This window comes from Corvus kubaryi, unplaced genomic scaffold (genome assembly GCF_017639235.1).
Source record: "Corvus kubaryi isolate FWS band 111438036 unplaced genomic scaffold, C.kubaryi_AGA036_p1.0 134, whole genome shotgun sequence".
In the NCBI taxonomy this organism is placed as follows: domain Eukaryota; kingdom Metazoa; phylum Chordata; class Aves; order Passeriformes; family Corvidae; genus Corvus; species Corvus kubaryi.
Genome location: NW_024580668.1, coordinates 5,336,049 through 5,407,706, shown reverse-complemented (window position 1 = coordinate 5,407,706; position 71,658 = coordinate 5,336,049). Strand labels below are relative to the sequence as shown.

The window sequence follows — 71,658 nt, the reverse complement described above, 5'->3', positions numbered from 1 at the left end:
AGAGCAGTAAGAGGCACCCTAATCCAAGAAAACCCTCCTTCTAGCTGCCCCCACAGCTGCTGGGAGCAAATGGTTTCATCCTGCAGCGGGTGGATTGCTAATTGCTTCCCTGCACTCCTCCCTCCCCCGGGATTGCCCAGTGCCTCCAATTCTCACCAGAAGCAACAAATGATTGGCAGAGAGCTCAAGGCTTCAGCAGCTCCTGCTGGGGATGTCACTACAAATCTGGGAGAGGCAGGAACACAGGGAGACAAACCTGGGAGAAGATAGAAACTGCAAAGGGCAGCCCATTCCCCTAACACGGCCTGGGCCAGCCTGCATCTTTACACAGATATCCCTGAGCTGAAGGAAGAGCCTTTCACTGTGCTCAGAAATCAATTTTTGCTTTGTGTCAGTGTTGTTTAATCAATATAATGAAAGCTGAAGTAGCTACGGGTGCCTTTGATATAATAGTAGGTAGCAATCACTCACCTAAGGTAAATAATTGTAATTTGCAGTAAGTCCCTCTGCATTCGAACGTAATCTTGACATTTGCTCTCATATTTAAAGCTTGTTCTATAAGACAGGTCGTAGAATCATTAAGGTTGGAAAATACCTCTAAGATCATCGAGTCCAACCATCTGCAATAGGAGAATTGATTTCAGAGGCTCTTGAAACAGGCTTTGGCAAGCTCACGTGGTTCCACATGAGAGATTAATAACACTAAGAGAGGTTTTATCACAGTCGGATTATCAGCAAGACATGACAGAAAGTATTTGGGTCACTGGAAATGAAGAGGCTGTGAAGCCAAAGATATAAATGAAAACAAATAAATATTAGGGGCTGCCTTTTCTAATTAGGATTCAGAGAATTTAACAAATGAAATTCCTTGCATGAAATTCTTGGCCAAAACAAGATCCTCTAGGTATTGAGTGCCAGGGTTTCATGTATACATTTATGAGAAAGGGTAAGTGCAGGTCAGTGATGCAGAAACCAAAGTGAGAGTCCTGTGGCAGTAAAGGGCTTAGTCCTTCCTGTACCAAACCATGCCCTTTCGTTCCTCATGAAAGAGCAGCAGCTGAGGGATGTTTGAAGGTCCAATGTGTAGAGGAACTGGAATAACCAGCCCCAGAGGCTGTCAGAGCATGATGGAAGAGCAGTGTCAGAGGTTTTCACAAGATCCCTCCAACTCTTAGGAGTCTCTGATTATCAAGTCAGCCAAGACCACGGATATTGCGGCACAGCTGGCAACTTTCTCTTGCATGGCCAAGATGAAAACTCCATCTGTGCCCATCAGGTCATGCAAATACTTGGTCAGTTCTCTCAGGGTTGAGCAGAAACCAGATTTCAACTGAACAGACATAATCTCTGACAGGACATTTCTGTAGATAAAACACAGGCTAATTTCATGCTGGGGTGATCTGTTCCCATCTACCTGAACTGGTTTTGGAACAGGTTTTATCTCTTCTTTCAGCAGATAATTACCCTCACATACTAGAGTTATGTCATTCTGTGTTGTTTCCTGCTTCTTATTTCCTTTAAAAGAAAAAAAGAAGTGAACTTAGTTTGTCCTTTTCCTTTAAGCATATGGCTTCTGACACATATAAATCAATATACTTAATAGAAAATATGCTTCCGTAAGGGATTTATAGAAGTAGAAAGACCCATCATGAAACATGCCCAGAGCATCTATAATAGAATTATATCATGTGAGTCTATTTGGAAACAATTTGTCATCTTGGGACAAAGCTATAGCCAGGAAGGAATATTACACGAGAGCTTTCTCTTTGCACAACATATTGCTGCTAGCCTGACTGAAAACCACAAACTAAGAAACCTTTTAGTTTATTTAAGTGCCAGATGCCTGATTTAAGGCAAGCTGGGCCTGATCCCAAAGCCTATCAGAGATGATAGAAAGTCATCCTTTGAATTCAGCTGGCTCTGGCCCAGAATTACAAGCTGGTCTCTTCCAGGCACATTTGTACCACAGTCAGTGCCGCTGACCAGGGGTATTTATGTATTCCAAATGCTTTCCTTGCTGTCTGGGTGTGGAGTTTAGGCTGTGCTTACTAACAGTTGCTGGAAATCATAAATAAAGGCTCCTTGAGTGTTTGGTCTCAGTTTTCAGTACAAACTCGTGACAGTGGTACTATTTTGAGGCTGCCACTTCTGAATTCATATGCTTGGAGTGGTGTGGGAAAAGGGGCTCATTATGAAATTTTATGTTACAAAATCACATTTTCACTATCATTTGGTCCCAGCCTGCAATGGGAACTTCGGAAAGTTGTGAGGAAACAGAGAGGGAAAACCCCAAAACAACGAGGTGGTGTGTAGGCAGCAGGACTCCTCAGAGACTCATAGAATGGTTTGGATTGGAAAGGACCTTAAAGTTCATCTGCCGTGGGCAGGGACACCTTCCACTATCCCAGGTTGCTCCAAGCCCCATCCAACCTGGCCTTGAACATTACCAGGGATAGGGCACAAAGTACATAATGGAGCTGAGTGATAAATAAGCAATGAAAAAGCAGACTTACAGACAAAACTGGGTAAACAGAAAAGGGGATCATTTCCCCAGACTGGCTTTTCAGTAACAGATCCTTTCCTCATGTTTTTTTAATCCTCGCTGTTCTAAACCCCAATGTTAGGACACGCTCTCCTTCCAGCCACGTCAACATTTATTTATGTGACTATAATGTGGCAGGTTTTTAACTGGCTGGATGTTTTTGTCCACCTTCATTTAAGCTGCCCTCTGGCATCCCAGGATCTACTGATGCTGCCCTGAAAACTGGTGCTTCGATGTTTTGGAGACAGCTGGAATAGAAGGGGAAGGCTTTTGTGTGTGACTGTGTGTGTGTGTGTCTGGAGTCTGATGAAGAGAATGAACAGAGCTGATAATGGATGCTCACAATTAAATCCAGGCCACATAATAAAATCAGGTGAAGAATAGACCTTTGGCCCGACGCTTTAATTCTAGTTGGCCAAGAAAAGAGAGCATTAATGCAATTTCATGTACTGTTACCTTGACTCACTTCTCTTCCTCACCAACAAATACACTCAGTGTTTGTGCACATCGCAGTTTAGATTCTGGCAGAAGTAACTACAAATACTTGTTCCCCTGTGTATAAATTCCAACTCTGGAAGCCTGGCTTTACATCTGAGCTCTCTGAGAGCTGCTTTGGCTGTTGTATCTACTTCTCAAGGAAATCCTAGCAAAACTCAGAGAAGGAAGGAATAGGCAAAGTCCCATCAAATTATTTTTTCAGTGAGTGAGAGCTTGGAGGGGACCAGACCTCTGCTTCACTATGGAGGAAGCACAAATCTGCATAAATTTCCTTGCCATCAGTTTATGAGAGAATATGTTACTATTTCCAGTGTCACCATCATCTAGCAGTGATGGTTGCAGGTTGGGCTGCTTTGAGGGCTAAAGGAAAAGCCACTGGGATATGCTTTGCTAACCAGTATTTGCCCGTGATGGTAAAAATTAGTGTGTGATTGTCCTTGATTGCATAGCAGACATCATCTCGTCAGCTACCTTCCTGCTCCTCCCAAGCCCTCTGTAAGTGATGCTCTTTGGATTATGGCTCCTCTGGTCTTTCTGCTGCCAAGAGTTTCTGCATCACTTTGTGAATGTGGTATGTTTATGTTAGTGCTTATATTTGTGTCTGCTTCTGCCAAGGTATCTTCCTGTTTAGGAACACCACGTACAGCTAAAAAACAAATATTGAGAATATTATCATTCCAGCACAGGAATAGGAATTTCTACTACTCCAAACCAGGATCCAAACAGTTGGATTAGCACAGCTCTGCTGCATATGGTATTGAGTTGCAAATGAATCAGAACATATTCTCTATCCAAAGGTGGACAGATGTACGACTTTGATAGAAGGCCGTGGACATTGGCTCCTCCGGATTTTAAAATGCTGCCAAGGAGGTAAGAATGGCACAGATCTGAGCTGGACTGCAGCCCTGCTTCACTCAGTGCAGTCAGGGGGAACTTCAGCTATTTGGGGTTTACAGGGTGGAGGAGAAAGTGTCTGTGACTGCCACTGGAAATGCATATTGTAGGACAGAAGGGCTTTTTATTTCCTGCACAAATTGCCTCAGTTCCACTTTCCTAAGTAACAACCAGCTACAGAATTAGCTACACTGCTAAATGAAAACATGAGCTGAAAGAGAGCAGTGTACAGTAATTGAACAGGAAGAAAGGAAAATATATGTGAAGCAGACCTGAAAAGGAGACAGAGAGCTAATTAAATGTAGTACAATTAATTTCACACAATGTCCTTCACATGCAGCATCATAAAATGTTTTGCTGGATCAGTGCACTGAGAATCAGCTGCGAGTCTGAAATCTTCCCAAAATCAGAAACTTTTTACATCTCTTTTGCTCTGCCTTATTGTTGTCAGGCTGGTGCAGACAGCTGCTATGAGGGAAAGGCATCATAGCTCATCAGTCCTTCCTGAGATCGAGGTGAAATTCCACCATGTCAAGCAAAGAGTGGGAAAGTGGGAAGAGCAGAGACCAAAACTCTGGGTTGGGCAACAAATCAGAAAGAACAATCTGCCATGTGCCTTTGCAAGAATCCATGGAGATTTTTTTAAGTAATCCTTCCCATGATCTCACAAAATTCATGCCTGTGCCTCTACATGTGGGGTGTGATCCAGTGCGTGTGCATGGAAGTGCTGCATGTTCTTTATGGAGCTTTTTGGTGCTGAAGGTTGTAGCAGTGATATCCATGCTCCCTTTTCCAGATGTAATCCTTCCACGGGCACATTTTGGCTGTGCTCAGCCAAGGGCTACACCTGGGGGATGGCTGGAGGCCCCTTAATTAATTCTTGCTTTCAAGTGACAGCAACACACTCCCTGTATAATTTTCCAAGAGTGTTACTTAGCATGTGCAGGAAATTGAAGGGTAGGGAAAATAGCTTAAATTTAATTATTGTTAGAGAAAAAATATTACAAGTGGAGCAACCTGAGAGTCACTGGAGAATGGTGGGGCTGAAAGGAAGAAATGAAGTATGTGAGCATTCCTTTAGGATACTGATATTTCTGTACTGGTGGTTTTACGTGAAAAGCAGAATTGGGAGCAATTTTGCTTCCTGCTCTGGCTCTAATCTTCACCAAACTTGCTGATTTTCTGCTATGAAAATGTGCAGCCAATTTTTTCTGTGCTTGCAGCATGAGTCACAGCCACTGCTGGGAGCCACTGTGCAGCCAAGAGCCCGACCAACACATGGAACAACACACCTCGAACACATGTGGGTCCAGTTCCTGTGCTCTCAAGACTGCCATGGTCCAACATCTCCTGTCCTTTCAACACATGGTGGAGATGCCCCTGTCAGAGAGACAGATGTAGGCAGAAGCCTTCCCTTTGGCTTTGGAGAACTTTTCAGCCATCAATTCCTTTGAGTCTCACAAATGAAAGCAAGATTTTTCTTGCCCATGGAAGAGGATTCCCTTGTTGGAATTACCCAGTACTTAACTGCCTGTCTCTAGGAATAAATTAGAATAACAAGGTAGGGCAAACCATTTTATTCATTTCCCTGTCTTAGCAGGATGTCCCTCAGAAGGGAGGTGCACTCCAGTGTGTTTCTGCTCCCATCCTAATTTCTTTGCTGCCCATGAGGGGACTAAGTGAATCATGAGATGCTTTGGACGTCATCTCCAACCTCCTGGGTCATCCTCTTTGCATGGGATGGAATGAGGGCAAGCAGAGCTCTCCTGCCCACCTCACAGCCTGTGGCTGAGGCAGGTGTCCCTTTACTCATCAGCAAGCTGGAGGTTGCTGCATTATACAGTTTTCACGATGGAAAAAAAGCACCATTATTATAAGGCACTGTTATCTCCTGTCACAGTCAATAAAATCAGTCTGGCTCTCAGGAAGTCCTGTGAGGAAGGGGTTGGGATGAAAATTCATGAGTGCAGGGTAAGAGACATTGGAAAATCAGACCTTCTGTCAGTCATTACCCTGCAGATACTTTTTTTAGGGCAGGAATGGGTAAGCTGGCGTTATGGGGCCTTGCTGTGTGATTTGCCAAGCAGTCCCAAATGCCCTCGTGTAATGACTAGTGATGAAGGCAAATTGTGTTAATGATCCTGGCACTGCAGTGAGCTGGGTTATGCAACTGTGCAGCTCTGGCTGATGGTGGATGTTGACTTTGCTGACCAGGCCACAGTGGCTCCTTGAAGAGAAGTGGCTCTCATGAAAGGGGAAACGTTTTAAGAGGCTCCAAAGCATGAGATCTGTAATGGATTCACGTGAGTGGGCAGCATCCTGAGAGGTGAACAAGCACTACAGAAAAAAGAGCCTGTGACAAGAGCATTGGAGGGAGAGAAAGGGGCTCCTCTGCTTGGGCTGAGACTGCACCACTGAGGTGAGATCTCTGCTGTCAGCCAGGGAAAGCCAGTGGCTTCTTGCCGTGGCTACTCTTAGTAGGGTCTCCACAGCTAATTTAATACTTTAAATTTAATACTCTAATTTAAGAAAGAGCGACTCCCAGGGTCGTTGCTGCTGTCACAAAATGCTGTTGTCCTACCTGTCCTAAAGTTAGGAGAAATTAAAACGGTGACTTGATTTCTCCTGGCAGTAAAGCCCATCATGTTAATTATTGGAAAACCAAACCCTTTGCACTGCTGTGGCCTCTTGACCATGTTTGCTGAGGTTACCCAGATGTTCATTATGAAGTTTTACCCTGTCTTTGAGGAGACTCCCTGCGAGAGGGGTGGATGGTTGCTGGGTTTCAGCGTGCAGCCTGGTTTGGAAATGCAGCGCAACCAGGGAGCCCATAGTGATGTTCCCCAAAGCTGCAGAGCTGAGGAGCTGATATTCTTGGTGTCTGATCTGTTCTTGGAACATTAAACCCAGACTGCTTCTGTCTGGGCCTTCAGGGTTCAGATCTCCTGGGGCTTTTCTGAAGTGACAAAAAGCAAGTTGATTTTCTGGAAAGGCTTTTCTCGGGAAGGCTTTACCCTACAAAATGTTGGCAGCTCTCCACCCTTACTCTCTTCAGGGTACAAGGGGAAACTTTCTTAGTATCTGGCAGAGCAAAGCTCATGAGGGAATTTTAAAACATTGAAGTGCCTGCAATTCAGAGATGCTGCAGCAGTCATCTAATGCACATTTATTTTGCATGGGAATTTTGCAAATGTAGCTAAATAATAACATTGTTTTGCTTTTTCTGTTATGAGGTGTTTAACATCTCTGATGCAGATCCCCAGGAATATATGTGTTTAAATTCAAACTTGACCCTAGGAGGGGAAGAACCAATTTTCTGCTCTTGTGTCAAGCCCGAGTGATGATGAATTGGCAGGACCTGCCTCTCACATATTTTCATTTAGATCCTTTTTAGTATGTGATAGCAAATGGAATGTTGAAGATAGGCTAATCCTTGTCCTTGCTTTGCCAAGCATCAAACTGAAATAGCTGATGTCTTCCTGAGACACTTTGTCAGCATCTCATGGGAAAACGGGAGCAAAAGGCTGCAGTCAACATTTCTGCAGCGTTGTTCCAAACAGGGTGGCTGATGTGTGAGCTCACAAAATGTGCAAACAAGGGACTGTGACCACATTACCCCTTACCTGTCAAAGACCTCGGCCCAGCCCCTGTTTCAGCAGGAGGGCACTGACACCAGGGGGACAAGGCTTGCCCTGTGTCAGCACCCAGCAGTTACTACAGAGGAGTTTGCAAAACTGAGGAACTTCTCCAAAGAAGCCAGGCACTTGTGAGTAGGATTTTTTTTTTAATTGGTTTCCACCTGTCAGACTTGTCAGTGGTGAAACTGGATGTTTTCACAGAGAAAAAATCCTTCCCCCTCATCCACCCCCGCATGTCCTGCCTCCCCATGGCCCATCTCCAGCTCCAAAGTGACAGCTGAGCAGGTTTATTTCTGTCAGCAGGACTGGAGGAGGCTGTGAGAAGAGGCATCCCACAGCTCTGGTTCCTAGCTGGTATTTTGTGTCTGATCTTTGTTAGGGAATCATTTCCTTTGGGTGCTGCTGAGACTCTGCTGGGATCCATTCCCCAGCCTTTAGGCTGACGTTGTGCCTGAGATGTGCAGGGGCTTTAGCAAGAGCCTGGCAGCTCTGCACAGGGTTGGGATGATCTGTCCCTCTTCAGAACATCCCAGGTGCCATGGCATTGGTCTCTGGTACCAGGTCCCACAGGTGGCTGTGCTTGGGCTGAAGCTTGGGCACAGAGGGACCACCTGGCAGGGGCTGTGAGGGAGTGCTTGGAAACTTAAACTGGGACTGCTCAAAGAGGAGGGTCCCTGGCACAAGCCCTGCCTCTTCTCATGGGAAGGAGCAACTGGAAAGCATGGGTGAGGATTTTGCCACTGAGTGACAGGGAGAATTAGGGGAGAAAGGAAACAGTTCTCTTCTGCTGACAGTAGGAGACAGAGGCAGAGCAGTGAACAACTCAGCCACAGCCATGTTGTGTACCTGTATCCCAAAGCCCACTCTGCAGCTGACTTCCCTGCTCATATCCCTTCCCCTACTGGAGGTAAAATATAGAAAAGACTTGGGTGGTGAAACCAAAGTGAAAGAAGGCCGTGGCTTTGAGTTATGGGGGGAAAAAAAGGAAAGAAAACTCCCCTTGTACACTGTTATCACCCAAGAGATTTCTGTTTCCACCAAAATCACAGAATTCCCTGAGCCTTTGAAACAGAATGGATCAGTTCATCAGACAACTGAGATGACAACATTATTGGTGTCCTCAGGTCAAGCCTGTCATGTTGAATTAACAGCTCATAAGGCACAAGAAGTGCTGTTTCCCCCCTGTGAATCAGAACTGAGACATCACCTGCACAAGTAATTTTATTAGTTTTGAATCAACAATGAAAACAAAGGATAAACAATTATCTACTTAAGTTCTTCATCCTTTTTGGTAACATCATTGCACAGAGTAACTGAATTACCGTTGTCTTCCCATTTGTCATGGGGTTTATGAGACACCCTTTCTTCCTCTCCCCTGCCCGTGCCATCGTGTGCATGAACACTCTGAGCAAATCGCCCAAAGGGCCTCTGGCTCTGCATCTAAGGCTGGGAGCCTTGGTCAAAGATGTCCTGGTGTCCATCTGCTTTGTGGGGATGTCAACTGCAAGCTCCTGGTGTGGTTTAAAAGGAAAAGTGATCCCCTGCCGAGGGGATGGGAGCAGAGAGGAGAAAATGTGGGAGGAAGGAAATGTTCATGCCCCAGGGCACCTCTTGACATGTTACAGGGCTGATACAGAACTGGAATTGGCCTTTTCTAAGTGATGCTTAAAGAGGAGCTGGTCTCTGCATACTGAAGAGCTTTCCTTCAGGTGAGATCCACATGTGCCTGCACAATCCCTGTGATGGGGCTACACTATCTGTGATATCCCACAGCTGGGGTGCAATCCCAGTTTTGCCTGCCTCAGGTTTGATTTCTCTGTACCTACGGAAATGTCGTGCATCAGAACCCAGCATTGCTCCCACCACAGCTCATGATTTATTTGAAATGAAATTCACTTTTCTGCATCATGGTTTTTCTGGGTACATCTGGTTATGATAAGGTCTCAGTGTTTGACTTTTGAAACATTAGACTCTCCAGCAGCACAGAACAGGGAAAATAAGGACTCTTACCTATGAATATTTATGGATAGACTTGAATTGTACTTTAGATTGCAATTCATTATTGCTGGGAGAGCAGTAGATAGAAGGCAATATTCAATTTATTAAAATGTTTTCTCTTTTGTGCTTTGATCAGTGAAGAAATTTATTTGAAATTTGTGTAGTTTAAGTCTCAGTATTAAAATCTTATTAAAGTTACAGTCTTACTAAAGAAAACAAAACAAGGAAAAAAGCTGTCCACAACACCAATAAGCCAGAAATATTTCTGCTCACAAACAGTAAAAATGTAGAGTTGACCCAAGCTATTTTAAGGAGCAGATACTTTGATATGAACAGAAACACAAATTATCCTCAATTTAAACATTCATGAGGTGGAACCACAGCTGCTCAAGTGAAACTTCTGCTTGTTAATCCTAAATAAGAGGAGCTGGTTGGAAAGATGTGAATATTTTCACTGGACATGAAATCAATCAAACCAAACACTTTCATTTTAAGGTTCTGTGACTGACCATTTTTCCCAAATTTAGTATTGGGAGAGGAGGGATGACTTTGAAAATACCTCTGATTGAAAATATGAATTGGGAAGGTGGGTACTGGTAAAGATGCAGATTAACATGCTCTGGAGCTGTATTTGGGAGCAGGAAATCCTGAAAACCTTCCCAGATTTGGGTATTTATCTCTCTCCTGGCTATCCCACTTCTCCCTTTCTCCTGCAAGCCAGGTGAGTGGCCCATTCCTTGCCTCTGCACCATCAGCTCCAATCCTCTTTCTCCCTCTGACTTCCCAAGTGTTTTAGCAGCTCTCCCATAGCTGGGTAGCTACAGGGAAGACTCTAAAGACAGGAGATTTTCTTAGGTGCTCTGAGGAGCTACTACCAAACTGAATTGAAATAAATTTCATCTGAGCAGAAGGGAAAATGTCCTCAGTTGCACTTCAGAATAATTGCTCTACAAGAGAGTTGAGAACAGCTAAAAAATACAGAACTCTGGCCAAAAAGAGACAGTGATTGTGGGAACAGGCATTTTCTGGGAGATGTGAGCAAAATTAACTCTTTGTTTCTCTGCTTTACTCTGATGCTTGGTGAGGGGATGATTTACTGAGCAGGTTGACAGGGTTGTACCTGGGCCCTTGCTTCATCCCACTGCAGCAGGCAGTCATCTGACCAGCCCTGTTTCCCCTCATTTCGATCACAATCCTATTCTGTATTTCTCTGTGCACAGTTAAAAACCTTCCTGAGAAACTCGATTTGTGCACCACAAGAAATTGGCTCAATTTCAAATAAATATGCCTTACCCTCAGTTTTAAAAATTTTCACCCCAACAAAACATCTTTCCCATCACATCATCTGACTCATTATTTCATTTTGGTCCTCCTGCTCCTAATTCTCCAGTACTCTGGTGCCAACCTCTAAGGAAGTCTATTGGGTTCATCAGAGTCTTGCTGTGACTCATGGCCCCTTCTTACAGAAAACAGGCTTTTCCTCTTGATGAAGACAACCAATCTTCAAACCCTATGGTGCCTTCTGGGGAGATGGATATGAAACACAGACAGATCCCGAGCCCTGGAGCCAATCTCCCAGGAAAATGAATAGCACAGGAGGACGAATTGTTGTAAACAAGTGGAAGTGAGACTTAGGTTGAAAAGAAAAGCTTTTGACTGATCTGTGAAAATGCAAAAATCAGACAGGAGCAGAATGCGTTCTTTTTTTTTTCCCTTTTCCATTTTCCAGGGATTTTTGTTGCATGCTGATGTTCTAACACAACTGTGTTCTCCCTGAAAAGGTCTGTGAATCCTTTTGATGGCATGGTGTATATGGAAACACAGAGGGCAAATAGAATTATCATTGTGCACTGATGGCACCCACACTTTCTGAAGACTTTTGAAGTCCTTCGTACCTTTTATCCTACACCATAGGCTGATATGGCACAATCTCCCTCAAAGCTGAGCATTGAAAATTCAGAGTTTTTGGGCTGGGGGGAAACCAAAGTGAGACCTGCTCTCTGCAGAAACCTTTTCTGCCTCTATCTCCCTGTACAGAGGTTCATTAATTTTGTGTTTTCCTTCCAGACTGAGGAGTGGAGCAGAAATAGCCCTCCCCAGTTTTTATTTTAATGCTCATCTATGGGTAGCTTTAGCTTTCCTGTTCACCACAAATATAAAGCTGCCACTCAAACACTGACTCTTTGCTAAGCTTATTGATGAAATGTTCTCCCAGTAGAATCTTCCCCAGGGATCAGATGATAACAATGTGGCTGATCTCCCAGAGACCATATCACCCTAGGGCAAGGGGAGAGGAATTTTTACCATTCAGCCATTCTAAGATGAAGACATTGCTCTTCAAGGCTCTTCATGACAGTGCTCTTCACAGTCAGGTTGGATGGGGCTTGGAGCAACCTGATTTAGTGGAAGGTGTCCCTACCTGTGGCAGGGGATTGGAATGAGATGATTTTTAAGGTCCCTTCCAACACAAACCATTCTGTGATTCAGTCATGAGGAGCTGATTGTACTGGTGTATCCATGGGGTGAGACTGGCAACATGGCAGAATGCATTTTTCCCTGTCTCCAAAATTCCATGAAAACTTATTAAGATACAAAGTGAAATCTGCAAGTTGAATGCCAGGGAGCTCCAAATGATGAACAACATATTACGAGCACTGAGCCATGTTGTGATAAAAGCTCTCCCCCCTTGCCATTGTAATATATACAATAAGCAAGGATTATTGTCCTGTATTCAATAAAAATCAGCACCAGAGCCTTTGTTCCTTCCAGACACAATCTGTGAACTCTGATTTCTCTTTTAATCTGATCAGCACCTCTGGCATTTAAGACTGGAGCTGTGAACAGAACGAAGAGCCTCATTTTCCCCTGCTAAATGATACTTTTTTAAAAAGCCTCAGAAAAGAGAAACAAACAGAGCTAGATTGGGTCACTTACAAACACAAACTGGGTTTCTTTACAGATGCAAACAGGTTTATACCAGTTGTGCAGGTGGGCATTCATAAAGGCTCAGAAGTGCTCCACAAATTTGTATTTTCTTTCATCTCAAAAGCCTACAGGCTTGTGTTTACGAGTTTTCCTAGATCAGCCTAGATCAGAGGGTTCTCACTCCTTTGGGCAAGAGGATTAACCAGTCTGGCTGCCTTTTTGTGGTGCCACTGGTCACCAGCTTTAACAACCCTGTACCATTTGCTTGCTCTGGTCTGGCTCAAGCCCAGAGGAAGGAGAGGGATTAAGTCTCAAGGTCTGGGTCAGAAAACACCAACCACGACATAAGGTGTTTTCCTGGACTGGTTACGAAAAATGTTATTTCCTGTTTGTGTTGATGGTAAAGAGAAATTAATCTTATTCCAATTGCCAGTCTGAAGGAAGACAAAAAAGATGATTTATTACAGTAATGTGAAACTTTGTAAGAATCCATGCTCTGTGTGGGAGCTGCACTAATAACGCTGTTGGCAGTCGTAGCTGCTTTCCAGCTGGACAGGAGAACCAAAACGTCCAAAATGTCAGGTGTCACAGATTTCATTACAGCTCCCTGTGGCACTGCTAGGGTCACTCCCATTTAATGGAGCTTGTCGCTGTTTGGGTATTTTTTAAATTCAGCACACAATGCTTCACCTTCTCCTGCAATGTGCACGGAGCAGACACCGAGGATAACAGCACCGTCAAGAACACTCTGAGAGCTGCCAAGTGCTGTGACAAGGTTGTCGCTGTAGCTGACAACCAGCGAGAAGCTGCTTTTTAATGGTTGAGTGTTGGCATGTTTTACTAATATGTGTCTTGGAATGGAGGCTTAATATAGCTCCTGAGCTACCTGCTTATGCTGAGTGAAGGGAAAGATGAAGCAGAACTGACTGCTGGAAACACTGGGGTTTGAGACTCTGGTCTACAAGATTTCATTGCAGCCCTTGGGTGAATCTCAGAAGTTCATGCGCCTGAAATCCGTCCCTAAAATAAATGTACCATTGCAGTGAGGAAGGTATGGAGTGTGCTGGATTGTTGGAAGTGTGCTGATGCTGTTAAATCTTGGTAACAATGGCTACTGCATCTCCATTACTTCGGGAAATTTTGGGATGCTGGCGAGATCTATATTTACCCTCCTTCAGCTTAAAGCCATTCCCCCTTGTCCTCTCACTCCAGATTCTTGTAAAAACTCCCTCTCCAGCTCTCTTGAAGCCTCTTCAGGTACTGAAAGGGGTTCTAAGGTCTCCCTGGAACTTTCTTTTCTCCAGGCTGAACAGCCATGGGCAAAACATCATCCCAGGTGTGGCTGCAGCACCCACACATGCACTTACACACTCACTCCAAATTGTTGGTCCTTCTCCTTCTCTTTCTTGAAAGCCCTGGCTGGCTTGGCTGCTTTGTATCACCAGTGATATGGTGTTTAACTAACTTTGCTGGTTCTCTAGACTAGATGTTAGGAAGAAATTCTTCCCTGTGAGGGTGGTGGGGCCCTGGCACAGGGTGCCCAGAGAAGCTGTGGCTGCCCCATCCCTGGAAGTGTTCAAAGCTGGGTTGGACGGGGCTTGGAGCAACCTGGGAAAGTGGAAGGTGTCCCTGCCCATGGCAGGGGGTGGCACTGGATGATCTTTAAGGTCCCTTCCAAGCCAAACCATTCTGTGATTCCATGACTCTTTGATCCTTTCCCACTGACATTTTGCTGAGTGAGCCTGGGACTGGGCTGGCAGCCCATGGATGCTGGGCTGGCTGCTGTGAGCTCCCCTGGCATCTTTTTGTTCCCAGTAAACAACCCCAGCAGCTTGGTTTGGCTGCCCTGCAGCAGTCGGGCCATGCCTGTGCCTGTGCTTCTTGGGGGGTTTTTCACTTGAGTGCCCAAAATCACTTCAGGTTCTACTTTGTGCTTCCCAGCCCACAGGAGACCTGGAATAATAACTGTGATGTGCTGCCTTATTGCTTAAATACCCTCATGAATATACTCCAACCTTATCTACAGTTCAAACAAATTCAATAAGGCAGAGCAGGATTTAAAGATATTTTAAATAAATTAACTTCTGCATGGATGTTTATTAAGTTTTATGAAGCCATTTACTAAAATGTAACATTTTTTTTCGAAAGGTGCCTGAAATTTTCCCCTTGTGAACTATGGAAATTGCTTTTATAATTGAAATGAGAAATAAGAGCCAAGCTGAAAGCATCCCTCATGGCCCGAGGCAAAGTCCTTGTGCTTTTCTAAAGGAAAAATAGAATCATTTGACTCTCCACATCTTTTGTTTTCCTTCCCATTTGCAGGGTGTGACGTGGTGCACACTTGCGTGACACTGGCTGGGAGGGTGGCCTGGGAGGAGTGGGGAGCTCTGCTTCTCAGGATTTGGCTTTTTCCAGGAGTCAGCCCTGAGCTAGACAAGTCACGAGCAGACAGCAGCATTTTTCACTCCAGCTTGAACACGGGCTGGATTTCTGCATAAGCCATGGAGGCTCCACTGGGAGCACCGTGCCCAGCACAGAGGTCTCCTGCAGCCAGGAAACGAGGATGCTGCCATGTGCTGTGGATTTCCACTGCTGAAGACATGAGCCTCAGGCTGAAAATACACCTTTGAGCAGAGCAGGGCTGAATACCAAAAAAAAGTATCCATAAAATAAATTATTTTGATGCTTTAATGCTTGATGGTGTAGGGACAATAGAGGCTCCTGCTCTTCTCATCTGGAAGCAGCACCGAAAAGCCTTTGGAGAGGCAGTGCATTTGAGCTAGGTTTTAGAAGATGGATTTTCCAGGCATGAATGATTCAAAATATTTAAATTTTATTCTCTTGGTGCTTTCCAAGCAACATTTCCCTCTACCAGAAATCGAAACAAAAAGGTCGAATGGTTAAAAACGATGAAGATTTTATGGCTCAGCTCAGCTCAGCTATTGCACAACAGAACATTAACCAGGAGCTGCAGGGAGGATGGAGGTGACTGATTTTTGCTCATTTAGTGTAAGGACACTTTAATATCACAGGTAGTACCAAAGAATCCTGTCCCCACAAAATTACATCTGTTTTAGAAAAATAAACGATCTCCATTCCCACACTTCTCACACTTCCTTCACTCCACACGCTCCACACCCTGGATGGGCCGGATGCTCTCATTGCTGTGCCCAACAGCAGAGCAGGAGAGCACAGATCTGATGCTTTTAACAGCTCTCAGGAAGGATTTCTCAGGGCAAGCATCACTGATGGGAGTGTCCTTCAAACCTAACTAGTTCCCCTGTTTGAGTGCTGACCTGAAGACAGAGCAGCAGCTGATGTTTGGGTGCTGTTTGCGCTGCACAGTGCAGGGAGAGGAGCACTCAGGGCCCTTCTGCAGAGCAGCTGCAAATCCCAATTCAAGGCCAATAGGATTTCACCAGTTTAGACCCCAGCCAGGGTGCCTGTGCTGATAACCAGGCTGTGTGATAAAGGCACACCTGCCACTTCAAGCAAAAGCAGCACAAGCCTTAAATTTGGATATTTATTTCTTAGGATCAATAAATGACAAAATAAAATACCATACAGTACAAAGGCTATATCGGGAATTAACCATTTCATTACACTTTGATCAGTAAATACAGTATCAATAATAGCATGTTACATTGAAAGAGTGTTTCCCATTGCCACACAGAAGGATTCCACACCCTCTTCCTTCCCTTTGTCACAGAAAATAGTACAAAGTAGACACGGACACACTTTTAACATTCATTTTTTTCCCCATTGAGCAACAGGCCACAGAAAATAAAGCACATCAACATTTTGTATCTCAGAATAAAATAAAAAATAAAGGTGCACTTTAAAAAATATTTGCCATAAATACAATATGTGCAGGATTATCGGGTGGCACAGCTGGGGAAGGACTCTGGATCACAAAGCCAGGACACAGCATCATGAGATTTGGATTAGCAATTTCTGTTCTCGTACTAAGCAAACCCAGACTGAGGACAGGAAGAGTGGTTGAGCTGTGATGTGAAGAACCAGACAGAGCTCTAGCAGATACAGCTTTGGTTAAAGAGTCACCAAACAACACAGCCAGGAGGACACCGGACTGACACTCACAGCGCCGTACACAGAGGTGCTCCCATGCCCTGGGGAGGTTTGCTGTCTCTGCCCAAGAGCAGCAGTGATGCAGCTGCACAGATGATGGGTTCAAACCTGCAGCACGAGCTGTCTGCAGCACCAGCACACTTGGGGATTGTTTCACTGAACGCTGGATGCTAGAAATGCAGAGTCCTGCTATTGTTGTGTTTACGGCACGTGCCCTGCTAACCCTCCTTGCTGATTTTCCACTGAGTTTGCTCCTGAAAAGCTCGCTGAAGTGAGGTCTCATGCACCTTACAAAAAAAGACAAGCTCAGCACAGCATTCCAACACTGATGGACCGGGCCTGTGGTGGGAAAGTCCTGTCTGTGGGAAATTTCTGAATAGCAAAATGACTTGATAAACCTGATTTCACACTGCCAAACGGATGGCTCTAGCAAGAGCACTGTGAAGAGAAACAAAACCTCAAAATAACGTTTGAAGAGGTCACTTGATAGACTCTCTTCAGAGGGGAATTTCTCAGAATCCATCTGGCAGCACTTCACATCTGTGGGTTCCACAGATTTTATTCTTTTTTTAGTCAAAACAAACAGTTCCAAACACAGGGAATTTGCATAGATGAGCAGAGGCCCCAACACTCACCCCTGCTTTGCTGAGGAGTTCAGCCAAGACAGGACACAATGGATGGGAATTTGTGTTCTGTCTAATGGCAAAAACCATTCACATCAGATTAAATTTAAAAACCTTTCCAGGTTCGCAGTTCAATCATTGTTAAAAGGCATGTAAAGAACCATTTATCTGGTAAATATGGGGCTGTTTGTACCTTTTTCTTCTCTGCTGTATCATCTTTCCTTTACAAGGCCGAGCTGGACGGGGCTTGGAGCAATCTGCTCTAGGGAAAGGTGTCCCTGCCCATGGCAGGGGTTTGGAACTGGATGGGCTTTAAGGTCCCTTCCAACCCAAACTCTCCAGTGATTCTCTGGAAACTATTGGGATTTGCAGTGAGTTATCCTCACTTCTTCCCATCTCTAAGTTGAATATAGCAAAATTAGGTGAGGGGGGAAGAGAGGATGAAACCAGCTGTAACTTACACTGCTCAGCTCAAGGTTGTCAGATTTGGCCAGTGGAAGAGGTAGCTTTGAGCTGCAATCTCAGATTAAGGCCATGGACCCAGGTCTGCTTTCCTGTTAAACTGCAAGAACAGAGCTGTAGAAGTCAGCAAACCACTTGGATAAATCCCCCAAGTTCCCCCAGCTCTTCAGCACTCCAGTGACCCAGCAAACACTGTGGAAGGAGCTTATGAAAAGTTCACATTTACTCCAGCTTTCTCCCACTGTCATGTCAAACCAAAAATAAACCTGCCAGTTTCTCTGAGCTGTGATCAAATATTCTGTAAGCTGCCAGTGTATCTCAGTAGTGAAGATCTAAACCAAGCATCTTATGTGAAACAACAAGTTTTGTACAGTGTTTCCTAAGATAATCAAGCACATTTCAGCAGGTTGGTGTTGGACAACTGTAGTAATAATGCTTAATATTTCAAAAGCAAATGAGATATGCAGGGTGTTAAATTGCAATGGAAGTCAAAGCAATGCAGTTGCAGCTTCTGTGGGAGGTTTCAGAAAGCGCCTCCCAGCTGCTGACTGTATTTAGAGGTGAAGTAAAAAAAATTGGGTCCTCCACAAACATTTGAAGTGTCTTGCCTGGAAGGCCAATGTTAAATTTGTGACATCAAGACTCCTCTTCCTTTCAAGGCAGACCTTTCCCCTCTCCTGTTCATGGTACCTGGATTTTCCCACAAGTCAGGATGAGCAGGTCTTCTAGAGATTCTTCTTCCAACCTGCCCGAGCCATTTCACACACACCATACACAGAAAATATTTGCTGGTTTCTCACAGATTTCCTTCTGAAGAGACCAGTCTCCTTTATGCCTGTTTGTTTCATTTCATTTATTTGTCTGCCACTACCTGTTTTCTTTGTCAAGGAGGAGTCAACAGTACATGAGCAACAAAAGTGCTTGGTCTAATATAATCTCTGCCCTCTGCTTGGTACAACCAGGGCAAGAGATCACAAGAAGGCATGACAGAACAGAGCTTGCAGTTTGGCTGAATCAGAAGAAACTAAAGCCCCACTGACTTTTATTTGGAGCCCTTTCTTTTGCCAGGGTTCTGTACTAGGCATTAAAACCAGCTCCCATCCCTGGCAGGTGTGGTTGGAGGCTGTGGCTGGTGGGCTGCCATGGTAGCAAGCTGGGTACAGCTGCCCCGTTATAAATGCCCCAAAAGTGGTCAGTCACCACCACCAACTCACAGCAGATGCCCCCAAATGGGTGTTTCCTCTATGTGCTGAGCCCAACAGGACCTACACCGCAAGTCCAGGGAGTTGTACTCGATGATTCTTGTGAGTCCCTTATAATTTGGCATGTTCTGTGATTCTATGATGTGACATCTGCAGCAGATGTCACCCAGTGGTTCAGTAACTGGTCTCCATCATTGTGTGACCCTCACTGGAGTTAATCCACACCTCCAGCACTGTGGCTTCAGTTAGGGACCACAGGTGCTCATTAGCTGAAGAGTGACATGGGATGGGCAAAGCCCAGAAAGCCGAACTGAGCCAACTCTTCTACTTTGTCACCTTATAGAGCCAAGTGCTGCTCTCCTGATGATGTGTAGTGTGAAAGGGGACACAAGGTCACCACCAGCAGAGGTTGCACAGGATGATTGGTCAGGTTCCAGGTTCGTACAGGTCGCCATTTGGGGAAAAAAGCCCTTTAGCCTGTCCCAGAGCCCTGTGATTTTGGTACTAAAGACTCTGCAGCAATTTGCTGTATCACACAGTGGGCTGTTAGAGGTGGAACCATATGGGACAAAAGCTCATGCTCTCCTGACCAGCTGGGAAATTCCAAAGAGACTTTTCAGGTCTTGTTTCTGTTCCTCTGGCTTGTTAAAAGAAAGTGGGTTTAGAGCCAAGACTCCCCAGTTTAGACCTTCTTATGCTCTGCATTTGAACTACCTGAATGTTTGGGTACAGCTCAGTGTGCCAACACATCTGGTAGCAAAAAGTAATAAAAGAAAAGGTAGAACAAGAGGACCTGCTGCCTACAACTGCTATAAACTGAGATGTTAGCCTCATGGAAATGGTGAGGAAAACAAGTAAAACTGGAATAAGAATAGGAAAAATCTGAAGGTCCCACAGAACTGGGGCAGATTTCTCTTATCTCAGCAGCCTGGAGCCCTCATGAGCTCAGAGTTTTGTCACCTCTTAATGCAGGCCAGCAAACTGTTCTCCCTGGTAAAAAATAGGATTTGGCTGTATGGCAAAAGGAAGATTTTCCGTTTCTGTTCATTTTCAGCACTCCATCTGGGCACAGCCTCTGCATTCTTGACTTTGCCAGAGACTCTGCTGTTACGGTGCAGAGGTACCAATGCCAGGCACTGTGGATGCCCTAAAGCCAAAGGTGACCCCACTCCCCAGGCCACAGCCACCCCAGCCTAGGTAAGGCATCGTCTGTTCTTATTGAATTTCAAGGAGCCAGAGCGGCTCTCTTGAGCACCTCGGTCGTATTACTCACAATGGAGATATATATTTCTAAATAACCACCTGGCTCCCTGAGTTTTCACTCCTCGTTCATTGAACATCCCACAGACGAGCATGTCCATTCTCCAAAAACATCCCTTTCTGCTCAAAGCTTCTTTCTCCTCATCAAACTCTCTGCTCGGTGCCACCAGGAGACGTGATCTCAAACCCTTGGATGTGAACATGGCATCTCTGCACTGAGAAAAGGATGAAATGCAGAACAGTTTTGCCTAAGTCGAACACATTTTGGCTTCCCAGTTAACACCACACCTGGATTTATGCCAGACTGAAGTTACAATACATGTAGACATTACTCACAAGAGGCAAGGCCAATGCTCGAAAATAACCTCAAAGTTACTGGCAGAACAAAGCCTATTTTCCCAACAAAAATGACTTTGCTAAACACATTTGTGTTATGAGAATTTGGAGACCATGCATGAAAGTCACAGAGGCCTCTCTCAAGTTTTGACTCCACGATGAATTGTGTTCCTCCTCCTCCTTCAGCTTCAGTATGTAGTTTCCCTTGTGACCTGGCTGGAAAATGTGTGGTTGCTGGAGATGCTGTTGGATTTCCTGGTGAAGGCCAGTCGTTTCTTCTTCTTCCTCCATGGCAGGCACAGGATTGTGAGTGTGGAGAGGAAGATCTGGCGGAAGTTTGCCGACACCAGGTTGTAGAGGATGGGGTTGATTGCTGAGCTGACGTAGAAGAGGACGTTTGTCAGCATGTAGAAGTAGTGGTAGAAGTTGTAAAGGAAACTGGAAGAACAGATGAAAGATAAAAATCTTGAGTGTGAAGAACTCAAAGTCACAAGGGTGAGAAAAACATGAGCTGCTTTCCAGCTAACGTTTTTAGGCTGCAGACACAAGCTTACCAGTGGAGCCTGAGCCACCAAAACCCATCTATATCTTCAACTGGAACTGGTCAAACACGGATCAGATGCCTCTATGAAGACATCACCCCCTCACCAGCAGTTAAGAGACTTGTTTAAGCCCTGGGGCCAGATGCAATAGTTACCTCGTGCATTCATTTTTTTTTTGGAAACAGGCATTCTGGAAACTGAGAAGCCAGACGGAAATTTGCTTCAGTGTCATACATATACATTAGCTCGACTTTTTTGGCTGCAGTTCTGATCTACAGAGGTTGCAGACGAGCCAAACTCCAGTAACAGATGCAGCTCTCTCCTCCCTCTGGCAGTGAGAGCAGCATCAGCTCATTCAATGGGTCCCTGGGTTGGGATTTGTCCATAATGTGGGATGGCATTTCCTGTTCTGGGGGCAAGCTGATGACAGCATGCTTCTGAAACACATCCTGACCACCACAATTTAAGGTTTTCAACTAGAACTGGTCAAAAATGTTTTATTATCTTTTATACTTTTGGAAATATATTTCCTTGGGCCAACTGAGAACAACAGCCCTGAACTTGTAAAGCATTTATAAACACCACAGGTCTCATTTTCTGCAAGATGTTCCTCAGAATCATTTATCTTGGTGAAAATTGCAGACCTTTTTCCTAGTCTGAGTAGTGTCTAACAAAAGATAAATAGAGGAGCTCTGGACTACACTGCCCATCCCTCCACACCCCCTCAGCACTGCCAAGGACTGCACAGCCCATCCAGCTCTTACAAGCAGAGTTTCTCTATGTAGTTGTGAAGAACTTATATTGGAAAAATGTCTCTTCTTCAGGCACATGTGTTTGTAAGTGAACATGCCAAGCTGCTGCAAACTCTTGGTTAGCCACCAGACTGATAGTTCACTATCATTCTGTAAATTCAGTGTTTTCCTAAAATCACTCATGGTTTTAAAAAGAAGAAAAGAATGTTATGTGAACGCAGCCACGATGCATAAATTCCCACTAATTGCAGACAGACTTCTCTACCCCTCTTGCTCAAAGCAAATGCAGTCACTACATAATTGAATACTGCCTTAAGTGCTTTTCATATAGGAAAGCAAAGGAGAAACAAGAGTTTGTCCCAGTGTGTGCCTAGAGCTCTGCTTTCGTGACTGAAGATAGATTTTGGATTTTACTATGGCTGGATCCACAGTCCCATTCAGTAGACTAATTATCGTAACATCGTAATTTTTTATATTTTGTGTTTGGAGCTAATGGAATTTTAGTTTGTTGTTGTTGTTCTGCTTTTTAGTATTGTAAATTTTTTCTTTGCCTCAAAGGAAACAGCCCTGATCTCAGGGAGAACAGGGATGTTACACCATGGGAGGAGACACGAGTGCATTGTTTGGCATCTCTGGCTTCCTGGATGTGTGTCCCCAGACAGCATTAGCTCTTAATGACATATTTAAAAATAATAATCAGTTTGGTGGTTGCTTTGCTGAGGAACCTGGCCTGATGCCTCAGAAAGGAGCAGGGAGCTCCTGGGGTGCCTTTGCACATCTGTGAGCAGTGCACGTGTGTTCGTACAATTATCCCGGAATTCTCTGACAATCTGGGCATTTCCTAATCAGCAGCAGCTGCTGGTATTTCATTTTGATCCACTCCTTGCACAGCCCAGTAAATAACCCTCCCCAGACTCAGTAAGTAGCACAGTTATTCCCCCACCTGTGTAACCTCCCCTGTCGCTGAGGAAATGTGGCCTTGTGGAGCCAAATTGTGTGCTGACGGGAGCTGGTGCATCTTGGGGCTGGGGATCAATATCTCTGGCAGAGAGACTGAAATCCACTCCGGGTGTACCAACCCCCCTGTCCAAATGTCATTTCATCAAGGGCTGCCAGGGGTGAAGCCCCATGGCTGCTGCCAGTGGGACGAGTCAGTGGCTGCAGCCCACAGGAGGAGGAGGAGGGGCTGCTGATGCATTTTGGTTGAAGCTAATGCTTCCTTCACCATGTCTGGGGGATTTAGGTAAAACAAAGGCTCTTAATTTGGCTGGCAAACACTGACATATCCAAAGAAAAGAACCAAAACAGCAATTAGGAGTTTGAGGATTTAATTCCTCAATTGGAAAACACCTTTGTTCCCAGATCCCCACCTCCATCTCCTCACCTGTGCCCTGGCATCCCCAGCCCCGACCTGAGCCCCCACCCTGTCCTGGCATGGGGGCACCATGTCCCCCACGCTGTGACTCACTCTGTCCAGTGGCTGGAGGGGACATAGCAGAACATGAGACGCCGTATGTGGTAAGGGAGCCAGCAGACCACGAAGGCGATCACCACAGCACCTGCAAGGCAGGAAAAAAGCCCTTAACTTTGTGAGCAACTCTCCATCAGGGTGAAAAGGGGACCTATCTGCGTGGGTTTTATTGCTGTAACCTGTTTTCCTGCAGCCCCACTTGTTCTTGTATTGCTGTAGTGCAAAGAATTAATAACCCTGAGGGACAACCAGCCTGCAAATGTCTGTAAAAACAAGCAAAACAGAAGTAATAGAAAACAGCGCTAAACTCTGGGGCAGGGACATAAGAACAACAGAAGGTACAGATGAAGGACTGGTGATGCCTAGTTCAGACACTGGCTTAAAGGAAACTCAGTTTGCATCTGTGTTTCATGCCCTTGTGGCACTGGGTGTCTTGTCCAAGGTACTCACAGAGACAGTTGGCGTGTGTTTTTCATCCAGGTAGACAGGGAGCCAGGGACACCATAATTCCATTAGTTTGTTATGTGGACCCACTGGCCACAGTCCCCACAGTGCTGAGCATCATTAAACTGCTCTTTCTGGTGGCAGGGCTCGTCCTTTTGTTCTGCATTTGTGCAATGCTTGAGATTACAGCGTGTTTGGATCTGGACTTTGCCATAACAAAAATGATTAATTAAAGGGCAAGCAGAGAAAGGCACTACAGCTTTTTTCCTTTCCAGATTCTGAGGGATGTCAGACAATGGAAAATAAAATGCAGCAACTCTGAGGCATAAAAGTGCTGTTGATAGAGCACATTTGTCAGTCTGGATTAAACAGCAGATCTATCAGGCAATCAAGAGAAAGACTTCTTTCCTTTTGTAATATATATTTCAACTTCTGTATGGAACAGCAGGATTCTGGCAGAATCTTAGCAGGAAATAAAGAAATCTCAGTTAAAACATAACACAATAAAAGGCAAGAAGAAAACAAAGACTAAATAAAATAATTAAGTTAATTTTTGGTCCCAAATTTGCTCTACAGACAACAAGGGCCACATCACTCTTGTCCTTTATGTGACCTGTAAGGGGCTGGGAAGCAGCAAAGCTCTGCTCCAGAGTGAGGTACCACAAGTGCAAGGTGGATTTGTCACGTGGAGCCAAAGGCTGGGCTTTTCTGCCTTGGGATTGAAAATATTTATGTGGATATGTCCCAAACCAAGACACTGTCATCCCACAGGGACCATGTCATAGCTCAAGGAGATTGCAGAAGATGTGTTTCCCTTGGAGAATGCAGTCTTGGAGGAACCTGTCTGGCTGTAGTTGCATCTCCCCGTCACTGATGCTCAACCAAGAGGCACAGGAGAGCAGAAATTAAATAATGCCTGGTTGTCCAGCTCCATACTCACACCCTACACCAACTCCATGAGCTCTCTCACTGAACACACAGCTAACAATGGAGAAGGTTCTATTCCTTTAGCATCAGCCTGCATGATGCATGACAGCATCTTCCAGGAACGCTGCAAAAGCCATTTATCCAATAAAGATTTAAGCAACTGAAGGGACATGTTTTGGAAAGAAGGCTAGAGGGTCTGTTTTTATTCTCTTGTCTGAGTGAATTCATTTTCTCAAACTGTTTTTGGTTGCTCTCTGGCCAAAACCAGCTTGAGATTACACAGATGTAATTCATCACCAGACAGCCTGCAGCCCTTCAGATGCCAGCAAGTGAATGAATTTGACCTGTGTCTGATCCTTCCCTGGGGAACTTTGATGGGACTTTGATGGGAGAACCCCTGCATGACGTGTGGCCCAGGAGGAGTGGGAAATCCACTGGGGAGCTCGCTGGGAGCATGGATGCCTGCCTTGCTCCTTCACATTTCTGAGCACACGCTTTTGGCTGCCTCCAGAAATTAATTTCGCTATCAGATGGACTTCTGGTTTGCCCTGGATGGAGCAGTCCCCTCATGATTCTTCTGAAGATCCCTCTCCAGCCTCTCCTCCTCCATCCGTCAGCCTCGGGCCAGTGGGAATGAGCCAACATCACAGCCCATCTGCTTTCCCAGCGCCTGCACAGGATTAGCTGGGTTTTCAGGCTGCAAAAGCAGCTTCCCAAATGGCTCCAAACACAGGTTCGTTCAGGCACATCACAATTTCTGCAGAAACCTCCATGCACTGGCACTCCTCAGCTGCTCACCCCTGTGTGCAGCTCTTTAGGTACGGCAGGATCTGGATTCTTTCGACAGCCAATTATAAGAATCTCACACATCTGCTTGTTAAATTTACCAAAACGTTAAAGGAAAGTGGTTTTCTCCTGGTAAATGATGTCTGCTTCTGCTGCTCAGGCAATGCTGGGCCAAATAATATGGATCTATAGCAACAAAAACACATACTGAGGGAAGTATCTGCTTAACATCAGCAGTTATGTAATCTGTGATAATTCTGTAATATCACATGCAATCACTCTGCAATTAAAACCCTATTAAACATGTGAAGTGCACTGGAGACACTTATGGTCTAATTTGGAAGTCCCAGCTGGGTGACACACTGTGCAGTTCTGTGCTGCACACATTAGGAGATCCCGACCTGAATTTGTCACCCTTAATCCGTATGTTTTCATTTTATCATACAAGGGATCAAGCAGATTTAGGGTGGCAATCCTGCCCTCTTGGGTCCTCTCCCCTGGCAGGGATATGAAACACGAGACTGTGTTAACTTTCATCTAATACAGAATGAAAAGATCCTTTTCTCCCAGATGCCTGTTGCCTTTTCCTGCTGTTTTCTTCTTCCCTGAGCACCTGCCTGTCAAAATGGTTGAGCTGTAAAACAAATCCTGAGCCAACTGGCTGCCAAAATTGTTTTTTATTATTGTTATGAGCTCCTAGGATATGTTCTTCATCATCAAAAGCTTGACACATGGGTTCTTGTGGTGGAGTAAGAAGGAGCAGGTCAGCCTGCTGGAGCTGAGCACTGCAGGGGAAGGGTTTGACTCAATGTGTGATGGGGTGACTGTCCAGGATGGTGTTTGTGAGGTTGGAGATTTCCTGCCTTTATTTTTTGAACTAAAAATAAACCAGACACATCCCTCACTTCTAATTAATTCAATAAGGTTCTAATAGGAGCAGAGCTGCTCCACGAGCTTCTGATATTTCCCATATTCGAGCAAATGAGGTGCCAAACCTCAGGGCTGGGGAGGGGAGACGGGACCCCAGCAAGATGACCCCAGTGTGCCAGGGGTGGCAGGGAATGTTCTTTCCACCAATGTATGCCCTCATTTCCCTCCTAAATCAAACTCCCAATTTAAATGTGTATTAAACTCTGAATTATTACATCCTGTGTCTTTCTATTTTGTCTTATAATGGCTCTATTCTCTGCCCGTTTGAACTGCATGCCAAGGAAGAAGGGGAGAGGAAGGAAGAGTGGCAGAGGACGAGCCCCGGTTTGTTTTTCTTTCGGGAAGTCCTGCAGAGGGAAGCATCAATTCTGAGTGACATCTTTTTCATTGCGCAGGAGATTTGAACTGTGCCAGCCTTGATTCTCAGACTAAACTGGACGTGGGAGCAATCGGGGAAGTTAAATTCTATTAGATCGCACTGGGTATTTTATTTTGCCTTGTGTGTCTCCGGGGCTGGGGCTGGGAAACTGCCCTCCTCCAGGACAACCTCTGGGTCAGCATGTGCCCAGGGCACGGCATCGTGAGTAAGAACCCCACGGTTTTTCTGCTTTGCCTGAGCACAGGAGCGATGCTCAGGAGGGGTTTTCGGCCCCCATCCCTTTGTGGGGCCGTGTGCGGCTGGGAGTGACTCAGAGCCCCGGGACAGCGATGGGCGAGGAGTCACCGCCGCCGCTGACTCACGCGGCCCCGGGGAGCCGCTGCGGCACACAGCGCTCGGCTGCCGTTCTCCTGCTCACTTCATCTCCTCCATCCCCTCTGCGAGTGCTGAGTCACAGCCCTGCAGCCCCGGGGTGCCCTCGGCGAGGGTATCCCTCTGTGCTGTCCTCCTTTCTCTCCAGGAGAGGCAGAAAAGGGATGCTGCTCCTTTTTATAACCACCTCTGCTGCTGCTAGGGCCTCCGGACAAGCTCAGATCTATCTTTCCTTGATCGTTTTGTCCGGACTATTTAAACCAATTTATTTCTTTTTTTCTGCGTTCGAAGGGGAGCTGAGCCACATACAGATGTGGAACAGCACGGTGCAATTCCTGAGCAAAGGCAGGAGCTGTTTGGGGAGGTATTGACCCACCTGAGCAACAGCTCTCAGCCTTTTGTGTGTTTCAGACTTATCCCCAATGCTGCCCAAGGGGAGCACACACACCAGCTGGTACAACAGGTTATGGGGCTCGCGCAAAAGTAATGCTGGTTTTTGGAGAAACAATCCTTGTATATCCCAAATCCTGGGCTTATGTACTTATTCAGTTGATGCCATTACAAGAGAACCTCTCACAAAGTGCTGTTTGATATGAGAGGTGTGAAAGCTGGGCCAAGTGTGGGCACAGCTGGCACTGCCTCGTTAAACCTCGAGGTGCTGTTTATATTAACATGATGTTCTACCTGACAGGCTGTTGGCAATATTTATATCAGCAGGCCCCAAAGTAGGGACTGCAGGAGCTGCCAGGGTAGGTATGAGCCCAGTAAAATTAAAACTACTTATGCTGGTATTTGGGTCATAAGGCTGTGGAATACAGGATTTCCATAAAAGTCAATAACAATCGGCAGGGATTGGGGGCCATCAGCAAGCACCAGGAGTACTCAGGAGAGCAAAGAGGAAACTGGGAGTAACTGAGCCTGGGAAGTCCTCAGCTCCTTTAGACACCACTGAAAACACACAGCATTTGCTGGATACAATCCCTTAATGCTCTTGAACATAGTATTGAAAAAACACTAAGTTCTTCTTTATTAGTGAAAGTGAGACAGCACAGTGAATGGAAAAACCTTTTGGCATTCAAAATCAACATATTTCTCTCAGGCTGTATTCTCCAATCCTGATTTTTGATGGCTTCAGATGACAGGTTTGAAAATTGATGTGGATTCCTGCCCCAGCTCATCCCCTGGCACCAGTTTCATCCATAAGGAGCAAGGCAGAAAATACAGATTGAAGCTGGCCCAAGGCTCTAGCAAGCAGCACATCACTGCTGTCCCAGTGCAAACTGGGGTCTCTTCCCAAGTTTCCTTCTAAGGTAATTATTCTTTTGGAAATTAGAGAAGAGATTGTTTTATTCCATTTAAACTTCATTCATGCCATTTCCCCTGGGGATATCTGGATGTTTGGAGGAGAAGGAAGAAGAAAAGAAGAATATTTCCACTTTGAAAGGTAGATAAGGGATCCCATCTTATCCTCACCAGGCTCAAGGCTCTTTCTATTTGGTGAGATCAGGTGTAACATGAACTAGCTTCCTCTGCAGCCCTTTCTTCTTCCCCCCACAGTTTTGAGCTTCACTAGTCCTTTGTTCCTCCCAGAATGGTTTCTGCTCATCAAAGGGACCCTGGAGCTGTATTCACTGCATGCTTCTACAGTGACTAAAGCCCTGGCCAGGCTTCATGTTTAAAATCACATTAGTTAACTTTCTAAACACTCACACTGTCATGGCTTAACACCTGGAAAATCTGCTTTCAGGGCATGGCAAATCTCGGAGTTTTCTGCAGAGATGCAGCCACGAGAGCCTGCATCCCAGCAGGAATGCTGTGCCAGCCCGAGCTGTGGTGCCAGAAAAGGGACACACCTTGGGAGAGGGGAAAAAGAGACTCTCTGCCCCAAGAGGTGCAGCCAGCCCTGCTTTCTGCTCTTCTGAGGGTGTTTATAGAGCGCTCTGATTCTGCTCATTTTATCTCACTTGGCAGATGGCAAAGTAAACCTAAAACTACAAACATCTCTGGGAAATATATACAACTGTTAAATAGGTAATTCATCCTCCCAAATTTCAGTGTGACACTTCAGCTGTTAAAATCAGCTTCCACTCAAGCTTAATGCCATAGGGGTTTTGCTGAACTCCACTTGGAGTTGCTCAGACTTTTTATTAGAGATACAAACTGCCATGAATTTTGTTCCTTTCTTGAAAAGAAATGATTCATGAACAAATAAATCTGCTTGCCTTAGAATATAGGAATTATGAAATACAACTGTTTAAGGAGTTTTAGATTGATGCTCTTCTGTGTATTGCGGCTGCAAAGTATGAGCTATTTACTATTAATGTCTGTAGGCTGGTTATACTAAATCTCATGGCAATATTCTCCTCCTGAAATGAATAACTCAGACTTGGAGCATTGGTGAGGAGAAATGAATGGACTCTTCAAAGAATTTGTTCAGAAGGGGAATTATTAATGCACAAGTTAATGAAATACATGGATACATCATTAATTCTTGGCCTTTGTCTTGTATCACTTGACAAAATGCAGAGGCCCCAAAATCATAATTTAAAAATTCACAGACATTCAGTAAAAATGTGGCTTGACTTCATCTGCTCGAAAGCATTTTACTGAGGCATCACCCAGCCAGCTGTGGGAGACTGAAGGATATTCTTTTAATTGGTTAAACTTCTAAGTGCTTTATAATTGCTTTCACTAAGCAGCTTCTGTAACAGAGCAAATGCTACCTGGAACTGATTACATTTTAATAGGCTTAGCCAACGTCCATCCAGGGACAGCAAAGCCTCCCCTTGATGTCCATGAATTTGTTTTAATGTCGTTGTCAGAGCTCAGCTGTGCCATTCAATAACTCCTGCCTTCCTCCCATCCGCCTGGGAACTGATCTGACAGGCAGCTGGGAGGTGCCGAGGGCTGCTTGGAGGGGAAGGGGCTGCAGGCAGGTGGGTTGGTGGGGACATCAGTCCATGTTGCAAAACTGCCCCATTTCAAGGAGACATTTTGGCTGAACAGAGCTTTCATCCTGAGCCAAGCTCAAAAACACCTTGATTTTGGAGCAGCAGGGAGAATTGGGGTTGTTCAGCTGGGAGAAGAGAAGTCTCCAGGAAGAAATTGCTGCAGCCTTCCAGTGCCTAAAGGAGCTCCAAGAAGGATGGGCAGGGACTTTGGAACAAGGGCATGGAGTTACAGGACAAGGGGGAGTGGCTTTAAACAGAAAGAAGGAAGATTAGAGTGGATATTAAGAGGAAATTGTTCCCTGTGAGGGTGGGGAGGCCCTGGCACAGGGTGCCCAGAGAAGCTGTGGCTGCCCCATCCCTGAAAGAGTCCAAGGTCAGGTTGGACGAGCCTTGGAAACCTGGGACAGTGGAAGGTGTCCCTGCCCATGGCAGGGGGTGGAATGAGATGAGCTTTAAGGTCCCTTCCAACCCAAACCATTCTGTGATTCTATGATTGTTCTGTTGTGTGTATGTGCATGCGAGTGTTTAAGGATTATTTGGAATTTTATTAAGTGATTGGCGTTTCAGAATGTGCACTCAGAGAATATTTACACTTCTGTGAAGCATCACACAGCTCTGGGAGACTCGGCAGTTCCAGGGCTCCAACATAGTCAAGGAACAGCAACACAAACTAGAGGTGGTTTAATGGAAGGAATTGGAAGGATGAAGGAGAGTATGAAATCTCTTGGTGGAAGGTATTTTTAACAACAGAACTGGTTGCCCTGTTATCCTCAGAAAAAAGCTGGGAAGCTGCCAGTGGCTGTAGCTCTTTGAATTTGTATCCTCACACCTGGTGAACGCTGACAGCAGAGAGCGAGCTACAATCAGGAATCTCATGCTTACTGACTTAATGAGGTGGCTCCCAGGCAACAGGCCTGGCACATTCCTTGATCCTGATCACTCTCATTATTTTGTACATGACCAAAGTCAGACAGAGCCAAGAAAATACACAAATGCTACCAAAGAGGAGGAAAATTCTGTTGCGCCTGTTTTGAATGAGGCTGTTAGACTGTCCACTTTCAGCTCTAATTTCAGTGTAAACAAATACTTAATCTCAGTACATTTGGAGCAAGGAAGTTTTTTGCTGCTCTGATCTTATCCAACAGCTCTGCACCCCATGAACCACAAAAAAATATTTTCTAAGCACTTCTTCTACAAGTTCTGAAACACTTCACCCTTAAACCTAAATCAGCCTTCTCTGTACTTCAGGCCAAAGTTCACTTTTAGAAAAGGAAAATACTTTCACCCCCACGAAGCTCTGATTCTGTGCCAACAGTTTTATAAGGGGGCATAAGGGTAATTTTTCTTTTCCCACCCTCTTCCATAAATGAGCCCAGAGTCTGCTCGTGATTTTGGCTGTTATGGATGCCAGGATAAATCATATGCATCCTTGTGTATTTTTTGCCACTTTTCAGACAGCTCAGAGACCTGGGTTATTAAAATGTAAGTCATGAGGAACAGGTGACAAAAGTGAGTGTGAATCAAGTACCTCCAGTAATCAAGTGCATGTGAAAAACTGAAATGCAGCAGGATTTCACTCCCATTTTCTAGATAAAGAGAGCATTTCTGCATGGTGGAGTGAATCACAGACAGAAGTGAGGGAGGATTTTTTATTTGCTGGATCTTCCTCAGCACAGAAATGCAACAAGCAGCTGTCCTCTCATTGCCTTCCCAGCAGGGAGGGGAGCTCAGTCCTGTTCCTGGGGTGGCCCTGAGGAGATGCCTGGAATATCTGGGCATCGCTGCCCAGGGGGCCCCATGGTGCCACATCTGACCCACTTTTGAACCATCCCAGGCTCCAGACTGAAACCCTCACTTTTGCCAAATATTCTCAGCTTTTGCAGTACACAGCAAACCCAAAAATTTGCCTGGAGAAGAAAATGAGGAAGCAGAAGAAGATGAAAAAGAAAATTATGCTTATTGTTCAGAAAGAGAAGGGCTGTTTCTCAGTGCCTCAGAGGAGATGTGGACCTGTGGGTGTGGGGTGCACTTCCTCCAGTGCTGAGGGATGCCAGGTGTAAATTTAGGTTTCTCTCTTATTATTCATGAAGAGCTCTCTCTTGTTGAAGATCAAAGAGGATACAATACTAAAAGGAGAGAGAGAGGTGTGCAGTGGTGTAGCACGAGTGAGAAAAGGCAGCTTCTCACTTAATGGCAGCAGGCAGAAGTGTTAAAAACCAGAAATGCATAGCAAGGAGCAGAGTCCTTGTAGGCTCCGTGGGGAAGCAAGGCTCCCTCCTTACCTACCTGTGGATAATAGTTCATTGGGGTGCAGAGACAGTAAACAAACACAGTCCAACAAGATAATTGTGGGGAGTTTAATGTCCTCAGGGTTTTTCTTTCCTTTTTGGCAGTATGCGTTTCCCAGTGCAGTGTTGGAAGCTGGGATGCATGCGGAGGTTCGCCTATGGCATGGGCAAGGAGTGCTGCACGGGATGCATGCCTTGTGAAAAACAGCTGGAAAAATGTCATGGAAGTTCCTGGTGCCTTCTCTAGGGATTTCTCTCACTGTTGGAAACATGGGCTGGGCCAAAGCACTTCAAATACCAAGATGCCCCATCCTTGAAAGTGTCCAAGGTCCGGTTGGACAGGGCTTGGAGCAACCTGGCTCAGTGGAAGATGTCCCTGCTCATGGCAGGGGTTTGGGATTAGGTGAACTTTAAGGTCTCCTCTAACCCAAACCCTTCTAAAAACACCAGAACATCAGAAAGCTTTCTGCTAACAAACTCTCCCCATCTCCTGTTTAAAACCACTCTGGGCACACTTTGTTAGCTGTTTTGGGTACTATTTTTGAACAGCTTTTGCTTTATCCCCTGTAAGTTTAAGCTACCAGATTCTTTGGTTTTTTCCTCAGCTTATTTAATCAAGATATCCAGTGTTTTGCAGTACAGCTCAATTCCTTAGTGCTGGAACTTTTATTTAAGCTCTGTCTGAACCAAAGCTCCTCAGAAAAAGGGAAGTAGTGAAACAATACGTGCAAGGCTTAAATTGCTGTCGACTACATCCTTAAAATGCTGGGTTGGATTTGCTTTTCCAGAGTGAGCAGGTCTGCTCTTTAGCTTTGCAAACCAACAAGCAAAGACAAAAGGAGGGGGTATTTTGGGTGAAAGCGTTTACCAATTTCAGCCTGTTTCTCTTCAAGTCACTTTTACTCAGACACCTCCAGCTGTTCCCTGCCGAAGGAAGGGATACTCACGCAGGACCCTCACGCCGTGTTTCAGGGCTTGCACTCTGCTGGGCTCCATGGACATGCTGAGCATGGTCTGCTGCCCACCAATGGTGCACACCTGGTTCTCCTGGGCAGCCTGCTTGAACATCACCAGCAACTGGTTGGCAATGATGGTGTTGAGCACAGAAATGACGGCCATGGGAAACACAAAGGAGATGAAGGTGTTGACCTACAGGGGAGAGATGGGGCACAGTCAGGGATAGGATCAGTGGAGCAGGAGGTTGGGTTCTATTTCTCAAAGCAACAGAGGAACAGCCTGCAGTGGAAATCTTTCCCTCCTCTTACTCAGCTGGTTTTGAAGGTTTATTGCTCAGAGGGAGAACTCAAGCACTGCTGACGCATGTTCATTCACGTGGGTCAACACCCAAAAAGGGCAAAATCATTCATATCTAATTACATTCTTTTTCCCTTTTCAGTGCAGTTCATTGCCAGAAATGTCTCGACTGAAACATGCCACTGATCTTTTCATCTCACAACCAGCAGGATGCTGCTTAGCTTTCATCATGCATAGCGTGACTTCTAAATAACACTGTGTTATTGTCTTTTTCCTGCATTATGAGGACTCCTTGGGATCTTTTTAACTATCTTTCTTTGTCTTCTGTCTTTTCCTTGTAGATTTAATGGCAGTGTTTTGTTACCTCATAACTAAGTTAAATAAACCTTGTGCCGTAAAGGATTAAAATTGATCAGAATAAACAAGTGGAAGTCATAATGCTTTTAGTACAAATTATTTGATTACTACAGTTTTGATAAAATTAAATGGAGGATCAAATTAAGCAGTGATTGAATCAAGTAGAAGTCACAGTTCATGTCAAATGCAGCAAAGCTTTTGGCCTGTTTAGAAACCTCAGTGGAACTGAGCTTGGCAAAAGGCAGCCCAGGGAAACAGAGGCACGTGTAGGGTTTGCCTGCACGTCTGCAAGGCTGCCATGGTGGGATGGGGAGCTTCTCTGCTAAGCCCAGGAGCTCTTCCTCTCTGCTATGTGGCTCAGGAGGATACTCAGCACAGCACCCAGGTGAGTGTGGAACAAATCAAAAGCCCTTTAAGTTCTTAGAATTTCAAAATATTGACAAGGATTAAACCGTGCTGCAAATCGCTGTGAAAGCAATTGTATTAACAGTGATAAAATGACAAAAAGATGAAACTACAAAACTCAAGAGGGAATTTACTCAGTGGGAGGGCTCCAAGGCAGGCTGACTTCTTCCTCAGACAGCCACTTATTTTTCACCTCAGTGATGTACAACACAGAACAACCCTGCACTCCAAGCCAATGCCAGGTCCCTCTGCAGATTGCAAAACCTCATCTAGAGACAAGTTCTCCATCTGCTGGGATGGACACATCTCCTCTCCGCCCACCCAGCCCCACTGGACCATCACCAAAATGGACCAGGTTTGCTGTACACCCTGTGTCTGGTGCAGATTTGTGGTCTCTCTGCTCTGAAGGGGTTCAGAAACGCTGGAGGCGAATGGGAATCACCCAACCACACTCCCAAGATGCTACAGGGAATCTGTAAAAGAAATGAGCAGTACATAAGCACATGGGAGCAGGCACACTTCACTTTTTTTGTCCATAAATCTGAAGCAGGAAGTCCTCTTTTGGTGAAGACAGAAGCTGTTGTTGCCCAGGTTTTCTCTGGATGGACCAAGTCTCTGTACAGCTTTGTGCTCCGGAGCTCCATGTGTTAAGCAAAAGTACCAGCTGGGTTTTGTCTCTCTTCCACATGGTGAGAACATCATCTCCTGGCAATAATAACAGAACTCCTCTTCGGGCTGAGTGAATTCCTAGATATACCCCACCACTATAAGCTGCTAATGGCCTCTTTTGTTAAGTATAAAGCAGTTTTCTACTCTTCTAAAAGATCTCACAGACTCCTGCATATAAGGAAGAGTTATCTTTTGGACTTGCCTCCACAGGCTAAGACAGATCATTAAGCAGTAAAGACCAACTATTTAACCTTCACAGTGCAGCCGAGCTGAGCTGGCGCACACAGGGGTGAAATGATTGCTCCGATTTACCAGGTCCGACTAAGAAATGAACCCTGTAGCTCCTCACTCCAATTTCTGTGGCTTTAGCTGCAGAATGCCCTTCTTCCCCACTGCTGAGCAATGTCTGCACATCAGCAAAATGCAGCACTTAACTCGAAATGTTTCACTCTGTCACCTGAGATTCAGGATTTATTGGTTTTCATTCTAAAATTTTGCCCTAGCTATAAATTAGACTTGTTTCTTAATTTTTCAGGACTCTAAAAGTCTTTTCCGAGCTTACTTAAAAGCCTTGATTCGTTCCATAATTGCATTGTGAAGTCTTTTAAAGAGCTTGGGAAATCGGCTAGAATAGCACTGACTTTCCCTTTTAGGAATTGTTATGGTAAAACTGGGAATATTGCATACTTTCTATCAAAGACTATATTTAAAGATTTTTTTCCCTGTCTTGATTTGTAGCAAAACTCTCATATAGTAAAAAAAAATTAAATCAATATTTTCCCCAGTAGCAGAATTCTTTAATTTGTTGAAAGAATTATTTGCAAACACAAAGTCCCAAGGAACATAAAGGATAGAAAAGCCAATCTACCTAAGCAAACCCTTTGTATTCCCTGTTTTCTGTCGAGCTGCTTGCTGGGAGCCCAGCACACTGTGCACATCAGTGCAGCAACATTTAATTTTCAGGTGACTTTGCTCACTGCTGGAGCTGGTGCTTCCAACAACTCTTCAAAGTCAATAGAAATTTTCCCACTTTCTCAAGAGGAGCTGGTCTGGGATCCCAGGACTACATATTAAAAAGTTCAGGAGCAGGAAGACTTGTAGAGGTGTTTAATGGGATTTTTTACTGTGTCTCCTAACATCAGTGGACTAAAGTGGCTACAGCTGTCAGTGAACACTGACAGCTGTAGCACCCATGTAGCACCCATGTAGCACCCATGGGAGCCTTTGGAGCTTTACAGATCTTTATAGACTACTTTGGCCCCAGGAGGGAAGATTTAGAGAGTGTGTAGGCTCATTTTTGACCTGAAAGTCTCAGATTTATGTTGGCTCACCATGGAAAGCACAGTCTGTGTGATGCTGGGTCTACACTAACCCTGTATTCAAGGTTGTTTGGATGCACAAGCACAGGGGTCTGCTCTCATCTCTGCTCTCACCAAGATGGTTCAGTGTGATTCTCCTCTCTATCAAAACTGATGTGTTTGCACCAGAGTGAACCCACCAGAGCCCAGCACCACGATGGGCAGGATGAGCTCAGTGCAGGGGCCCAAAGCTGCTAAGCATGGAAAGGCTTAGCCCTGGCTGCTCTCTAGGCTAAAAAACCCACACAAACACAACACTACAAACCCCGTGACTGTGTGCTAAATCCCAATCAAACAAAATAAAAAAAGAAAATCCAATACTGCAGCGTTTGCCAGTGGCAGGACAGAATGAAACACTAACCCAGTTCCATGCTGCCGTCACTCCCGGAATCAGCGCGATCCTAAATGCTGCTCAAGCACCAGGCTGGCAACATCTGTGGGATGGGATTAGTCCTCAGGCCCAAATCATGCTTTGTCTCATACAGAACAACAGCCTTCCCTTCCAGCACTGCCTGAGCAGTGACAGCCAGAGACCCAAATCACTCTTCTCTGGCTGTGCTGAGCAGGACAGTGACAACACAGATGTCACCTGAGGGTGAGCTCCCAGCAGAAACCTCTGCTGAGACCCTGAACCCCCACAGGCACTTGATGGATGCCAAGACATGATGCAGCTATCAGCCTCACAGTTAGCTCAACAAAAATCAGACTTTGTCTGAGACAGAGAATTCAGCCTTTTGTGAGTTTGCTTCTTCCATCCAAACAAGAGTGTGGGAGAGACATGGGGGAAGGGACCAGGAGAACCAAGGGACACAAAAGCAGAACCCAGTTCTCGGGCTTGTGACTCTTCCTAAATCTTTTGGGTGGAAAACTGCTCCCCTGGCTCTGCTGAGCTTCCTGCTGACGTGATTCACTTCTGCCAAGTCGTCCCTCAAATTATTTGACTGTGTGGTTTCCCTGGGTTACCACCTAAAGCAGCTGTCAGCTCCCTCGCAGCCGTGATGGAGAAGATGAGAACAGAACTTTACACAGGGACTCCCCAGAGGGCTTCAACAAAGTCCTGTAAATCAGAGGGTTTGCAAAGATTTATTATTTTGTGATCCAAGGTGACTGTTGGAGGAACACAGATTCAAAGGCCGCTTTGGAAAAAGATGGGCTTTGGATCCTTACTACAAGCCACGACTTTTTTTCTTAGATATATCTGAAGGCAAGGAGGGTAAAATTTATGAATATTACACTTGGTTATGGGTCACCTTTGCTCACAGCAAAACTCCATCACCTGAGCCACCTGCAGCTGGCTGTTCCCATGGTCCACCAGCACACGATTTTGGAGAGGCACAGGAAAAAATGAGAGAGGTCTTGGAGAACTTAAGTGGTTTAAAGTAAAAACGTTAGGCTACAGGCTCTTCTGGAGATACAGTAGCAAATTTGACACTGGAAGTATTTATGATAAAAACAGCCAAGAATCAGAACTACTCACAACATTTTAATTGAAAAGAGTTTTGATGAGAAAATAAAAAATGTTCCAATACTGAGAACATAAAAGATTTTTGAACACGGCTCTTGTGTTTTCCCTCATGCCTTTTTCTCACATAAGTAAATAAAGTCCCCCAAAGCCAATGGAGCATGGAATGCTGGTCACAGCAGCAGCACAGTGGGGTGCATCCCACAGAGCAGCAGCTGGGATGTTCTGCCAGCAGGAGCAAGGCCCCTGGAGTGGACATGGGGGGCATCTGAGATTAAGGGATAATTTTAGCTCTGGGTTATGACAGGGGTTTTGTGGCAGAGACCAGAGATGTTCCCCTGCTGCCTGATAAATGAGGTGACAGCAGAGCCAGGTCTCCATCACCATAGCTTCTCCAGGGACACAGCCCCTTCCAGCACTGAGCTAGGATGCTCAGAGTGATTTTTCTCCCTTCTTTTTCGGGGCTGTGGGAAGGACAACTAAAATGGAGAGAAGTGTGGATGCTGATTTGCTGGTAAAACCTCATCTGTACCCACTAAGCTTCTGTTATAGCTCATTTCCCTGTGCCCACCTGGAGAATGCTGTTAGATGGCTGCAGCCTTTCTGTTTTCTGCTGGGGAGGGTTCTCAGTGCAGAGATTCCTGGGGACAAACCTGGGGAAATGGGTGAGAAACCCCAAAGGAGCTGCAAACTGTCTCGGGAGGAGATGGATCCTTGCTGGTTTCCTGGAAGTGACGAGGGAGAGGACTGAGAATACAGAGCATCGTTTGATTTGTTGTTTTGAGCAAATCTATTAAACCACAGAGCTACATTTTAACAACCTACCACATTCTGGTTCACCTCATTTCCAATGGAAATGGAAAGTAAATTATCCTCCCCCTGACTGTGGAGGCAGTATTGTTAGCATATGTCAATCAGAGAAGCACATTCTGCTACAACAACATTTGGCTGCCAAAAAATCTTATTTGACTAAATGTTCTTTACAAAATTACTGGTTATCTCACTCAGTAGCCAGAATTAGCATTTTTTTAACCAGCCAGTGGATAATTTCAGCCATTAATAAGCACAGTACTGCATTCCAGGATACGGCAATCTGTGCAAGACAAAGCAGGAAAGGGGAAGGTACATAGTGATGGGATGCCAAAGGGAGCATTTGGCAAATGCACTCGTGTTTGATGTTCACAGGATGTGTCTGATGAAAAAAAAGTCCACAGGTTTTTCTCCCTCACAGTAAATAAATTAATATCTAATTAACCCCACCTTTCCATAGCTCTCCAGCTTTCCACGCCAAGTATCTCATGATTATCAGGTAATGCCTTTCCTTAGTGACAGCAGGGCAGGAGAGGTTTGTGTTTGTGAGTGATAGAAGAAAATAACCCCTGCTTTTGGAGTCAGTAACTGGCACAGGGAAAAACGTGGAAGCTGGACAACTACAGCCTAGTAAGGCAATTTATCTCTTCTGGAATTTTTTGAGGGGACCTTTACTGCAGGGTATTGGCTCTGGTCCTTACCTTGGATAAGTGCATGCTGCTATGAGAGCACAAATCCTGGGTAAATAGGAATATCTGGCCAAGTGCCAAAGCCTGTGTGTGGATCTGGAGCTCCACCAGTGCATTTGAGCAGGAGCTCGACCTTTACACGCTGCCAGCTTTAACTCGGGCAGGTTTGCCTGTCACGCATCATTTCGGGCGGCTGCTCTCTCCAGCAGCCCTGACAGCGTGGCAGGGGGGGACACAGCTGTCACCCTCGGACAGAGGCTGGCTGATGATGGGGGTGGGTGGCACTCTGTACCCCGTGCAAACTCTTCTGGAGGGTGCATGAGGGTACCGTGGAATCCTGCATGGCTGCAGGGTCCCCTCAGCATCAGAGTGACACAAACCCCACTGAACTCAGCTGGGTGAAATAACCCTCCCCTTTCCTCCTAAAGAGGGACAGGATGCAAATATCCGTGTAGATCCAGGAGGCAATATCCCATTGTTAACTTAATGAATAATCAAACATAAGATATCAAAACCAGCTATTTTTCTCTTTGAAACACCCTGAGAAATGGCCACAAAAGCTCTGATTGTTATCTCCTGGTATACCCTGTACCTCTTCTACCCAGCCAGAGGTGAGTACACATTCCATACATGTTATCCAAGGTAACAGAGTGTGGCCACATGAATTGCTTTGATTTCATCCCAAAGAGCTCCCCCGTTCAGCCCCTGGAGCTGCAGGAGCTCAGAGAGACTGAGGAGCACCTTCCCTCTGCCTCAGGGAGACCTTTTCAAAAGTGCTGAATATCAAGCCCAGACATTTCAAAGAAAGGTTACAATGATGTGAAATGTTGCTTGCAGTCACAGGTATTGATGTCAAAATGTATGATCAGCTCTGAGTTACAGAGGCAAAGCCTGATGCCAGGACACAGCTGCATGGGGACACGGGGATGGATGGCAGTCACAAGCAGCTGAGCCTCAGGAGCTGGGGCAGTGATGAGGGTGTGAGCCTGACCTAAACACAGACATGAGCAGGACATCCAGAGTTTTTCATCTGGGGGGATCAAAATTCAAAACAAAAGCCTGGAACACAGGCTCATCCTGTCCAATCCATTGTCAATTAAGTAACTCAGCAGGTTTTGGTGACCTCATCTGGCATCAGCCACAGGAGCTGGAATTGGTCAAAACTCTGTATTTCAGACCTCTGCAGTAGTCCCAGTTTTATCTTTGCTTTGGATGTGGTCTGGGAACAGGTGACTGTAGGTACTGTTGCTGAGGTGAAGAAAGAGAACAGATAAGTCTGAAGATAAATTATCAGATGGAGCTGATGGATGCTCCCAAGTCACTGGGCTGGTTCCTGTGCCCATGCTGCTGCTGCCCTGCAGCCATTAGTGTCAGTGGGGCTGGAGCTCAATTAATTGCACGGCAAGGACATGTGAGCATCTGTTCCTGACACATCCACTTACTTGCTTTACTCACTGAGGGAAAACCCCTCCAAAGACAGCTCAGAGGATAATGTAAAAGACTTGCTCTTGAGCTTTGGCTGCTCGATGCTGTGGAGGAGTTTCAGGTTTTGTATTGGTAGATATTTATATCAGAAGAAAATTTGCGTTACTACAAGGTTTGGGGTGGCAGCGTGCACTGACTGCAGTCTCTGCTGTGCTTAAGATCTACAAGGTGTGAGTACCTACAACCTGATGCACAGCAGGAGGATGTGGCCATGCACAGGGCAGTGCAGAGCTCCTCTCCCCTCTCTGTGCTGGCTGGATGCCTCCAGAGCTGTGTCCAGCTGGATAACATCAGCCACAAACTCTTCCAAAGGGCTTAATTTAGCTCTAGCATTGAGATCAGAAAGAGGATCTGCTTAAACTCTGTTTTCATTAGCATTTTGTGTCTGCTCCACAGTAGAGATGTTTTCCTGGCTTCTCTCTGCAGATCTGTGGCCATCACAGAGAATAACCAGGCAGTGTGGATTAAGGTTTTAAGAATAACCAACGTGTACCATTTTCAAGCCTGTGTGTGGTCCCACACTGATGAACTATAATGGGAATGCAGAGCAGCTAATGATGTCGAGAAGTTGAGTTAATCACATACTCTGCAGGAGTTAATCAGATACAGAACAGATGGAAATAAATTGCGTACTGACAAAAAACATCCATCATATCTATGGCAAAAACATTCCCATTCATAAACTTCCCTCCTTGGAGAAAACATTTGTACATAAAAAGCAACATCTGATGCAGAACAACTTAAATGGGTCTCTTGCTCGTGATGGGTTGGGAAAGATGTCAGAGCACTGAATAATGGTAGCATTCCTGAGTTTGACTGGATACCTGAAGGATCATTTAACCTCATTTCTATGCATGGTTACAATGCTGTGGCCTGAAGTACTTTCAGATTTATTGTAAGTAATAGCAAAAGATGTGATTCATCCATAAGGGTTTGATATAAATCTTATTATTCCTAATTGTACGCAAGGGTAATATCTAAATATTGAACTCCCTGGGGACCTCTGAGCTTTTCATTACCTCCCTAATGCCAGAGAACCTACTCCATTATAACTGTTCTTAAGAGAAAAATTCCTCCTTTCCTGGTCTTTGCCCACCAAACTCAAACTGGAATGGTTTGGCTGATTCCAGCTTCCAAAGAGAACAGAGAAATTGGGAGGTTCTAAGGTTTAATCACGATGCACTGGAAATGTCTTGTATATCATGGATGTCATGGATATTCAGCTTTTTCACTGAAGGCTAAATGTTTATTTAGAAAAATGGAAGAGTAAACCAGTAACCAAAAAAGCCCAACCCCAAACAAAAAAACCCAGACAAATAACTCAAGTTCTCTCTGGGATTGAGCTTGATGAAGATGATGAATTTGGAGCCTTGTACATCTCACTTCAGTTAATTTAGGGCCTCCTGCCACTGATTTAAGAGGGTTATGTGGAACTTACAAAGGAAGGGTTTTGTCACAGGGCAGCTGCTGCCTTCCTGTACCTGGTAAGGGAGGACAGAAGAAGTGACAGAGCAGCAGTGATGATCCTCCATCCCATCATCATTAACCCAAAAGCTTCAAACCCTCCCCCCCTTCCTCCTTCAGGAAATCACAGAATCGCAGAATGTTCTGAGCTGGAAGGGCCCCACAAGGATCATCGAGTCCAGCTCCTTCCTTCTTCATTTCCTGTGGTTGGTACAGTGAGCTACAAGGTAAATTAATTCAATTTACCCAATTTTGCTTGCAAACAAGAATAAAGTCAATTCATATGCTGTCAGTTTGCTGGCCTCAGCCTCGCTCCTCAGATCCATTGCACTATTTAGGGCAATATTTTTGGTTGAACAAAAACTCAGTGAATGATGTTCTTGCTTTTCCCTTTGAACACGCTGGTCTTTGTTACTATTTCCCCCTCACTCTCCCCAGCAGCTATGTTCTACTGGAGGGGAACTAATACTTGAACTTCAAATGGCAGATTGGAAATACGCTTTAAATAATTTACCAGTGCAGTTGGATTTCAGTTCTCACTATCTGCTGGTATTTTGGTTCCTGCTTGTTTTCGCCAAAGGGATATTGCCCATCGCCTTTCACAAGATATTTGGGTTTCTCCAGCTCTGCTGCTTGTCAGCCCTCTAAATAATTTAATAAATGTTCATACAGTGCCTAATGCTCCTGACGGCTGAGTAATCCTAATCCAGATTTTGCAGTTATTTTCTGTCTATCCTCTTTTGGTTCTTCTTTCCCACTGGGTTGCGCAAGTTGTGGGGGCTCACGTGACGGACATTCAGCCAAAGAAAATGTCTCCATGGTGCTCCCCATGGTGCAGACTGATGTTCTCTGTTGAGGGTGGCTGATGACGTCCTTGTCAAACCCCAGGAACTCATCCTCTTCTCTGTGCTGTTGGCCACCACTGCAAGAGCTCAGCACATCTGACACTCCTGTGAGGCTTTTGCAGCCTGGGATGCTGCAGGAGGGGCAGCCACCACAGCCTTCAGGAGAACACAGACTGCACATGTGTCTGAGGGCTCTATCACCACGTAAATAACTCGCAGCAGCTGATTTTGTGAGCCAATATCCAGATCCTTGCTTCTCTAACATATGTCTGTTATTCCATTCTTCTTTGCTTCATGCTTGGGGGTGGCTGTTGCCATGAATGAGACTGTTATGCTTGGATATTTACTCACAGACAACACCAAGAAAAAGAATCAAACCCTGGTGACAGTCAATTATCCCCCAACTTTTCTTGTTCTGGCAATACTGAGTCATTTCATCCCTCATAATCAAAATGGATGGCTTTTGCCCACGTAGATATGAAGTCACTTGCAGTGACTGTTTCAGGATTCTAACAGTCTGCTTTAGCAGGGAAATAAAGCCAAAGACACAAGCATGGGAGCATAATAAGCAAAGATTTCTGACTGTGAAGAGCAGCAAACAGTTGAATCAAGTGGTGCTTTCTTTCTTCCCACACTCTCTTGGTAGGTGGATCACGACAGAGAAAAATGTGGATTTGTTTGGCTCACGTGGTGCCTGTCAGACTCCAGCTTTACACTTGGAATGTGCATGGGTGTGGAGCAGTTGGGTGCTGGGCTCCCCTCTGCCACCCGTGTCCAAGCCAAGTCTCTCCCTGGGGACAGGGGTTGGGTGGGCAAACTGCAGTGGCCCCTCTGTCCCGCCCTTTGTGGGGAAAAAATGAGGATGCAACCAGCAGCTGGCTGACAGGAGAGCAGAAACTCATTAAAGCACAGGGTAATTAATAAATCAGCTCCATTCCCCAGGATGATGGTGAAGATTTAAGATGAAGACTTTGTTATAAACCGGCCTTCAGGCTGATGCATGAGGCACACAGTGCAGGAGGATTCAAGGGAAAGTTAATTTAAACAAAAACCCAAGGAAATGGAAAGAACAAATCGCTCTCCTATTGAAAAACACATTAGACCCAATTCAGAAGAATTCAAAGGAAAGTTAAGCTAAACAAAACCCCAAACAAATGGAAAGAAAAGATCATTCTCCTACTGAAAAATACATTAGACCCAATTCTGGTTTTGCATTTCTGCCAGGTGAGGTGGAGGTAGAGGAGGGTAAGAGATGCCGTAGTGTCTGAGAGATGAGTAACATCAAGACAAAAAAAATGTATCTGTTGAATTACATTTCAGGATCAAATTTTCTGAAGCTTTTTGTAATATTTCACATATGCTGAAAAGTCTCATTAATATAGCTGGTAAAATAACAGCTTGTCTGCTTAAAGTAATTAGTAGTTGACAATTGGGCTGAATTTTAAATCCATGAGGAGCTTTGGTTAGCACTAATAAATGTTGATTAAGGTAGCAATTAAAATCTAACAATCTCTCTGGGGGTCTGAACTTTAAAGCTGAAGTTTGGAACATACCTCAATTTACAGCGAAAATGCTACAATTCCTCCCCAAGCTGCTTTTATTAAGCTGTGGAAGTGTGGATTTTTTTCCTTTGTGTTTTTTTTTTGGTTTTCTTTGTTTTTTTCTTCTTTCTCTATTTTTTTTCCCCCCAGTTTACATAAATTAATTGCAGCCTCAAGTAGTGCCCCACAGCTTAGGCAGCCACCAGCACGTCTCCCAGTCTAACACCCCTTCGACACAGAGACCTTGGGGCAGCGGTGACATTGAGCAGAGTGCAGCTTGAGCTTTCTCTCAGGAAATGCTGTAGGACCCTCTTGACGTCCTTATTTCCATGGCAGTCCTTCCCAGGAGGCAGCACCTGTCTGTCCCTCTCCTCATCAGGCTCTGAAGTGGGCTGGAGAGATCTCCAGCTCTCCTTCAAGGTGTTGTGCTTCGCACGCGCAGCCGACCTCTCGCAGAGAGGCGAGGTCAAGCAGTGCTGGCTGTGCTCATCTCTCCTGATTCCCTCTCCTGCCGCTCCTCATCGCTTCCATAATCAGGGTGATTGAATGAGCTACCAAGGAAAGGTATTGACTAAGCAGTGTCTTGAGGAAGACTAAAATTATCTCTCTTTGTTGCACTTGAGTGGTGTGACCAAGGCAAATCACGAAACACCTTTTGTTTATAGACTTCTTCTAGTGATTATCATCAAGGCACTATTCATGGAGGTCTCAGGTTCTTTGTGATCTTACTTAACCTGATAAAATTTCGGTCACTTCCCTGCATTTTTCTATTTCGGAAGTCAGAAAGCACGTTTGTATTCCATGGAGCACCCCCTTTATACTGGCCAAATCCTTTTGGGTTTTTCCACTCTTGCTGTGGGCAAGACATAAACTGAACACAAACCCAGATTTGTCTTTATCACACATTAGCTCTGTGTCACCCATTAATTACACATTGCATCCCTCAGTTTTTAAGATGAATGCCAGTGGGGATAAAAATAGGAATACAAGGTGAAATGGGAGCAACTTGGTCCTCTGGTGCTCCCAGGAGTGTGTTGGTACTTCTGCTCTGGTCATGCCACTTAAATCAACAGACTTGTCATTATATTGTTTTCCAGGTCTGTTCCTGCTGACTTTGGGAGCTGCTGAAATGAGCAGCTTTTCCTGCAGGGTACTTGCCATGGCTGTTATGGAAAAAATAAACCAGCAGAAAATTTGTGCACATTGTGATCAAATCCAGCGAGTGCTCCTGGGGCAAGGCAGGGAGGTCAGAAGGAAACTGTGTCCCTTTGACTTTCCAGGGCTCCTGCTGAAGATGGTGGCTGCTGCTTGGTCCTGCTCCTGGCCCCAGCACCCCCAGCATGCTCAGGAGGTGAAACAGCCTCCATCCTGAACAGTCTCTCCTTCTGGGAAGGACCTTTAATAATCAGCATCATTTTTAGGTGCTTTCTTCACCCAGCCTATGTGATCTGAGCATGGCTGTTGGCTTCTCCACAGCACTGTGTGCTCCTGAGTGCCTTTTCTGAGTCTGTGCATTGTTAAGGATATTTACAGAAAAAGAGAGTTGGAGAACTGAGGATGTGAAGAGCTGGAGGAAAAGGAATAAATCTAGAGGGTAGAAAAAAAGCCCATTCACTATCAGTCAATGTGTCTATCACTTTTTTCCTCCCTTTTTTTTCTTCTGTGTTGTAAGGATGAAATACAAATGGCTCAGATAAATGTGGAAAGGAATGCAAATGAAAGCTTCATAGCCAGAGAGATTCAGAGCTATTTTTTTTTTCAAAGGAGGCTTAAGAACTGGATGAAATTGTGCATTTCTACTTGAGTGAGCAATTTCCATGCCTGAAGCTTTGGGACAGGTCGTTCTCTCTGCAAGATGGACACAAGGGTTGAACCAGCTGGGAACTGGAGCCACAGAGGGGCACGAGTGTGTGCAATGGTTTGGATATCTTGGCACCATGGTTTTGGGGTTTTCAGGGAAAAAAGCTGCTCTGAGAGGGTCCCCAGTGGACACAAATCATCCTGGACATCTCCACCCACAGCCAATACCACCCTCCACATGGATCTACCTGTGTTGCAATGGGCACTCAGGGCTGCTGTGGAGACATCACCTGGGGTCTGCAAACATTATTGCATGGAAAGCCATGAACTCCTGAGGAGAAACCTGGGTGATTATTCATGCACAGGCTTTCAGACTACTTGAAAGGGCCTATTTAATATTTTTACAGTAATACTATGCACTCTACTGCTCTTACAGTAGAATTACAGGTGTCATTCTGAGGAGGTGTGTGTGGGGGGCAGGTTTTTGGAGAAAAGCCGTTTCGCCAGGGAGGCAAGACAAACAGAGGGGCTGCAGAGAAACCTGGCATCTCCAAGGAGCTCAGAGGATCTCCTGGTTTCAGGTTGCTGTCCTGCCTCCTCACAGAGCCATGAGGGTAAATCAGCAGGGAAATACTCCAACAGTGGGGACAGTGTGGAAGGACTCATTGGATCAAGTGACAAGCAGAGAGAGAAATCCTAAATCCACAATAGGTAGAGAGGAAAGCAGGTATGAGCTGCCTGTCCCTGGTGACAATGTCTCTGTTGGCCAATTAAAAGCCACTGCAATGAACAGGTCAGGTCCTAATGAGCTGTGGGTGCAAAGCCTGACTGGGCAGCTGGAAGGCCACGTAACCCCAAACCCACACGGTCTTTCAGAAAATGAACCCAAGGCAAAACAGGTCGAGAAGGTCACGGCTCTCTCCTGCAAACCACAGCACAGGCAAGCCCTGAATGCTTTCCCATTTCTCAAAATTGATTTCTCTTTTCCAAATTAAAGTACAAAATGAACATGTGAGACCAAATGCTACCGGAGCAGACTGCAAATGAGGGTAATAGGCCAAGTGTCAGATTTGTTTCTGCTGAGGAGTCATTACTGAGTACAGACTTTATGTAACCTGCTTTGCTCTAAAGCATAATCCAGCCAGCAAATGACTGGCATGATGATGTTTTGCCTGTGGAATGGCTTCTTTCCTGTTATAAATTTCTCTGGACCTTACCCCAAAGGGTAGGGGTACCCACCTGGCTGCAGCCAACATTTGAGGTTGTCTAAAAATCTGATGGATAAGGGAAGCCTGAGGTGCTGGGATAAATAACTCAATGGATTCTGGATGGAGCAAAGGTATAAATTGCTATTCCTCAAATCCAGATTCTCACTGCAGGTTTAGAAGAATCTCTAACCATTTCCCCATGGCAGCTCAAACTCCTGGAGCACAATTCTCAGGCTCTTAACCTCTTAGGAGGGTTGTTTTTCAGGTTTACTTTTCTCAAAACCACAGAGCTTCATGGAGGAATGGCTGAGAATGCTGACCTGGAGCAGGTATCAGCTTCTGATGTCCTGACTTGTGCACTGCAGGAATCAGGAGCTGACTCTCTGCAGGCACCCAGCAACTCGGGTGCTGTTCAAGGATCTGAGCGTGGCTGTTGGTCACATCCCCCTCTGCTCACAGAGACGTTGCAGCTGCTGTTGCTGGCACTTACTTACATTGGCCTTTGCTATGCATTAACCAAAATAACTTCCTTTGTGAAGCACAAAAATTTCAGTGCAAAAATTGCTGCTTTTATCCCTAAGGCAGGCTGCCCAGACACAAGGCTGTCTCAGGTAGGAACCATTCCTGTCCAAACAGCTGTGGAGGCAGATTCCTCACAAAAGGGGAAGTGGTTTAGCAAGATGAAGTAATCACAGTGTCATGAATGCAACCAGGATTTCCCCGTTAATTACCTCACTGTTAATTAGGGGACCATTTTTTTATTAAAATTAATTCTCATCTTTTAAAAATACATTACTTAAAAATGGGATGTACAGAAGTGTTTATCACCGATACCCTAAGATGCTAATTTCCAAATGTTATGGCTTGTAATCAAGTTTAATTTTCTGACTTACCCTCCAAAGGAGAGACTTTACACCAGTTTTGACATTTAAATTACCTTTGATTTGCAAGTCCAATACTTCCATAAATATTCATAGCCAAGAATTGAGTATTTAGTTGTTAATTTTTTTTTAATTTTTAATTCACTACTAAAAACCAGCTCCAGAGAAAGCTGAAGGAATGAAATGAAGCACATTTTATCTGAAGCACTGGGAGCATCTGGCTTTGCTACCTAACAGTGAACCGACACATCACGCTTCTGTTTGATGCTGCTGAACAAAATTTGACAGCGAAATCATCCTTTGATCCTTTCCCCTACATCTCCTTGCAAAAAGCTGCTCTAAGGCGGGAGCTGCTGCCCAGCACCGCCTTTGTTTTGGTGTGTGCCATGTCCAGCCCTGCATGGGGACAAGGCAAGGGCAGCCCAAGGCAGAGGCAGATGCTGGCACAGTCCGGTGCCACGTGCTGGGGCTGGCATGGCTGTGCCAGCCCTCTCCTCTCGGGCAGGCAGAACATTCTGGGTTCAGAGCCACATAAACACAACAATTCCCTTGGCCTGAGCGTGGCCCCTGTGAGGAAAAAGCCCAGCTTGGCACAGGAGATGCCTGCTGGAAGAATGCCCGGGGTTGGGGGAATGGAGCCTTTTTGGTGCTGCCTCCCTGTGACCCTTCCCTGCCCAGGGTGACAGCGAGCCAGCCCTGAGCATGCTGGCCACAGCTATCCCAGGTAAAGGCAGCAGGCTCCAGGCTCTGGGAGGATCCCCGTCCCCTCTGGCAGTGACCCCAAGGTGTCCTATTGCTGCTCTTCTCCAGCCCCCACACCCATTCAGGCTTTGACACAATTTCAGTGACCAAGGAGAAAGCCGTGCCGGGGACTGGCAGCTCTCAGGGGTGATGTGCCCAACTCCCTTCCCCTTCCCTGAGCAGAAACCCAGGTGAGAAGCAGAAGAGCTGAGATGCTCCAACCCCTGCCCTTGGTGGGGTGTGTCTCTCTGGTGGCCGATTTCTGTCTCATGATGCTTTAAAGATGCTCCATTTTTTCTCCAGGATATTGTGAGAACGTGGGTCAGTGTGGGATGGGAAGAGGGAAAGGATCATTGAGCAGAGGGCTGAGTCTCAGAGCCCAGCTCTGAGGGATAGAGCAGGCAAACACCTGCACACATCACTCACAATAAAGGGCAAATCGGCTTCATAATGAAACATTCTCCTCTTTTCAGTGACTGATGACTTCTTCAAATTTTTTTTTTTATATATATCAGATACCCTTCAAATGTAATTAATTTCTCCAGTCTTTTTTCTTCCTTCAACAATAAGGCAGGGACAGAGAACCAGCACTATCAGTATCCATTTCTCAAAATCATTTCTATTTGCAAAAGGCTAATAAAAAATCCAGATACACTGCGACCCTTTCTACCCTTAAACCAAGGAATGTATTTTAAGCATAAACATCTGCTTCTGAGCTGAGCTACTGCCAAGGCTTTAACTAACACAAGATGGAATATGACCTTGCTTTTATGGCATGTTAGATACCCCCAGCTCACACCCACCCCAGGGACAATAAATATGTACCTCATATGTGCCTCTGCTGCTGCCAGAAGTGTCCTTGGCTTCTTGTGTGGGCATCTTTGCACCACAGTTACACTGAGAGATTGATTTTCTGATACATAACTGAGGTGTCTGCTCCTACCCGAGATCAAAGAAGGACCTGCTTTCCCAGGAACTCACCCAGATCTTTGTCTGCTTGCTTTCCATTTTAGTTCATTATTTTAATTAAAGGTATTTTCTCTGCCTACAAAATAATGGTTCACAATGGATGGCAGACTCACTTCTAATATTATTTACTTCTTCCATTTGAAAAGAAATTGCTTGCAGTAAAGTCCCATTCAGTTGGGATCTGAGTGTGGCCTTAGAAACTCCAAGCTTTGAAAATGTGAGATGGACCATAAAAGATCAGGGATGCCAATTTCAGGTCTGCTTCTGCCCAAAAACCTGAAAAACATAATTTGGATGTTCCCTCCGGTCAGCGCCTAGGACTACACTTAATCCAGGACAACAAAGCCCTTCCAGATTCACTTTCCATTAAGGACCAGACATGAGAAGGATGAGCATCAAACTGGTGAAATGAAGCTATACAGCTCCGAATTATTCAGAAGGACTCAGCAATGCTTAGAGAGGACTCGTAAGAAAACCTGGACTTTGTTCTCCCAAATAACTCATGGTGATGTAGAAGAGATGATCCCGTGTCACTCTGGTAGAAAAAAAGACATGAAAATGGCCTGTTACTTCTTGATTTTTGATTCAGTAAAATCTGAGAGTCTTTTAAGTGACAAGTTCTCATAAATAATTCCATCTAATGGAAGATACTTTGGTAATTGCAGTATTTTAATTTCAGCCCTTTAAGTGCAGAGAATTCTCATTAGCACTCAGCATTCAGGTACTGCAATGAATTTTCATGGAGAGAGAATAGCATACACAGCGCTGAAATGGTGGAAGTATGATTAATTTATTCATCATTTTATGGACATAGATATTAAGTGATTCATTAAGCAAAACCATCCGTTCCCTTTTGGGTACAAGAAAGTTTTCATTATTCCTGTTTTTCAGGTAAATAAATGGAGGCAGAAAATTACCAGGTCTGGCCTAAACCTCTTCTTCCCAAGCATTTCCACAGTGACTTTCTCTGTTTTCTAGCAAGGTTTATTTTCAAATGAAGCCTTCAAGTGACCCTGGAGAGTCTGACTTTCCATGCCTCAATCTAACTCCTGTGCAATATTGCCTTGACTAAAGGCAATAGAAACATCCACAGGGGAGCTGAAATGCCAGGCTGGCAGGCTGAGTGCATGAATATTATAAATGAATGAAGCAAAATTTGGATTTCAGGACAAAAGCTTGCCTTTACACCAATGCAGAGAGAATTGGGCATTGCCATGGTTGCTTCAAGGAATTTGCAGCACCTTGGAGAAGTGACTCCTCTGTTGCCATGTGCTGCCAACTTGGAATAATGGAAATTAAAACATCCATGTTCTCAATTATTCCACTGGCACTGGAAGTGCTGAAGGAGGGAGGAGAGACATTAAATGAGAGTGTGCAAGAACAAAAGTGCTGGTTTTACACTGAACTCCGAGCTCTCTCGTGTAGCAATGAGTCACAAAGTCTCAGGCAAGCAGCACTCAGCAAAGGCGGTACTGAGGGCAAAGAAAGAAGAGTCATGGCACATTTCCCTTCTAATTGTCTCCTATCTTTTAACTGGTTTCAAAACTAGATGTTAGCAAGGAGGCAAATGCTGCTTCCTTCACGCCTACTGCAGTTAAATGGTGGGACAGGCAAAGCACTGCAGGTAAAGCTGGTGGGAATCACAGACTCACAGAATGGTTTGGGTTGGAAGGGACCTTAAAGCTCATCTCATTCCACCCCCTGCCATGGGCAGGGACACCTCCCACTATCCCAGGTTGCTCCAAGCCCCATCCAACCTGGCCTTGGACACTTCCAGGGATGGGGCAGCCACAGCTTCTCTGGGCACCCTGTGCCAGGGCCTCACCATGTGAGCCATTCCCTCCATTTAGGCTGTATTGAGTTCCCAGCTCAGAGAGGCATCACTGGATTTTGTTTAAGATAGAAATTAAACGTTCCCAAAACTCAACTCCCTGCTGAGCTGCTGTTTACAATCAAGAGGTGAGTGATGGAGACAAAGACAGTGACCAAAGCCAAGTCCCAGCCAGCCCAGAGGAATTGCTGAGCATCACTCTATCACTGCTGCAGATGTTTTCCCCTGGGGATGGTTAACACACATTGCTGCTTCTTGCTCCATTACTTACAGCTCTCGTTCATTTTACGTTCTATTTCCTGGCACTGCTTAATTTGAAAAAAAATGCTACAATGACAGGTCTGTGGCAACTCTGACCACTTCTTCAGGTTCACAGCTCACACAAAGGAGCTGAGAAGTGCAGCTCCCTCCTCACTCAGCCCAAACCTGTGGGCATCCAGCTACATCCAGGCCTCTGCAGCTGCAGTTGTTACAAGCAGATAGAGCTGTTGGCTCTGCAAAAAGCCCTTCCAGTGTAATTATAAAGCCATTTTTGCATGAAAAAATGGTTGTTTGTATGAATACATGCATGGACCAGCTTTAATTCTCAAGGCAGCGTTCAAACCTAATTCAAGGGTGTCAAAACTTCACAGGTGAGGACCTCTGTGTTGTTGCAAAGGCATTCAGAAATTCTGCTTTGCTGCACAGCCTTTGGTAAAGCAGAGATCATATGGATGAAAAAGAGGCATTAGTCTGATCTTTAATGATACAGCCAGTCTCACAACCTGAAAACCAAAATAAAAAGCACAAACCAAACATAAAGAGAGAGGGGCACCAGCCACTTGAGTGCTATTTGGATTAACATATTTAGAACCAATTAGAGACCTTATTAAACACTCTTCCTGCAGGGCCTTTCTGGTAAATACCTGACACAGACAAGGAAAAACACTTGATCTTTAGCACTGAAGGAGCAAAAACAAAATAAATTTTTAAAAAAGACACACTGAAGACAGATACTTCAAGCAAAATGAATCAAGAGAGAATGCCAAGAAGATTGTGCCTAACTTCTAGGGGACAACTTAGGTATCAGTTTACTTATTTATTATGCATTAATTAAAATGCTTAAAAGAAGTGGAACCTGGCTCAGGGAGTGATGAAGCCAAATCAGATGTGCTTTGACTCATCACAGTGACACAGTGAAAGCTGTACAAAAATATTACCAGGGAAATCTGTTTGGAGAATTTCAGAGCTCTGTGCATTGAAGGAGTCGTGACATGCTGTTGTAAGGCAATGAAAAGTACAGGGGCTGAGGAGATGTGAGAATACAAGTTATAAAAACAACTGAAGAATGGTTTTGTCCTGTAAGGGGTTTCTAATAGATGAAGCAGTTCTAATTGCCATGGAAAAGTGAAAGCAAATCTTGTGGTCCTTGAAGCCTCCTGTACCTGTGTTATGAGCCTTGAATATCTGCTCTAACTTAGGGCTGCTCTAACAGCTTTTGCAGTGTGTTTTTGGACCCCTCCTGCAGAATGAAGCCTCTAAATTGAGGGTAGAACCCTGTGCTTGTACTTCTGGAGGTTTCTGGTCCAAGCTCCAGCAGCTCCCACAGGTCATCCTGTGAAGGCTGAGGCAGAGGGATGAGGAGTTACAAACCTGGAGGTCCAGGACACAGCCATTGCTTAGGAATGCTGCAGTTACAGACAAATAATCTTCTTAAGAGAGTGGTGAATTTGATGTAAAATGGATTTTTGGATGGAAACCAAAAGCTATTTGTCATAATTCAACATACAGAACTGATAAAAAAGGAGGAAATGTTGAACTATTTCAGTGTTTTCAAATAAACACTTGTTTTCTCCCTGGAAACACTAACATATTTCGTTTCAAAATATTAAATAAGAAAATATGTTGAACTTCTGCTTTATTTCAGAACTGTCCTAAGCTAAAAAAGAAATAAGAAAAAGGTGGGTTATAAGCCCAAAATGAAGCAAAGTGATCCACCTCAGCTCAAACTAGAAATTTAATTTTCACACAAGGGCTGTAGGTTAACCCTGAATTAATTGCTTTGTTTAACTCCTCCCCGATAAATTTCTTAATTCATTCTTGGTTTGACCCAAGCACCTTTCTCCTTTGAAAATGAATTATTTCACTATGAAACCACAAATGCCATCATTCTCCCATGTGCAGAAGGAACATCTCCAGTGGAAAGGGAGGAGGAAGGAGAAATAGTGACTGCACCCCATGAGCACTGGAAGCAACGTGCCCTGGGGGATCACCCACTTGCTCTGATCTCATCTGGAACCTGCTCACCCAACATTTCTCTGGGTTCCTGCCATGCCAGAGAAGGTCAAGATTTCTCCCAAAGCGTCAGTGCTTTTGTGAGGCTCAGCATCGGAGGTTGTGACAGCAAGACAACTTTGTTTTCAAGTGTGAACCACCAGTGCCTTCAGAGTATTTGGCTCTCCCACCCCCATAAAAAAGAAAAAAAAAAAGCATAGAAATGAAGAAAGTTCATCAGGACAGAAACAAAGGAGGAGGAAGCAGTCTGTCCTTTCATTTTGATGGATCTTTCTCTGCAGGAAGCATTGAATATATTCCAATGTTTTCCAGGTATCATTTTGGTTTCAGGTTAGTCATTCTTGACACGGGCATTTCCCAGCTAACAGATTAAGCTTCTCCTACTGGGTGCAAAGTATTTGGATGTTGTCTTGTAAAAGAAGTAATTTTGTCCTCCTCCTTTTGGCCAGAGCAGTGATTACTGCTCGCTAGTTTAGACAGTGAAAGAGTGGGTTATTTTGGAAAGAATAAAACATATATATATATATCTGGGAACATTTCCATTTCCCTCAAAGCTTGCTTAACTTGTTTTAAGGTTTTATTAAGGGCACAGAATGGTTGACAATAAAATTATTTCTCTGAGCTGGGAGAGGTAAAGTAGATTGTTACACACAGGGAGAGGAGAGCTGACTGCTCTCATAAATAAGTCAATGTGTTACTCCTGCAAGACTGGAAGCGGAATGACAGCTCCTCCAGATGCTGATGCTCTACTTCTCCGTGAGCCTCAGTAAACCGAAGTTTGCTAAAAATACCCTCCAAAAGCACACGTGCTCCAGGGCTGCAGAAACCCTTGGAGCAGGGGAGGTTTCAAATGGCCACATTCCAGCTGAATCCCACCTCCATCCCCAGCTGGGCTGGGTATCACAGCTCTGCTCCCAACTCGTGTGCCCAAACCTCTGCCAAGCATCACTGCCCTGGCTGAGGGGCTTTGTGGCCAGGGAGTGGGGAAGGCTGGTGGAGCCTGAGCTGCTGAGCCTCCCCAGGGTGGTGGGGATGGTGCCTGCTGCATCCTGGCCGCTTTGGGAGCAAATCATGGCCACACCATGTTTTAATGGAGATTATTTCTAGTTGTGTTTCCAAAAGGGATATTTCTGTACATGCCCAGCCTTACTCTCCTCCCTTCCCTCTCTTGATACAATGAAGAGGCAGGTGATAAAACACAGCAAAAATTAAAGGCAAGAGGAGATGGAAGCCCATTAAATTCCAAAGCAGAGCTTTGTTTTGGGATGAACATTCCTTCATTCCTCAAAATGCAACTTGTGAAGACAGTGACTGCTCAGGCAGTGGGCCAAGGGCCTGTCACCTTCCCCTCCTGACACCCAACAGAGGAAATAAATCAATGTCATCAAACCCCTTCTTTTGCAATTTGATGTCTGAGATGCATAAGGAAAAGGAAAGCAGGAGTATGACAGGGTGATTAGTGCTTATCTTTACTCACACAGAGAATAAGTTACCAATCAGCCGCTCTGTCCCTATCTCCTTATTTAAAATGCAAACTAACATGAATGAAACAATAACATTTTAATTAGATGGAAATAGAAAAGCTACAGGAGAATGCCATTGTTGAAGCAGCCTGAGGTTCCTGAGCTGCATGTAATTACTTTGATGGATTGCACTCTAAAGGGAGAGTTAAACAGCACAGTTTCCACAACACTTTTTGCACCATTCCGTCTCTTCTCACTTGCAGTGATGGAAGCCAGGGACAACTGGAGTGGGAAATTATTTTCCTTGCAGTGCAGCAAGGACAGCCTTCTGGGAAGCAGACCCAGCCCCCACTCCAACCCTGTCTGTTTTGCTTTAAAAAAAAGAAGAAAAAAAAGCCCCACAGATCCAAACCAAAGGATGCCCAGAAAGCATCAAAAATGGAGGAGAACATGTAAACCATGATGGAAAGTAAGGAAAAACTGGAAGTAAAATAACTCATGAAACTTTTCACAAGTATGAGGATGTACTCTTAAAAGAAAGGCTGCCACAGACCAGCTCTGATGCCAACTTGCACTCTGGTGTGGTCCAGGGATCAGCCTGGCTCCCCCAGACTCAGTGCAGCTTCAGGCCCAAATTTTGGAGAGGCACAGCCCTGACCACACAGTGCACGAGGCTTTTGAGGTGGTGCCTGCTGCCAACACAAAATGTGTCACTGTGAATCATCCACACACTAGTTACAGACTAAAAAACTGTTCCTTGAATCATGGTGAAAAGCACAAATGTTCTGCTCTGAAACAGAAAATTCACTGACTCCTTCTCGAGCCAAAAATAGGGAAAAGGGTTATGTAATCCATTTACTTTGAAAAATAAGCATTTCAAAGTTATCTAAACAGCACTAATAAACAGGGAAATCTCTGTTTATTTAATCAGTCCATTTTTTGCTGGGCTTGGTGCTGGTGCTCCAGACAAGTTTGTCTCGTTCACCTTAAAACAATTTCAACACAAAACTTCACCCAACAGTTCTGAGAGGCTGGCAGGGCTGCAGCTCCACTTCACATCTACGTTACCGCCCTAACCATGTGCTCCTAAAAACATCCCAGGTTTTGCTGCACACCACGTTGTGAGAGAAGGAGAAGCTGGGAGCATTTTGTGAGTAAGTCTTGGAACAAGCTGTTTTCTTGGGGGTGATCAGTGCTCATTTTATCACTGGTTTGCCCCATTTCCAGCCCAATCAGCCTGGATGGAGGCAGATTCCTGACAAGTTGCAGCTAGAATTATAAATGAAAAAGCCATGATTATTTTCAGCTGAAATCCTTGTCTCTCTGAATAAGTGCTCTACTTCCCTCAGCAGTCTTTGCAATTCACTCTTTGTGACCAGACACAAAAGCCCTGTTTTCTATGAGATCACTTATCTCCAGCAAAGCTTCAATGGAATATCGAATGAAGGCATCAAAACTCTGTCAAAACAACCACTGCCACAGCCTGGAAAGTAATTTTTCAAGGCTTCCTCCTCGATGTTTGCTGGTAATAATTTTCAACAAGTTCATTCCCAGAAAGGGTTGGGGCATTTTCTCCCCATCAGCCTCTTGGGCTGCTGGGCACAGCAGTGTCCAAGGCCAGGTTGGATGGGGTTTGGAGCAACTTGGTCTAGTGGCAGTTGTCCCTGTCCAGAGCAGGGGATTGGAATGAGATGGTGTCTAAGGTCCCTTCCAACTGAAACCATTCTGTGAGTCTATGGTTCACCATTGCTGAAGAGGCCTTTGACTGCCAAACCCATTCCTGGGCGATTCCCAAGCATTGGGATCACCCAGCTCTGAGGAAGGAAACCAGCTTCCCCCCACCACAACACCACCCCGTCTTTGGGACTGGTGTCTGTTTATAAGTGAAGGCAGCCAGGCAGAAGGACTCTGTCCACCTGAGTGGGTTCCCTGCTGCTGAGATGCTGACCTGAAAGGCCCCAGCCACGGGCTGAGTCTTGGCAGGAGAGCAGCACTGCTCCTGAGGGATGCTGGGTCTGGAGAGGAGGATGTGGTTGCTCCATGCGATGGCTCCATGGAGCATGAGCAGGTTTTCCAGGTGTGCTTGTGCAAAATTTGTAGAAATAGAGGGAAATCTGCTAACTATTAATGTTTTTATAGGATCATCATTGCTTAGCCACTCAGTATGGAAATTTTTCCTAACATCCAAGCTGACCCTCCCCTGGTGCAATTTGAGGCCATTTCCCCATGTCCCATCACCAATTACCTAGCAGCAGAGGCTGATCCTCAAAAGTGTAAGGACCTGAGGTGTGGACCAGCCTCCCAAAGAGGAAAGAAGCCCAATGCTGGAAAGGAATTAACGCCCAGAAGATTTTCGGCTGTGCTTCAATCTTGTCTCAACAGTACCCACAGGTCACAAGTCAAGATAATCTCTACAGCCCGATCGATACACGTGGCCTTTTAAGCAAGCTCCTCTCTGCTGCCTTGAGGCTGGCTCTGAGGCAAGGTGTTACTGCGAATCCACATGGAAAATCAGGCACTGCACCCTGACAGACACGGCCCCAGCAAAAGGCTGCAGCCCTGCAAAACTGGAAAAAAAAGGAAAGGCCTTGAAAATCACCTGAACCAACTCCTTCTCCTGAAAAATCACCCGGAATGTGGGGTTTTTTCCTGAATTTGAAAGCACAGCTCTGATTTAGAGCACCAAGGGAAAGCATTGCCTGTCTCTTCTGAATTCAGTGAGGAGGAAGTCGGTCTGTTTGCAGGCGTGTGGCCGCTGTGCACAGCTCCAGCTGCAGTTGGAGAGCTCCAGTCAATAGCTGCTTTACAGAAAAAACAGTTTTGTTTTGCAGGCACAAAGACCTCTTCTATCCCTACCCAGCAGGAGGTTTATAAAACTGTCATTTCTTGCCCTGTTTCTGCCCTTGCCTCTTTGCTTCTATTTCTTACAGGCTGCCAGTGGGTTTTTTATTGCTTTGGGTGTTTTCTTTTAATTGAAACTGAGTAAATTGCATTTTCCCCTAAATAGTTGACGAGTTTAACCAAGTTTTCCATTATTTCAAGGGGGGAAAAGAACAGCAACCTTTGGAGCAGAAAACAGAAACATTATTGAACTTGGTTTATGGAAGTGCTCAGAGACATAACCTCACAATGAGGGGGGCAGCTCCTGAGGGCCCTTAAAAGCAACTTTTGCCTGGGCAATATTTAAGGGATGAAGTTTAGCACAGCACTACATGATATGAGAAAACATCTAGGGTCTGACCAGAGATTTTCCCTTTCCCAAACACACTCTTTTTAAAGTAATGAAGACACCAGCAAGCTTTATTTCTGGCTGTTCACTATATTTGTAACAGTCTTTCTTGCAATATCTCCACTGATAACAGGAGGAAGAGGGAAGATAAAAGCAATCATGAAAGGGGAAGACCTTCTGTCTCATCTCCCTCTGATAAAACCATTCCCTGCATATCAAATCTCTAGCCCTTTTCAGAGGAACTCAGGCTAGGCAGGGAGGGACTGGGGTTGGAGACTCATTTTCTGGGAAGAGATAGAGCTGGAAAGCAGTAATGCAGCTGGCATCTCATTCTCAAAAATAAATAGCTCCTGCCATGCTTCATCTTCCTTCTCTTTTCCTACAGGACCCCAAATATTAATATCACTGGTGAGCAGGAGGCCTGTTCTTTCTCATAAAGAAGCAGAGCAGCTCCCTCAGGCACAGCTCTATCCTAAAGCCCCATCCCTGTTTTTAACCTGAAACACTTCTCTTCCTTCCAAGCATCTCCTTGAGCTCTCAGCCTGCCCCTCATGCAGTGGGAACCAGCCTACAGAGGGGGAACTGAAAGAGCAGGCTGGCAAGGGATTGCACCAAGCTGAAACCTTGCTAGAACAGAGACCATGGGAAGCAGCAGTGGGACATGACGGGGTCTGGGAGGAGCAGAGAGGGTTTGTGGCTGGGAGCTGAGCCTGGCCACTGGGTGCTGGGAGCCACAGCCTCTCTGTGTTTGCTGTTATTATCCCCTCTCTGCCCTGGCCCCTTGGAAAACCCCTTTCTTTGGGTAATTGTGGTTTTGTTCTCACTGGAAGCACTGCCCTGGGACACACTGTCTGTGGCACCCCCGTATTTTGGCTTGTGATGAACTGAGGGAAAATGCTTCCATAATGGAGCTCAGCTGGAAATTCCCTAAGCTTTTTGCTGCTCCCAAGCAGAGTATTCAGCAGTGACACAAGGTCTAATAGGCTTCTGCTGCTTCCTTTGACTCAGAAAAATGGCTATTGCAGCTGCTAGTGCTCCGTCTTCAAACAAGCTCTCTTTCTTGCTAGATACTAAAGAATAAATGGTATTTCCTTGGCTCCAGGATGTTCTTGGAAAACAACCATCAGATCAGGCAGTGCTTCTGGCCATGCTGCCATTGCACTGACCTCTCTCTAGTTAAAGCTGGGCTGGTTATTCCCTTGTGATACTCCAACGTTGCCCTCAAGCAACAGAGCCCCTGACAGTTTCACCGTGGCTTGAGTCCCTCTTGGGGAAAGGAGGGGAGAGGTTTCCCTTCCCCTTTGCCACAAGAGACAAGCTCCTAGCAAGCAACAAGTGCAGCAGTGACAGAGCCAGAACCTGTACGATGACACAGGGAACAAGGGGCACCACTCTGGTGAGGCAACTAACAGATTTGGCCACATTTTACAGTGTGGTGTTGGTCACATTTCTCCTCCATGAAAGGTGAACAGAGGGAGGGACAGAGAATGACCCAAAACAGACACAAACCCACACAAACCTACTAGGAAATTCCATAATGAGGTGCTGGGCCCATGGCATTACACCTGACAAATTCACCACACAAAGATCCAAAGGAATAAGACAGCTCCACACAATTTCAGGGCATGAGAATATGTTCAGTATCATCTTAAGCTTGGTGAGATTAATTTTCCTGACAGCCTATTTAAAAGAAAAGTGGGTTATGTGATTAAAAGAAATAAACCCCTCTCCAAAGCCCTATTGTGTGACCAGCAAAAACAGCCTTTCTAGGTTCTCACCTACCTGGATGTCAGCATTTCCCAGAGGTTTTCATGCCTCCAGCCCTTTTCTTTGGCTGTGGAATCACAAGCAGGCTCTTGGGCACTGGTTTTTGCAAAACAGCAGGCTTAGATATAGATTTCTGGATTCAAATATTGCCAGTGCTTGCCTACAAAGCACAGGGCACAAATCAACAGTGAACAAACCAGAGTAACAGAAAAGCCAGGCTGTTAATCTTCATAATGTGCCTCTCAGAGGGGATTTCACTTGAATGTTATTTGCTTTAAATATGATACTGAGTGGTGGATATGCAGTAATAAATAAATTAAAGGCCATATTTAAGTCAAACACTGTCCCCCTGTTGACTGCAGACCCAAGTGTGAGAGCTGCTAACAGTGAACTGTGCAGCTCTGCTCATCTGCATGACTCGCTGAAGGGAAAAGCACTGGCAAGTTCCATCATTGGTGCCCTGAGAAACTCATTTTGGGGGAAAATTAACCTGTTTAGTGAGGTTTATGGTCTCAGCCCAAGCTCTATGACTGCTGGAAGTATTGTGGACACTTTTGCTTCCCTCTCCCCCTCTCCACACTCTGCTTATTGATTTTCTCCACCAAGGCTGAGCAGGCAGGAGGCTGTGCTGGAGCCTCCCCTTAGCCTGCTGAGGAGGGGAGCAAAGAAAATTCAATTAGACTTTCAAGGGAGAAAAAAAGGACTTATCCCAAAAGAGAAGCGAACTTCTTGGTTACTTTATTGCTGCTTTTCTTCAGCGTTTTTCTCTGCTGCAGCTCCTCTCAGCCTCGTGGAGCCTCAGGTATTACAGGGTTTGTTTCCTGGCATGGCTTGACCTCCAGCCTGGGTTCAGAGTGCCAGGCTGGCCATGAGCCCTGCTCCTCCGGACTGCTGCACTCTGAGATACTTTCTGACCAAATTCCTGCCTTTTTTTTTTTTTTTTTTTCCTTTCAAGGGATTTTCCATCCTGGATTGGCCAGGAAACACGTGCAAGTTGTGAGGGAGACAAGCCTGAGGTAGAGTTTGCTCCTTGGGCTAGTAAATGCAGTTTATTAAGTGTTTGGGGCATACACAGCTCCCCATCATTGTACCTTGAGGTCAAATAATCTCTTTACTAGTCTAAACCTATCCTTCTCCTTCTGCCTACAGTGCTTTATCAAACTTGACACACTTGGATTTAAGGAACAAGTGTGACAGTGTCACAAGCCCGTGACTGACAGCAAGAAAAAATGAAACATGGGAAACTCAAAGGATTGAGTTTCTTTTTTATATTAAAATGTATAAACTACGCCTGTGGGGATAAAATGTAAGATCTTTGCAGGAGGAATCAATGGTGGTGCGAGCAATGAGTTAAACTTTCCCAGCAGCTGTGTGAGCTGCATTTTTATAAGATGGTTTTGAAAAAATCATTGAATAGGAGGGGAAAGTGGGTTAATTTCTTATTGAACATACTCAAATAGTTATGGACTTATTAAACAAATTCTCCAAGGGAACAAGGTGGTATGACAGTCCTACCACATATTAAGACCACATTTGCTTGGTTCAGCAGTGCAGACATCCTTTGTTCTTGATAAAGTTAAAATTAATAGCATGTGGCATTGCAATGACTATATTAATTAGCTCCTTGGAGTCCTGATCAAAAATAGGGGTCTGCTGAGCCAAATGTCATCCTGCATCAAAGTGCTCGTGGCAGATCTGCAGCAGGTCCCTGCTCCCAGGTGTGGGTGATGCTGGCAAGGTGAGGAACACCTTTTTTCAAGGTTAAAGGAGGAAGAAAATGAGATAGTTAAGGGATGGGATTGCTCCTACTCTGGCTGCTGACACCTCACAAAGCCCTGAGAGCAGAGCCAAGGCAGCAGGGATCACCATCAGGCTGAGCCTGGCAGGAGGGGACCGGCAGCAGGGCTGAGCTGCCCAAGAGGAGAGGGCAGCAGGGACATCCATAGATGAACCTGATACAGGACAGCGAGGGGCTGCTCCCCTGCAGGCGACAGCACAGCCACGAGCAATGCCACCCAACCCAGGGCACAGCCTCTGGCACCGCTGCCCCTCCAGTGCCTCCCTGATTTACTGATACTGAACATGCTTTCTGCTCTGTCCGTGACTCTCCAGTTCAGAGGTACTCCCAGATTTTTCATGAGCATTTTGCATAAAATAGATGCTTCTTCTCCCTTTTCAAATGCTAGGCTTTATGAAAGTTTACGATTTTTCCTTGTTATTTTTTTTCCATTTCTACTGGGAAAATCTCATCTCTTTGATGTCTGTCTTCAGCTGACAATTGCCCCTAGCCCATGAGAACTCAAAAGCTTCAAAGAAACCTCAATGAACTTCTCCTCAAAATAAAAAGTTCAGCTAAAAAGACCTTATCCATTCTGTCATGCTTTTTTTCCTGGGAGAGGAAAGGCCCCCATGGAGCTGTGCCCAGCAGTGCACTCTGCACTGAGAATTACTGAAGTGAAAAAGCCACAGGAGATGAGGAGCAAATCTCACATGCTGAAACCACCTGCAGGTGAGCAGCTCCTCCAGCCCACCAGATGCATCCTCTCCAAAGGCCAAGGATGAGAGTCACACAGTACAGCCCTGTGCCACAGCATCCTATGTCCCAGCAGGAGCAGGGGTGAAGATGAGTTTCTGGTACCCCAGGGAGAGAGGAGGAAGATGGATCTCCACAGACAAGGCACTTGAGTAATGGGATACAAATTTGTCTCACTAATATTTTCTTCCCATACACAGAAAACTTAAGTGAATGCAGGAATATACTGGGAATGAACCATCAGCTCAGAAATTTGCTCCCCAGTCAGGGTTAGTACTCCACCACCACCACCTTTTCTATACCCAAGCGCTTGTTTTCCGAATAACTCATTAGCTCAACTGATTCATCATCATTGTATGTTTGGGTTTTTTTAAAAACCCACACCTAAGAGATTTTGCAATTGGATAGAAGAAATGGTATCCATGGAAGGCAAGACCTGGGGGAGATGTTACTGGAGCACGATGAGTGAGCTGGGCATTGGAGGCATCTCCAGCTTCACAGGTGAGAGTGGCTTGTACCAGAGGGCAAAGAGCAACCAGAGAGACTGGGAAAGTAATAACCCAGATTTGTCTGCTTAATGTGAGGGAAAGGAGGGGTGTCAGCACTGGGACTGATGGGTTTGGCATTTAATGTTCTCTGCTTTAGGGCTCACCCTTCCCACCTCACCAGCCCAGGACCCCTCAGACACCTTTGCTCATCCACCGTCCTGTGACCCTCAGCGAGGGGCAATTTCACAGCAGGGAAAAGGCAGTGGGGACACCATGGGAGCCCAAATTCCCCCCTGTCCCCCACCTGGGTACCCCTGTGTCCCACACGGGGATGCTGCCCATCCTGCCTGCCTCGGGCAGGACACAGAAGCGTTTCTAAACGTCAGGAAGCAAAAGTGCCATCTGTGAGTCTCGAGCAGATGCTGCACAGAGACGAGAGTGAAAGTCTTTAAGGGAAAGGAGGGGGAAAGCAGAGAGATGACAATTAAATAGCTGTTTTAAATGATCTGAAAGATTAAAGACAGATGAAGGTTTTTGGATTTTTTTTTCCTCTGGGAAAAGCAACTACGAGATTACCTTCATTTCTTCTGCCTTCACAAACTGTTGGTAAGAGGAAAACCTAAGAGCTAAATCAGTCGGCCACATTTCCTCGTTTTTTATTATCTCTCCAGCTGACATCTCGGGAAGGGGGAGGGAAAAAGAAATCAAGTGAATTAAAACCAGTTGGGGGGGAAAAAAGAGAAGAAATTATGTAAGAACTGGCAAAACACAGCAGGCTCAAGTGGTTATGTAAAGCAATGAACACAAGAGCTTATTTAAATTAGATCTAGCTGCGAGACAGAGCAGAGTGTAAACGGGCTGGGATTAGGCAGGCTGGGCTGTCGTGCATATGCTGAGTTAAAGCCCTGGGTTCCCTGAAGAGCCGATGAAAAAAAGGCAGCTTTAGGGATGCTCCCACCACAACAGATGGGCATCGCTGCTGGGGCGGGGGTCCCTCTCCATCGCTGTGGGGATGGATCCAGACACATTTACACACCAATATCTTCATTTCCTTGTCTACCTGAGGGTGTGGCAGCATTGTGACCTGATGGGACACAATCCTGCCACAAAGGTGCTATTTGTGGTGCCATCAGAGGGGTGAGTGACACTCAGGACTTCTCTGGGGTAGTGAGTGATTTAGAACAGCACCGTTATTAAAAGCTACAGTAGAAGTTCAGCTGTGACTTAAGGAAAAGAAATCAACTTCAATTCTTCTAGTCAATACTGTGTTTATTCTAGTATAAACACAGGATTCCTGAACCATTGACTAATCCTGGATAGGATTTGCCAGCAAACCTGGAGAGAATTCAGCCGCTTGGTTTTATGGCTTGCTATTTTCACATAATATAGAGAAATGCTTCTCATGTTTATTTACTTGGCACCACAGATCTGATGGTGAGCAGGGCCCTGCCTCCCACAGCACCAGAGCACTGAGCACATTCCACCACCCTGCCAAGGTGCTCCTCACCAGAGGAAAGTGTAAGGGCATGTTTGCAACATCATATGTGGAATTTATAGCTCTGTGAACCTCTCAGACTGACAGGAATTAAATAGATGACCCTTGGAAGAGTGTGTAGAGAGCATGATAATGGATGTCAAGACTCCTGGTCCTCCCTTTCCATCCCCTTCACACCTGAGGCTCTTTGGCAGGTGCCTTCAAAGGCATCGCATGAAGAAATGTAGGCAGAAATAAAGCTGAGGAGCCCCTTGGGCAAGCAGTTGTTTCATGTGCAGAGTTATTTACTCTACAAATCATCCAAACTGTGAGCAGGCTTCACAAAACATGATAAACAAGGGCTCTGCAGGGATGGGTGAGCTGCAGCCATGCAGGGTGGGCTGAGGCAGAGCAGATCCACAGCATCCTTCAGAAGTGTGAGGAGGTCCAGAGGAGTTCCCCAAGTGCTGCCCTAACAAATGAGCAACTTGGAGCTGCTGGAGCTGTGGCAGTTTATGGAGGAGCAGGGCCTGCTGCCATGTGTTTTAATAAATGGGATCACACCAGCTGTCCGTGCAAATAAAACATTAGCATGTGTCAGACACTCTACCCAGGCACTTGCTGTAGCTTAGGGGACATTTTGCAGCAGAGCCATCCAAGCACAGGCTGTGCCATGCCAGTGCAAAAACATCTTCCCCCTGTGAATTTTGGGGTGCCAGGAGCTGCCCACACCCAGCTCCCCTTGCACGTGTGTCCAGGCTCAGATAAAATCCTGGGATTTTAGGTTGAGGAGCTGCTGACTCCATGTGTAGGGACTGACAGTGCACCAGGATTCCAGGTATTTCTTTCAGCTTCTCCTCTTTCCCCAGGTTCTGCTGTGAACCTCTCCACAAAACGGGTATGAAGGCAAAAAAGTAATAAGCGGGAAAATCAATTTGCACAGCATCTGGCCAGTAAAATTCAGAGCTTTTTTGAAAACCAGGGCTGAGAGTGTGCAGTGTTAATGGCACACGGGGCTGCACATGGTAGATCAGGACTTTCGGTGGGATCCTGTTTTGGGGAAGCTGGTCCCAGAGCCAACCCCACAGGCACAGACCCACAAGTGAACAGGGGAAACCTCTCATCCTGCCTCAGAACTCTTGTATCTATTGCTGCCACAACAAGGAGCTTTAAAACCTCCTCCAGCTGAAGCGCCATGAAAACATGAATTTACTTGTATGGCTTTAAGAGGTGTTTAATCTATGTGGGAAAAGGTCCTAAAATTGGCTACAGTGCTTTTCAGAGGATGTCTGCCAGCTACGAGTTTACTAAATAATGTGGCTGTAATGGACTTACTCCTGTTACCAGATCCCAGTGGATGCCAAAATCCGAACCAGACGTCCCTGACTGACAGAAGCAACATGAAAACTTGGCAATGAAGAATACATAATAAGCCAGATCCACAGGCTGATTTAAGCAGCTGCAAAGACAGTGATGAGCACAGCTGGGAAATAGTTCTAAGAATTCCATATCTGAGACCACACAGGGCTTATGCCTCGATGACAAGAGGTGAGATGTGCCCGGCGTACGGCTCGTGAGGACACGCAGTGTCACCCTGCAGAACATTTCACTCACTGCTCTTCCTGATTATGTGCTGCCCTGAACAATTTGTAATTGCTAGAAGAATATCAGTAATTACCTCTTACAGTTGATGTGGAGCTTAAGTGGTGAGAGTTAAAATGTGCAAGAACCAAATATCCTGAGTGTTGTTTGAATAATTACTTTTTTATTATTATTACGAGGAAACCTGGTTGCTCACATTCAGTCTAATTTCACTCAGAAATGTCCATTCAAACTTGACTATTCAAAGCAAACACTGAGGAATTTTTTCAAAATCGGAGATATTAAATTACTACAATCAAATAGGCCCTTCCAACTCAGAATATTCTGTGATTCTGTGAAATATTTGTTCCCAGAAGTTTGTTCCAGAGGAACATTCTCCTGTAATGATCCCAGCAAAACCATGGCTCACACTGGGCTCTGAGGATATAAATGGTTACAGTTGCCCTGTTCTGGAACAGGCTTTCAATCAGTCAACAAATAAAACCACTTGGAGAACTAATGGCTTTCAAAAAAAAAAATGCCAGTTTGCTTTAGACAGTTTGCCAAACAGGAATAGGAGCAAAATATGTTGAGTGATTTATTACAAGTGTTTTGCCAGCTCGAGCAAGTTCATCATTGCTCTCCTTAATTTAAAGACAGAAAATGAATGCAATGAGTTGCAGAGATGCTCTGAAGCAGCTTGAACGCACCACGAAAGACCAGGGCTCCAGATTGCCACCCAGCAAGACCTCTGCACGTCACACTCCACATCAGCACTGCCCTTTCTCTCCCGGATCTTCCATCATTTGTCTTTTTTTAAACCTCTGCACAGCTTACGACGTGAGAGCGCCGGCTCACACGCTGTGCGATGGTTTCCATTAACGCACTTCAAACCTGACTTGCAGCTGCTTTGCTTATTCACTCCAGAGCCTTCCCCGGTCCAGGGCCCTGCCTCACATCGTGTGATGCTTCCCTGTGCTCAGAGGAATGGAGTAAAACCATGAAACAAGCTTCCTGTCCTGGCAAAGCCACTTTTGCAGCCAGATCCCCCGAGAAGGAACAGATTGACATGGTTTGGGGTTTGGTTCTTCCTTCTTCCCCAACAGCTGCCTTTTTCTTTTAACTTTTAAATTAATCCACTAGTTAATTAAATATAAATACATGAGGAAAAGCCCACAGGTGAACTTCACACACACTTAATACATTCATGTCTGCCTTCTCCTGACTTGGCTAATGGGATAAGGTATAGCCTGAATAATTGCAAGACTGTAAGGTACACTGAGAACTGTTTAAAGTGTAATCTCCAAAGATATGGATAGGAAATAATCCTCTGGTTTTAGCCCTACCATGGTAACAATGAGCATCGGTTTAATCCGAGGAGGAAGATGAGTGGAAATAATGCATTTCAGTCACATAGTTCTCAAATCAGATGGCTCACGTCTCCTCAGAGAGTAGAGAATTTGGGTTAAGTACACTGGGCGGCTGCTGACAAAACCTTCCAGGCATCTACAGGAGAAATGCAGCCCTCACCACCTCAGATGAAAGTTGGGGATCATAACAAAATGCAGAGGGAATCTAGGGCTTCTATCAGGGCTTGATTTTGGTTTACTGAACCAGTACAGAGGGGAAACTGAGAGAGTTATGTCTAAACATTTACAGGCTCTGGTCTTAAATCTAAATGCACAAACCCTCACCTGCTTTTAGTGGGAGGGAATGGTTCTGATTCATTTCCATTTAAGTTCCCTCCCTTTAAGTGTGGGAACATCCCAGGGACTCCAGTACACATGCAGCTTTAAATTCCAACTGCCCGCTGATTAACCCCACCTGAAATTCATGTTCCAAATAAAAAATTGAGCAGCTATCACATGCAAGCCTGGCAGCCAAGGGACTGTGGAGATTGGTGTCTTGATCTCTTCTGTCCCTCCTTCCGTGTCTCTTACATTTTTCAAGCCCGATGCTCCAGTAAACAAATGCCTCAACCCACCAGAGCACTGGAGCACGGCAAGTGTTGATGCTGAAATCCGTTCCACGCATGGGCGTGTTGGATTTAGCACTGAGTGGAGAGCAGCGAAGCTGTGCTGAAGTCAGGAGGGGCTGCTGATTAAACCAGCTATGGATTTCCCCAAAACAGCAAAAATAGCAGCCTCTGGCTTCCACGATGCAGCTCCTTTTCACATGCCTGTGCTACACCCTGTGTCCAAAACTTTCTGAAATTAGGAGCTGTCACTACACTGAAGAAAAGGGCTCTGGATCAACACAGGGAACTGGAAGAGGGGGAGAGATGGTTTTATTTCCCTTGAACTTGGTGGCCGCTTTCCAGCAGAAAGGAAGGAGATGCAGAAAATGCAGAGAAAGGGTGGAGATTTGGGGGTTTCTGGCGATGAACTGCCGCCTTTGGGCGGGACCCAGCGCGACACGGCAGAGCGGGGCCGGCTGTCCCGGGCTCTGAGGCACCAGGAGCTCCGGACCGGGACGAGGGAAGCTCCGGGCACGGGAAGGAGCTCCACGGAGGGTTGTACCGGCCCGAGGCCGGATTAACCACCGAGCAGGATTTACCCCGGTGCTCTCTGCTGAGCGTGGTGGGGCAGGAGAGGGTGCGGGGAGGGGCGAAGCAAGCGGAGCCGAGACCCCCACAAATCCCTCCTGAGCGCACCCCGGGCCGGTGCGTCCCGTCAGGGCTGCCCGGGACATCCCCTTCCCGAGCCGGTTCCTGCTCCAGCCTCCCACTCCTGCCCCGCCCGGCTCCGCAAAGTTTGGCCGGCCGGGGGAGGAGGCGGCTGCCCGGCCCCGGTCCCCGGCCCCCGGCCCCTCACCTGGATGACCGTCTTCAGCGTGGAGGTGTCCACGATGGCGGTGCAGATGAGGGAGTCGGGATCCTGGTCCTTGCCGTAGATCTGCCCCATGGTGAAGATCATGGGGATGGCGAGCAGGAAGGAGGCGATCCAGATGCAGCTGATGAACTTCTTGGTGCGGCTGCGGGACATGATGCTCTTGGCTTTGAAGGGGTGGCAGATGGCCATGTAGCGCTCCACGCTGAGGCTGGCGATGTTGAGTGCCGTGGCATAGGTGCAGGCGTCCCGGAGGAAGTAGTAGCCCTTGCAAACGGCTCCCCCGAAAGCCCAGGGGTGATGGACCCAGATGAAGTTGTAGAGCTCGATGGGCATGCAGAGGAGGAAGATGAGGAGGTCGGAGAAGGCGAGGCTGGCCAGGTGGTAGTGCACGGTGCTCTGCAGGTTCTGCAGCGACTTCTTCCGCACCAGCGTATACGCCGTGATGGAGTTGCCCACGGTGCCCACCAAGAAAAGAGCCAAGTACACGACTGTCACCATCACTTTGGAGTAGATATCGGTGTTGACGTCCAGGTCCTCCTCGTCGGGCACTTTGGGGAGCAGGTCGGAGCGGTTGGACGCGTTGGCATAGCCGCTGGGGTGCGGGTGCAGCTGCCCGGCGGGCACGGCCGGGGCCGTGGCGTTCGGGTGCATCCCCGGCGCCGGGCAGCACCGCCCGGGCCCGCCGCTGCCCCCGGCGGGGAACTTGGCTCGTTTTAATGCGGCGGGAGGAGCCGGCGGTCCCGGGGCTGCCGCGCGTGTGCGACTGCGAGACGCGCCCCCCGCTCGGTGCGAGCGCCCGCGGCCCCGGCTCCCTCCTCCTGCGGCTCCGCCGCGCACAGATGTGCCCCGGCAGCGCGGAGCCGCCCCGCACACGCACACACGGACCGGGACACGCACACACCGCACACACGCACCGCTACAGGCGCACACACACACCCCGCACACACGCTCCGCACAGCCGCGCCCTCCCCGCCGGTCACCGCAGACCAACCCCGGCCCCACCGCCGAGAGGGGTTTTGCAGCCCCAGCGCGGTCCCCAAAGTGCGGACCCGTGCTGGGAGAGAGGGAGGGAGCAGGTCCCGGGCTGGGCTGCAGAGCCACTCCCCGCTGGGACTTCCCCCACACTTTCTCCATCCCTAAGTCAGACACGGGCACGGCTGGAAGTTGAGGGCTGGTAAGGGGCTGCTCGTGAGTCCGAGCCCCCTCCTTCATCCCCCACAGGGAGAGGAGAGGTATGAGGGGTGCTCTGACACCTTTGTACATCTGTATGTACTGCTGATTCCCAAATATCCACTCAGCTCTTGCTGCTGCTGGGAGAAATGCATTTAAATGAAGGGGAAAACGCACTTAAAAATACCTACCTGTGCCCTGACCTGCCTGGAGCACCCTCAGTGCCGTGGCACAGCTGCTTTGCTTTGGCCCCTATCAGTGACTTTTCCCTTAATACCTTCATATTTGGGGATGTGGATTCCTCTCTGAGCTTTCCTGTTGTAGGGACAGTGAGGGTGTCATGGTGATTCTCAAGGTGACAAAGGGATCCTCCAGAGGGAAAGATTCCCCAAGGGTGAGTGGTTTGTGATGGGGTTACCCTTTCAGCCACCCTGTAAAACTGGTGAGATGTTTGTCCACCCAGCCGTCTCTGAGATAAAATCTTTAAAAATGCAGAGAGGAGATGGAAGAAAATCCCGCTCAGGACATCACTGATTTATCCAAAGACAGCCATAATTTTTCCTGTTCATTAGCAGATGCTGAGTACCTTGCTTCCAACAGCCAGTGAGCTCTGTGTTCACCCAGACTGCTTCCCTAGCTGATGAAAGATGTCTAATTCTTCGGTCAATCAAATCATCTGTTGCACACAAACAACAAACGTTCCCCAGCAGTCAATATTACCCCTGGTTTTGCTCCTTTTCCCTCCATCCAATAAGAACACCATGGAAGAC

At 45.9% G+C, this 71,658-nt stretch overlaps 1 protein-coding gene across 1 annotated transcript; it reads right to left on the bottom strand.

Annotated features, from left to right (window-relative positions):
• Positions 1-16,004: 16,004 nt before the first annotated feature.
• On the bottom strand, positions 16,005-70,741 carry NTSR1 (neurotensin receptor 1). The gene is made up of 4 exons (XM_042046349.1): positions 69,701-70,741; positions 33,257-33,458; positions 23,230-23,320; positions 16,005-20,905 (listed from the first exon to the last, which is right to left on the bottom strand). The coding sequence occupies exons 1-4, from the start codon at positions 70,367-70,369 to the stop codon at positions 20,656-20,658; spliced, it is 1,212 nt and encodes a 403-aa protein (XP_041902283.1). The 5' UTR covers positions 70,370-70,741; the 3' UTR covers positions 16,005-20,655.
• Positions 70,742-71,658: the final 917 nt, after the last annotated feature.

What these genes read in the sequence shown, in the direction of transcription:
- NTSR1 (XM_042046349.1), bottom strand. Translation starts at nt 70,369, where the DNA reads ATGCACCCGAACGCCACGGCCCCGGCCGTGCCCGCCGGGCAGCTGCAC. An exon ending in CGCTGAAGACGGTCATCCAG is followed by an intron (nt 33,459 to 69,700) that starts GTGAGGGGCCGG and finishes TCTCCCCTGTAG; the next exon opens with GTCAACACCTTCATCTCCTT. An exon ending in ACACGGCGTGAGGGTCCTGC is followed by an intron (nt 23,321 to 33,256) that starts GTGAGTATCCCT and finishes CCTGCCTTGCAG; the next exon opens with GTGCTGTGGTGATCGCCTTC.